This window comes from Brassica napus, chromosome C9, assembly GCF_020379485.1.
Source record: "Brassica napus cultivar Da-Ae chromosome C9, Da-Ae, whole genome shotgun sequence".
In the NCBI taxonomy this organism is placed as follows: domain Eukaryota; kingdom Viridiplantae; phylum Streptophyta; class Magnoliopsida; order Brassicales; family Brassicaceae; genus Brassica; species Brassica napus.
The window spans coordinates 54,195,063-54,253,801 of record NC_063452.1 but is presented as its reverse complement, the minus strand read 5'-3'; the positions used below and the strand labels follow the sequence as shown (position 1 = coordinate 54,253,801).

The 58,739-nt window shown below is 34.1% G+C and overlaps 4 protein-coding genes, 1 long non-coding RNA gene and 2 pseudogenes across 5 annotated transcripts; 3 read left to right on the top strand and 4 right to left on the bottom strand.

The window, feature by feature from the left end:
- Nucleotides 1-11,322: 11,322 nt before the first annotated feature.
- LOC125592736 lies at nt 11,323-12,080 on the bottom strand (annotated as a pseudogene).
- Nucleotides 12,081-13,444: 1,364 nt separating this feature from the next.
- On the top strand, nt 13,445-15,617 carry LOC125592735 (annotated as a pseudogene).
- Nucleotides 15,618-23,551: 7,934 nt separating this feature from the next.
- On the top strand, nt 23,552-24,333 carry LOC106444067. Its single transcript, XM_013885594.3, has one exon. The coding sequence runs from the start codon at nt 23,649-23,651 to the stop codon at nt 24,018-24,020; it is 372 nt and encodes a 123-aa protein (XP_013741048.1). The 5' UTR covers nt 23,552-23,648; the 3' UTR covers nt 24,021-24,333.
- Nucleotides 24,334-24,636: 303 nt separating this feature from the next.
- Nucleotides 24,637-28,610, bottom strand: LOC106444068 (peroxidase 58). Its single transcript, XM_013885596.3, has 4 exons — nt 28,323-28,610; nt 27,553-27,750; nt 27,201-27,366; nt 24,637-27,051 (listed from the first exon to the last, which is right to left on the bottom strand). Exons 1-4 carry the CDS (start codon nt 28,533-28,535, stop codon nt 26,636-26,638), a joined length of 993 nt encoding a protein of 330 aa, XP_013741050.1. The 5' UTR covers nt 28,536-28,610; the 3' UTR covers nt 24,637-26,635.
- Nucleotides 28,611-29,670: 1,060 nt separating this feature from the next.
- Nucleotides 29,671-36,579, top strand: LOC111209363. Its single transcript, XR_002661013.2, has 3 exons — nt 29,671-31,231; nt 31,724-31,823; nt 31,903-36,579. It is a non-coding gene; the product is annotated as an uncharacterized LOC111209363 (long non-coding RNA).
- Nucleotides 36,580-42,852: 6,273 nt separating this feature from the next.
- Nucleotides 42,853-45,131, bottom strand: LOC106442247. Its single transcript, XM_048768119.1, has 4 exons — nt 44,556-45,131; nt 44,286-44,501; nt 43,512-44,033; nt 42,853-43,260 (listed from the first exon to the last, which is right to left on the bottom strand). Exons 1-4 carry the CDS (start codon nt 45,129-45,131, stop codon nt 42,853-42,855), a joined length of 1,722 nt encoding a protein of 573 aa, XP_048624076.1.
- A 1,784-nt stretch (nt 45,132-46,915) lies between these two features.
- On the bottom strand, nt 46,916-49,158 carry LOC106444069 (peroxidase 58). The gene is made up of 4 exons (XM_013885597.3): nt 48,589-49,158; nt 47,921-48,118; nt 47,599-47,764; nt 46,916-47,487 (listed from the first exon to the last, which is right to left on the bottom strand). Exons 1-4 carry the CDS (start codon nt 48,799-48,801, stop codon nt 47,072-47,074), a joined length of 993 nt encoding a protein of 330 aa, XP_013741051.1. The 5' UTR covers nt 48,802-49,158; the 3' UTR covers nt 46,916-47,071.
- Nucleotides 49,159-58,739: the final 9,581 nt, after the last annotated feature.

Here is a 58,739-nt window from a genome sequence, read left to right as displayed (position 1 = left end):
AAACTTTCTTTCCTGTAAATGCTTAAAGATGCAGGCTTTGAGGATGTGATCGCTGAGGACCGTATTGATCAGGTGACTCTCACACACATACACATACATGTACAAATGTACATTTCTTTGTACAATATGCTGATTTTAACGTAAAGTATTTTTATATTCTCAGTTTGTCTTAGGCCTGAGTTAGAGAAAGTGGAGAAAGAAAAAGAAGAATATATTCATCAGCGACTTCTCAGAAGTAAAAAAACATGATCAATCAGAAAGAATCAGTTTAAGAAATTTCTCATGTTGTTAAAATCAGAGAGCTAACATACCTAGCGACGAACCACTTCTGTACGTATTGTCATCTAAAATTTCTCATGCAGTAAGAAATGGACAAAAACATATAAAAGTAATCAAAGAAAATAAAGTACATCGCGTAAACAAAAGATATCTCATTATAATTACTCACACTAGTTACAAACCAGATTTCCTCCGAAAGTTTCCACATACTATCATGGTTCCACACGTACACACACCAAAACAAATTGATCCTCACAAAGGATGAGCCATGTTTTCTAAATTTGATTTTTCAATCATCACAAAGCATTTGGCTTCTCTTGGATTTTGTCGCAAAGCATCTTTCGGTGGTATTCTCAAATTGTTTGGCTTCACATGTATGTCTCTGTTTTTTTTTTGTATATTCTTTCATCTTGCTCATGTACTGTAACATTTTACAAATGTCCTCTCCTTCTTAAAGTGGAAGAAAAAAATGAATAAAATGAATGTAAAAAAACAACGAAAGGCAAAGGCCTCACAAACACTACAAGAAAACACGCCGAATTCCGACGGAGGTTCCGACGGACATCAATGTCGTCGGACGTTTGTGACGGATTGCCGACCAATTTCCGACGAAATCCAAAAAATTGAAGTCGTCGGAATTCCGTTGGCCATTTCCGACGGAATTCCGACGAAACAAGGGTCGTCGAAATTTTCCGACGACTTTTCGACGACATTCCGATAAAAAATGTAACCGTTGTAGTCGTCGGAAGTTCCGTCGGAATTTTCCGACGAATTTCCGACGAACCATGTGACCGTTGCCGACAAATATATATAACCGTTGTATAGCCGTTTGAGATTGGACAATACCGACGGAATTCCGACGGACTGCTTTACATCCGTCAGAATTTCGTCGGAAAGTCGTCGGAGGGCCGTAAGCAATTTCCTATAAATACAACCCCTCCTCATTCAACTCTTTCACACTTCATTCTCTCTTCATTCTCTTTAGTCATAACAATTCCGTGAAAATCATGTCTTCAGAAGTTTATTATCGTTCGTGGATGGATAAACCTCATTTGGATCCGAACACCAATTTGCTTACGGATGAATACGTTCAAGGGATTGGAGAATTCATGAGGCTTGTTCAACAGAAACCGGATGCAAAAAGTGGTATGTTAAGATGTCCCTGCCCTTCTTGCAATAATAATAAGGTTATAAAAGAATTTGATGTTTGGACTCATTTGTATATGAAAGGGTTTTCACGTAATTATAAAGTTTGGTACCTTCATGGGGAAACTGGTTATGAATATGGTAGTACTAGCGAACCTCAGCCTCTTAGTGAACTTCAGCCTGATATTAGGTTAGAAGAATCTAGAACGGATATAGATTATGGTGTAGGTACTGAGCAGATGGTACATGATCATTATAGAGGGGAAGAACCAAATCCCGAATCTAGGAGATTTTTTGACATGTTGGATGCAGGAAAACAACATTTGTATCAAAATTGTAGAGATGGTCATTCAGTCTTATCATCTGCAACTAGATTAATGAGTATTAAGACAGACTATAATTTGGCTGAAGAATGTATGGATGCGATTACTGATTTTTTCAAAGGTATTCTACCTGAGGATAACCTTGCACCGGGTTCATACTACGAGGTTCAGAAACTTGTTGTCGGTCTTCAACTACCGTATGAAGTGATAGATGTATGTATTGACAACTGCATGATCTACTGGAGAGCGGATGAGACACGGAATGTATGCAAATTTTGTGGGAAACCTCGTTATCAGGAGACGAGGGGAAGAGTTCCGATCCCATTCAAAAGAATGTGGTATTTGCCTTTGACGGAAAGATTGAAGAGGTTGTATCAGTGTGAGCGCACAGCAAAAGCAATGAGATGGCATGCAGAGCATTCCACAAATGGTGAGATTAGACATCCTTCAGATGCGAAGGCTTGAAAACATTTCCAGTCAACATATCCAGAATTTGCGGAAGAGAGAAGAAATGTTTATCTTGGATTATCTACTGATGGTTTCAGCCCATTTGGAAAGCATGGAAGACAGTATTCTCTATGGCCAGTTATTGTGACGCCGTACAACTTACGGCCGAGCTTGTGCATGCGACGAGAGTTTTTGTTTCTCTCAATTCTCATCCCCGGGCCAGATTATCCTAAAAGATCACTAGATGTGTTTCTTCAACCACTGATATATGAGTTGCAACAACTATGGGCGCATGGTTTTGAGACATACGATGTTTCGTGCAGAGAAAACTTTCAGATGCGGGCAGTATTTATGTGGACAATAAGTGACTTTCCAGCATATGGTATGTTATCTGGATGGACAACACATGGGAGGCTATCATGTCCATATTGTCAAGATGACACAGATGCTTTCCAACTAAAGAACGGAAGGAAAACGTGTTGGTTTGACTGTCACAGACGATTTCTACCACCTGATCATCCATACCGCAGGAGTAAGACTTCGTTTACGAAGAACATGCAGGTGTTTGATGGTTCACCTGAGGAAGTTAGTGGGAAAGATTTGTTGAAGCAGTTTAGGTATTTTGATGCAGAAAGGACGCCAGATGTAGGTGGACATGAAAACATTCGAGTCAATGCGGTTGGAGAGCTACATAACTGGCACAAAAAGAGTATTTTCTGGGATCTGCCATATTGGGAGAGTCATCTATTGCGGCATAATTTAGATGTCATGCATATTGAGAAGAACTTCTTCGATAATCTGATGAACATAGTCCTTAACATCCAAGGTAAAACGAAGGATAATTTGAAGTCAAGGTTGGATTTAGTCGATATTTGTGATCGTTCTGAACTTCACGTTGATGAGAACGGTACGGTCCCTTTTCCCATTTATCGGCTGGATGGTGCTAGAAAAGAAGAGTTCTTTGATTGGATTACATATAAAGTGAAATTTCCTGACGAATATGCATCAAATTTGGGAAACTGCGTTGATAGAAGCGAAGGAAAGTTTACTGGCTTGAAGAGTCATGATTGTCATGTAATTATGCAGCACCTCCTTTCGTTTGCCTTTTCAGCATTATTGTCATGTAATGTTCATGAAGCAATTGCAGGTATATTATATTTTTACAATTTAATTTATTTTATATTTAACAATTATGCTTATAAAACTTAATACTTACGAAAATTATGTCTTTTATCTATGTAGGGATTAGTGTTTTCTTCCGCAACTTATGCAGCAGAGTAGTGACTGAAGAGGGTATTAATAATTTGAATACAAACGCACCAGTCAGCATGTGCAACCTTTAGAAGATATTTCCTCCATCATTCTTTGATGTAATGGAACATCTTGCTATTCATCTCGCAAGAGAATTGGAACTTGGTGGTCCTGTATAGTACAAATGGATGTATATTTTTGAGCGTTATATGCATCATCTGAAGAAGATGGTCAAAAATCAAAGCAGGGTGTAAGGATCTATAGTGGCACAGGTGATCAATGAATAAACTGCAATCTTTGCTGAAAATTATTTTCCACCAGAAGTGCATACAAAACACCGAAGACCTGCTCGGCATGATGATAGAGGGGAGAGAGCAACATATCATGTTACTGTCCCAAGCATGTTCAAGGAAATATGACGACTTAGTGGAAAATTCACGAAGCGGAGACTTACGGACACTGAGCACGCTCATTTGCAAACATATTTATTCACCAACTGTGATGATGTTCTACAATATGAGAGGTAAAAATATTTATTCATTTATTGTTAGAATAATATTCAATAAATTTATTTCATATTGATAATATTTTTGTATATAGTGTATATATGGCGGAGTTGCGTATGACTCACAGGCATGCAACAGAAGATGAGCTTCGACAACTTAGAGATAACGGATTTGCTGCGTGGCTTCGTAGTTATGTGAGTCATATATCATATTACCCTATGCAAATGATTAGTTTAAATTTAATATAAACTAATTAACTTTTCAATCATATATGTTTTTAATTTATAGGTGAATGATGGTTTGGCCAGATGTCTTGTGTTCGATGATTGGATACGCGAATTTGTGCAGGAACCAAACTATGTGGTCAAATCATATCCTAAATTTTGTACGCGAGGATATGCATTCACAAGGAAAGGTCATTCTAAGACAACATATGATGCTGGTGTTTCATCTTCTTCCGGTGACGATGTCTACTACGGCAACATAAAAGAAATATTGGAAATCTAATTTCCTGGAATGGTTGGATTGCGTTGTGTAGTATTCTATTGTGATTGGTATGACACCACCCCAGATAGAGGAGTGAAGATTGATGCGTTTGGTGTTACATCAGTTCATTCGCGGCGGAAACTTCAATATTATGATCCCTTCATTCTTGGTTCGCAAGCTGATCAGGTATGTAAATCTATTCATAATTTTTTATCAATATAATTAATTAATGTTATATATTTTACTAATACTTGTATAATTGATATGTATAGGTGTGCTACATCAGTTACCCTCGGGTGACGTACAGGGACGATCCATGGGTTACTGTAACGCAAATCAACCCAAGAGGACGAGTGGATGGAACTTCTGATGATGATGAACCATTGCAACCAGAGTCTACCAGCAACGCCCACGCAGTTGAAGATTTAGAAAATGTTCAACTCGTTGAGAATTTGACTGTGTTTGGACATGATGCTGTCGTTAGGCCTGAGCATTTCGGGTATCGGTTCGGTTCGGTTCGGGTATTTCGGGTTTCGGATAGTTCGGATAGGGGCTAGAGGATCCATTTAGTACTCGACCTATTTTCGGTTCGGTTCGGTTCGGTTCGGATAGTAAATGTAGGAACCGGAAAATATCCATAAAAAGTTCGGTTCTCATTTGGATCCGGTTCGGGTTCGGATAGTTCGGGTAGTTTGGATAATTTGGATAAAATATTGGTTATTTAAGGTAAAATATCAAATAATTAGGATGATTTAGATAAAAAAAATTGGATATTTCGGATTACTTTGGATATTTCGGATAAAAATATCCGGATAGTTTCGGATAGTTTCGGGTAGTTTGGATACTTTATAATAATTTAGTTATCCTCAACTATTTTCAAATATTTTTAATAGAATTTTAAATTAAAAATATATATTTAGTGATGTTATATGTATATATAATTAATATTTTTATATATTTGGGTACCCGTTCGGTTCTCGGTTCGGTTCCGGTTCGGTTCGGTTATTTCGGATATAAAAATATAGGAACCGTTCGGGTATTTGAGGGTATTGGTCCGGTTCCGGTTTTGGGTATTTCGGTTCGGTTCCGGTTCGGTTCTTCGGTTCCGGTTATTTTGCCCAGGCCTAGCTGTCGTACATTCGGAGCCAGAAGCCGAGGTTGGGGAGTTTGATGAAGATTCAGAAGATTCTGATTAGTTTTTTTTTTTTATTATTGGTCCACCGGAAATCCCTCGCAATATACCGACGACATAGCGACGACTTTAAGTTTCATTGAAATTTGGAAAGGTCGTCGGTAATTCGTCGGAATGTCGTCGGTATATTCCGACGAATTACCGACGACATGTGTTCCTAAAAAATTTCAATCATAAAAATCTATAAATTTAGATGCCAAAACTATGAAAATAACACATAATAAGTGTTTAGTATAGTATTAGATCGCAACCGTTCAAATATAACAACTCATTAAAATATTTACGTATGCATATCATTGTTTTCATAACATCTCATCTTAACATTATATACTTATACAATCATATTCATATAAGCTTACACTACAAAAAATGTTGTTGTGTAAAATCGTGTTATAAAATATTTTTATTGTTAAATCTTTATGCAAATACTATATATATTATCAAAGATTTGGATTTTGCATTTAGAAACTTGAAATCAACACCCTAAACACTAAGTCGTCGGAATTCCGTCGGAATATACTGACGGACACATTCTGTCAGAATATACTGACGGACACATTCCGTCGGAAATACAATTTGCCCGGGAGAACCAAACCGCTTGAAAATTTTCGCGAATCGGCATGTGGTATATTTTAATTATACCTACGGAATACCGACAAACCCGTGTCCGTCGGAATCTTCAGATATAATAACCCTCCTTCTTCCTTCTTCGTTATTTCCGCCTCTCTCTCTCTAAATTCCTCTCTCTACACCGGCGATTCCTCCCTCTACACCGGCGATTCCTCCCCCAAACCCTAAATCATGTAAGAATCATCCCAAACCTTCTTTAATCTCAATTGTTTAGGGTTTTGGAAGTTAGATCTCGGATTTTTGGTTGTTTGATTGATAGTTTAGGATATATAAGTTAGGATTGTTGTTTGGATTGTTGTTTTAGTTTTTTTTGGAACATTTTTTTATTTTTAAAAACGTTTTTTGATTTTTTAAAACGTTTTTTTTTTTTTTTTTAAATCGTTTTTCAAGTTTCCAGTAATGAAATATATATAATAAAACATTTTTATAATTTTTAAAAAATATTTAACAACATTTTTATATATTTATAAATTTTTTATAATTTTGTATACATATATATATATAAATCATGTATAATAAAAATTTTAAAATTTTTTATAATTTTTTATAAGTTTCCAGTAATAAACTATGTATAATTAAACGTTTTTTTAAAAAAATTATAAATATTTAACAACATTTTTCTTCATTTATAAATTTTTTATAATTGTGTATACATATATATATATATATATATATATATATATATATAAATCATGTATAATAAAAAATTTTAAATTTTTTTATTATTTTTTATAAGTTTCTAGTTATAAACTATGTATAATAAAAGGTTTAATAGTTTTTTTTAAAACGTTTATAAAACCTTTTGTAAATATATAAATGAAAACATTAAAAATAGAAATGATTTGAAAATATGTTTGATGTATTAATTTTTTTTTAGGGCCGAGGATGAACCCCGCCCTGCAGCCCGTCTTCGACGTAGTTCGGTGAGCAGTTCCCGTGCATCGGGATCGTCTCATGACTCGGTTCCCGCATATATTCCCGCTCCAGCTCCCGCTGCCCCTCACGCTGCTGCTCAACAGGATCCGGGGGTCATGCCGGTTCATCTATTGGTTCAACAACCAGGTCGAGAGCCTCTCCCGGTTCTCCAACCCAACCCACGACGAGGCCATAGCACTTGGTTAGTATTTTTTTTATTTGTACCGTTATGTTTTTTTCCTTTAATTAATTTGCTATAACTTGTATTTTTTTTAAAGGTTCACCAAGTCAAAAAAATGGCATTAGCCGGAGCATCAACCAGATGATGTACTCCATGCTCCGTTTTGGATATCCAAAGTGGAGTGTGATCCCTTCCGACGAACGAGAGTTGTGGTTTCGTCAGTTTGCGGTATAGTAACTCTTCATTTTTTTAAAGTTTTTACATTTTTTTAAATATATTTACTTATTAAATTGTGCTTGTTTTGTAGCAAGAGTTCAATTGGCACTCCGATCTTACGGAAACAGTCCGTAAGAAATTCAACGAAAAGACCATGGACTCTTATACAAAGCAGATAAACGCGTGGAAGACAGTTTGGCAGAAGAACAAGAGGCCACGGTTCATCAACGGGACGGTGTGGGAGCAGTTGATAGCTCATTGGGAGAAGGAAGAAACTGCAGAGACGTCTTCTAGGAACTCCAAGAACCGGAAGAGCGATCGTGGCGGGAAAGGTATGTATGTGCACAACCTAGGCGCTTGCTCTATGTCTACTAAGGAGGATGAACTTGTAAGTTTTTTACTATTATTTATCTTTATATTTTTTAAATAAATATTTTATATATTCCTTGGCTAATAATGGCGGTTTTTTTAGATCGAAAGCAAATGACGGTAAACCCGTTGATCGTCTCCAACTCATTAAGGTGGCTCACACTAACAAGACGACGGGTCAAATTCAGGACCCCGTGATCAAAGGTGTCGTTGATTTGGTGGAAGCTGAAATAGTATCTCAATCTCAGCTTCTCTCTGATGACGGCGACTCTACGGGAGCTTCAACCAACTTGTCTCTATTGCAAATAAATGAGATGGTTGAAAAGGTAATTTTTTTATTAATATATTTTTTTTATAATGTCGATTACTAACTTGTCCCTATTTACTAACTTTAAATATTTTTGTAGGCGGTTCCTAAAAGGAAAGGAGGCCGTTTAGTTGGGTTGGCCCGCCGTGCTTCTTCGTATCCGGCATCTTCTTCGCAAGCTCCGTATGCCGATCTCATGATTCTCGAGGAGCTACATGACAAAGATGAACGGAATGGGGCATTGGAGGAGCAGAACACCACTATCCTTTCGGAGAATGCCACTATCCGTTCGGAGAATGCCACTATCCTTGCTGAGTTGGCATCCCAGAAGAAGTTCAACACCGAGATAATGCAGAAGCTAGATCATTTGATGTCTTCGAGTTCATCTTAGTTTTTTCGGCTTTTTAAAACTTTCTGAATGTTTTTTTTTCTATTTCGGTTTGTATGAATTTTAAACTTTCTGAATGTTTTTTTTCTATTTCGGTTTGTATGAATTTAAATTATATAATATTATTAGTTTTAAATTTCTGATTTTTTTAATTTATTAATATAAAAAAATATATAAAAATACAAAATTAATTCGTTTTTAAAATTGGTATATTCCGACGAACTTTGGGCGTCAGAATATACCGACGGACAAATATCCGTCGGAATTTACCGACGAACCAATTTCCGTCGGAATATACCGACGAACGAATATCCGTCGTTATATTCCGACGACCAATGTCCGTCGGTATATTCCGACGAACCAACGTCCGTCGGAATACACTGGGGAATCCACTACGTTGGAATTGTCCGTGGAACGTTCTCCGTCGGTACATAGTTTTTTCGATGAACTCTGGTCTCGTGTGTCCGCATCGTAATATCGTCGGAAGTTCGTCAGAATGACGTTTCTCGGTATTCGTCAAAAAGTCGTCGGAAGTTCTGACGAAATTCCAACGAATTTTTTTTTTCCGACAAAACGATACCGACGGACAGGTTCGTCGGAAATTCGTCGGAATCGGTGTAGTCCGACGAATTTCTGACAATTTCGGCCATGAGAATCCCCCTGTTTTCTTGTAGTGAAAGTAACAACGTTGAAAATAAAACGATGATGATCACTTTACTACCTCTTTCTCCAAATGGAAGAAGACACAAGGATAATACTCGTCTGACACACATTACTCAAAGATTCCATTGCCAGGATCTCAAATCTGCAACATGCTTGAAACGTGAAAAAGCGAAAGCGCATAATTATTGGGCTGGAATATAAAGCTAATATTTTTTTGATTGTTTTGTTCCATTTAGTTATGTAATTGTATATGTGTTGCGATGTATCATTGTTTCTACGTGGAAAATGAGAATACAATATTTGATTAAATAGAAATTATATACATTCATTCAATTCAGCTAACATTAAACGATTAAAGGATTGAGTTCTTGGAAAAACATTTGTATTTCGTTTGGTTCATCTTAATTTCAAATTATTAATGGTTATGCTACGGTTAAAATATTTTGGTTAAATTACATGAATCAATCAGTTTATAGTTTTAGGGTATGACTGGTTTTCCCGCTACCACCCGCAAACGCAGCTTTTGCGGTTGGTAGCGGTTGTTGGCGTTTTGCAACAATCGCTCAAACCGCTCCAAACCGCCCTAAATCGCTCTAAACCTCATAAATTCAAAAGCTGGTTCCAGCTAGCGTTTGCGGTTGCGGACGGTTGCGGGAGGATAATTTTTTTTTTTTTCTAAAACAATTTAAATACAAAAATAAAAATATTCAATAAAAAATTTAAATTAGAATTATAAAAATACTAAAATATATCTATTATATTTTAATTAATATTATAAAATTTAAAATGAAAATATTTTCTATAATTTTTAAAAAGTTTAAACTATAACTTTCTAAATATAAATTTTATATTTATTATAATATTATTATTTTTGATATTTTATAATGATATAAAATGTAAATATTGTTAATTTATTATTTAACCGCTGTTGCGTTTGGTAGTTAACCAGTCATAAGTATCCCGCAAACGCACCAATTTCTAACCGCAGAACCAGTCGTATAAATCTCTTAAAACCGCTAGAAACTGCAACCACCCGCATCCGCAAACTCCCGCAGCCGCAACCGCAATCGCTGCGGTTGAACCAGTCAGACCCTTAGTGTAAACTCACCCGCCCGAAAATAAATATCCGCACAATCTAGTGACTTTCTTAAATAAAGACACGACAAACCCTAATCTAGATAAAACGTAAAAGCCCAAAACAACATTAATTAACTAAAGCCCATAATAATTAATCCCAACCATGTGAGCCCTAACTATATATCGTGACTGAATTGGAGATAGAGATAAGTCATCTTCAAGCGCTTGTCCGAAGCTCACAAGTCAGAATGGATGCTAAGGAGTTCCAACAAGGAGAAGACAACGAAAGTTCACATGTGGATCTCATGTATTCTACAGATATCCCTACAAATATCGCCAATATAATGGGTGTTCGAACTACAATTCGTGATAGATAAATGCATCAACAACTGAAAGATGATTTAGTTGAACATGTATGGTTTAAATTTGGACGTGATGAATACAACAACTGAGCTCGAATGCTTCATTCAGATAATTCTCGTTTTTTTTACTAATCTTTGTTTTCATGTATTAATTTAAAAATCTATGTTTAAAATGTTATCTTTTATTATGTTCTATGTAATAAAAAAATAAAATTTTAGTAAAAAATGTTTAACATTTATTTTTTTAAGAAACCTAAAATAAGAAATTTGCAATGGAGGGAGAAAAAGTCTCAAGGTTCTTAATCAAGTTTCTTACCAAAATTAACTCTATAAATACTATTAAAAATAAATTAAGAAACCCATTAGGTACGTAGGATAAAGATGCTCTTACAACAAAAGAATCGATTTACTTTTGGCTCAAATCCAAATTAAGTGTCATTTTAATGGATCGTCTCCTATCTAGTGTCATTTTAATAAATACAGAATTAAGTTTAAATTCACATGATCAAGCTCTCTGAATTGGAATACGAAAACATTATTAGAAGTTGGTACTTTTCCAGCAGCCATGATTCTCAAGCTAGTCATCATGATTTTGATGTCTTTGTCCGAAGCTTAGAATATTCAATTTTCTCACCATAAATTCTTTGCAAAATAATATCAAACCACATTGCAAAGATGGTTACACTCACCAGAAACCAGCTATACTGAATATTAACCAATTGTATATTTACGTTCGATGCTTAGCATCTAATTGTATATGTACCTTCTTCAACGTGTGGAAATCAAATCCTTTGAAACCAAACATTGTGTCCAAAGCATGCATGCAAGAGTGTTGGTAAGGCAATCGCCAAGAGTGTTTGACCAAAGATACAAAAACCACGAGTTGTAATGGTAGTGGCAATCAACGCCTGTGTTGTCGGACGAGTGGAAATGGAAGAGAAAGAGCTATTACGCGAAGGCGAGTGCTACCATTAAGTTGATGACGTCCCTATGAGCCATTGGTCTAGTTTTGTTAAAAAATGATGGCCAAAGCCGCATAGGTTATGAAGGTGACGGAGATGCAGGAGTGCTCAAAGTTATGGGGATAGTTTTGTGTTTGTCACTGGGATCAAATGGTTGGTGATTCTTTTGACCAGGAAGAGATCCACAGACATAAAAAAAGCGAGGAGCCTACAATGATCAAGAGAGCTCTAGATATCTTAGTTTTGAAAGGGAAACCATGTACATGATATGTATGATTTTGAATGAAGAGAAAATAGTTTGATGTGGTTAAAGAGGTGCCATAGACCAAGTGCAAAGAAGAAAAAAAAAACGGTATGACGTGACCCACTAATGTTCCCATGTTCTAGCTTTGGAGGTTCAGATTATGGAAGGTGGCAATAAATATAACTTTGCGTAGATGAATAAATGGAAGATGAGTGTAACAGCTGAATGAGAAAAGATGATGTATTTTTTCAGACCCACATCATCGTGTCTTAAGCACAAGTTACAGCGAATTTGGATAGGTGCTAAGCATTCTGGATTCAAAATCTACCATCTCAAATATACTTGTTTGTGTGGCAAAAATAATAATTAATTCTACCATTTTTATGGTTGGTATCCAATAGAAAAATAAGCTTTTATTTGATAACTTCCAATATAAATTTTATTTACAACCTTTAAAGTATCAATTATGCTTTAGACTATTTTTATAAAAAATACTGAAAATAGTTGTAAGAACCTTGTTCACTTTGAATTTTAAAAAATGTCTATAATTTTTTTAATAGCTATAACAAATATATAGCTAAAACAAATGCGTCTAACCTAAACTATACAACAAAGAATTTATCTTTGTCGTCCAACCAATTATAACCAAAGTATTATTTACAAGTTAAAACAAAATAGCTTTAAACATCATATTAATTTTGGACTTTAATTATTTATGTAGTGATTCATTTTAGTTAGGTTCATTGTGTTCGCATTGTGTGGATTTATATTATTAAAACTATCTTGAATCCAACTTTATGTTCTTCTTTATAATTTTCTATAAAATAGACAAATTCTATTATAGAGTGAGATTTGCTTCTATATGTTTTTTTAATAGAATTCTTCTATTTTTAAGAGAAATAAAGAAATGTTATTTCAAATTCTAAATATAAAACCAAAAGTAGAATTTCTCTATATATTTCTTTAAAAATATAAGATTTCTATTATAGAGTAGTATATTGGGTAAATCCACTTCTATGATTTATTTTTCTATTTTAGAAAAAAAAATATTGGAGATATACACTGGAAATTCTATAAAATCCGGCTTTTTTCTTTAAAACAACGTGGTCTAGTCCCTCCTCTCAATTTATTGATCTAAAAGTTTAGGGGGTGTATTCAATCTAAAATTTAAGGTGATTTGATTTTTAATGAGGTTTTAGATGATTTTAAGGAATTGCAGAGGATAAAATGATTTTTGTTAAACCACTCTAGAGTATCACTTAAAACCATGAAATTTGATTTTTTATTTTTTTTAACTAAGAAACTCCACCCAAACACTCTAAAATCACTTGAAAATTTGAAAACTTCACAACTTAAAATATTTTCAATAACAATGGATTTCAGAGTAATTTATAAAATGTCAAGTTAGATAACACTAAATTTTAAATGAGTTTTTAAAATTCATATCTCAATAACAAGGGATTTGTCATTTTGATACAAATCATCTCTTATTGAATACACTCCTCCTCTTCATCATGGTCGCTCTTGTACGGACCATACGAGCTCATAGGGTTTCATGGATGCAAAACATGGGATCTTCCAAAATCTCCAGCTTCACTCATCCCACCTTCTTTCAAACGCTATCATATCAGTGATATTGACTATGTGACTTCTTCCAGTGGACTGGTTTTGCTTAGAAACGACTCTGATAATGCTTACTGCTACGTGGGCAATCCAGTTTCACAGCAGTGGGTCGAAATCCCTCCACCTCCATCTGATCCGAAAGGTGCTAATTCTAGTGTGGCTTGTTTGGTGACTCGTTTGGACGAGGACGGTGTCGTTATAAGCTTTAAAGTGGTTAGGTTAGATACTGTCCAATCCACAAATAATCATTTGAGTGTGTTTCTGTATTCCTCGGAGACAGGGATCTGGACTTCCAAAGTAGACTACTATCCTTATTGCATCAGCAGCATGTGTGATATCAACCTGAATGGTACAATCTACTATAGTTCTATGAGTGAACCTGGAGTAGTCGTAGCTCTTGATTTCTATTCTGAATCCGATCAATTCCGGGTTGTCCAATTACCAGACTATCCGGATTACAACAAGGACTACTAACGAACCTTGACTATATCAGGAGGCTTTGTCATGTATCTCAGATCATTAGCTCGATACAAAGAAACTGTTTTGAAGATTTGGAGGCTGAACAATGATGACGACACTTGGCATCTTTTGTGGGAAGTAGGCTTCCCGATTATCAGTAACTATGCACCGTTGGCAATGAATCCGTTTGATATTGGTATTGTTTATCTATGGAGTCAACGGGATTATCATGGGGTATCATGTAACCTGCGGAAACGAAACTACACAATCCTTAGGAATGCATCTAATGATGGTCATCAAGATTGTCTCATTGACCATTTTGTATGTAAGAAGAGCGTGGATACAATATGGCATCCAAGATCATCATCAAATTTACACTTGAACTTTAGAGTTTGTATCTCGTTTTGCCCATTCGTGGTCCCACGGTGGATGGAACCGGTGCCTCGTCCTCCTCAAGCTGAGATGATAGATATGACTTCACTACTTTCTTACGCTACTGCAACACACGAGAGAATGATGGGGTACATGAACACAGTGATGAGGGATAAAGACAACGATTACTTTTGGATGGAGTGATATCAGTATGTTTTTCTATTTGATGTCTTTTGGATTTGTTATTGTTTTATATCGTTTCGAACTATGCACTGTTTTTAGAGCGGTCTCTGTTTTTTCGGTAATAAAGTAATACCAGTGGTAAAAATTCCCAAGAGTGTTGTGATCAAAGAGACAAAAACCATGAGTCGTAGCATCAAATGGTAGCGGCTCTTACAGCATGATTATTGTAAATACCCATGTTAGGGGTTCTTATTACTTTTTTAATGCTTTCAAGCACAAAAAGTGAATTAAGAGACAAGGTTAAAAAACCCAAACATTTAAGTGGTCCATTGCAAGGTTCTTAATTGGGTATAAGTAAAAAACTCCATTTCCAAATTTGGTATCTAAAAGTAGTTTCATTATTCTTCATATTAATGTAAAACTAGTATTCACTTGATAACAAAATATTTAGACTTTTGCCAATATTATGTTCTTCAAAGGAGACCATTCAATACACAAAACATACGGCAAGAGAGGAGAAGAGAAGAAGAGTACTCACTTGTTAGAATCCGGCAATCTCTCGAGACTCCGGCCATCCTCCAGGGAATAAGAAGACCACCTCCTCAAACCCCAAGAAGTTATCTGCATTTCCATCATAAACAAAAAGCAAACAATCAGAGATGGCACAACTACAAAAAATAACAAAACAGAGACTTGAAAAAGAGATAGGACTACTAAAAGTGTGTTCCATTCTTGTGGTAACACGACAAACATAAATGGGATCAGAAGGAACATGGAGATATGTAATAAAAGTTGGAGATATGTAATAAACAACGTTTTACCAAAAACAAGTTTTTTGTATGTCTTGTTGAAAATCAAGAATCAAAGATTCAAATGCCTTAAAGACGGAAACTTTTCTCCATTCTTGGTTCTCTATGTCAATGATTTTCGGACATGATGGATTTAATTACAATTTGATTTTCTCTTGTTGTTTGCCTAATCTACTAAGAACCATGTGATAAGACATTTATTAGATTTTTGATATTGCAGAATAATACGGAAGAGATGTTTACCCCTTTGATAGTGTCCATGGGATGATCTTCGTCTATGTGGCAGCAGAGAGAGACGATATCAAAATAGTCTGAGCAGAAGGGGAAAACATACTCTTCCCTGAACTCATCTTCTCCCTCTACCTCCATGTGAAGGCTCGGTTCTGTCGAAACCATCAATAAGATTTACAAAAGCCACAACACGAAACTATCAATAAGATTTGTAGAATATCTCTTTACTAACTAAGTTAAAGCCTCATCTTAGTCATCGAGATCGTGGCTGATCGTCCCATACTCGGCGATAAGCCCGTCGGAGAGATTAGCGTTCCGGTGAAGGAGCTTTTGGATCAGAACAAGGACGGCGGCGAGGAGGAGAAGACGGTGACGTACACGGTGAGGCGATCGAACCCAATCCCTATCCCTCGAGACGATCAAAGACGACGACGACGAGATCATCCCAGGAGAAGAGATCAATCACGACATTTTGGAATCGAAATCGACTGATTTCAGGAAGTGGGGAGAGAGATAGAGATAGAGATGAGAGAGAGGAGGAGATAAGCGACCTATCTTAGAGCATTAACTTCGGCTTTCCACTCAGCTAAGAACCCAACTCTAAGAATCCAGTTAATCATGGTCTTATTGTTCCTAATTAAGAGCATGCTCTTGAATTAAAAGGTATTTTTTTTTAATCAAAATTAATTTAAGCAACCTACCTAAGCAACCCGGATAATCATGCTCTTAACGCCCATATGGTCGGACGTGCGGAACTGGAAGAGAAAGAGTTGTTCCGCGACGGCGAGTGCAATTAAGTTGTTGAGGTCCTTATGTTCCATTGGTCTTCTTTTGTTAAATATTATGTCAAAAACTACATATACATTATTGAAAGTGAGGGAGATGCAGGAGTGTTAAAAGGTTGGGGATTCTTGAGTCCCAAAGAAATGAAAAGCTAGTAGGAGATTATAATGATCAAGAGAGACACTAAATATCTTGGTTTTGAAAGAGGAAACATGTACATGATATGTATGATTTTGGATGCAGAGAAAATAGTTAAAGAGGTGCCACAGACCAAGTGCAAAAAAAAAAAAAAAAAAAAATTCTCTCTACGATGTTGCCCAGCAGTGTTCCCATGCTAAAGCTTTGAAGGTTCAAAATATGGAAGGTGGCAATAAATATAATGTTGCTAAGATGAGTGTAACAGTTGAATGAGCAAAAATCTTGATTTCATTTCAAGAGTGAGGATAATTTGTGTGTAGACATGTAAGGCAAGTGAGAAGTCACGATTCGATTTGAATATTTGTCTAAAATCGAAACCTCAAGTAACTTGCAACTAAAAGCTTACTACTCTGTATTACGTCTGTCATAAATATTCTTCAGCCTTTTCTATTTGGGCGTCTCATTTCTAGTAGACTCCAATTGGGCTTTTCAGGAAACACAAATAAGAGACACCGATGAGATTGCAGAAATGAACGTCACATTTTCTTTTCAATAGTAAAAAAATAATTTGATGAATCTACTACCGACATTATTAACCGACCTCCGTGACTCCGTCCACGAAAGAATCGATGCATCATGAAACCCAGAAATAGACTTCAATTAAAAATCAAGAAATCCTGACGTGATCTCCTGATTTAGCTGATGGGACCACGAAAACCCCTCCCCAGTATTATCAGAAACAATATTCAATAAAATTCACAGCTTATGATCAAAACATTATTCAAGGTTTTTGGATAATTTTAAATATAATCTAACAATATTAAAAGGGAGATATACTCAACTCTCATCATATCCACGTCAACTAGAAAAATCAACCTATCATAAATCATCTTTTTGCCACGTCATCGTCGAAACTGGTCTTTTATTTTTGGGTTTCTTAGCATTTTAAACAGCTCGATTAAGCCCAAATGCCTCAAGGGTCTGAAGCATAATTTTCCGTTCTTATCCGACTATCTCATGTTGTAGTCACCGATCAAATTCTTCACTTCTCCGTTACAGTAACCTACAATTCATCAATCTAAGTCATCTTAAATGGTTTCGTTCCATCTCCCCTTATATCTCCTTATATATAAAGTGCTTCATCTGATCTTCAATCAACCCTAATTGAAAAACTTCACTAAAGAAGCTACAGCTACTGCCATGAAATCCACCGGTAAGTCTCCCGTTACAGCATCACCACCAGCATGTCTACCGTCGCCATGGGGACCAGCCGAATCTTGACTCCGTTTTCGGTTAGTCAATTTCTGGGAGGTTAGAAACTTTGCTAAAGGTCGGACCTTTATTGGATTAGAGCTCCTGCTCATCCATGAACATGTATGAATGCTTATCCCCAACTTTTAACGAGTATGGGATTGGTCCACTTCCTGGCCTCTATCTCCCAGTCAACAAACAGAACTGTGATGAATGTTTACTTGTGGAACAAGGCCGTGAATGAGTTTTACTGCAAATTCAGCGACACCCTTGAAACTCCTACGTCCTTTTAGTGACAACCGCGAATACTAAACATATTGGAGGTAATCAATTCCCTTCTTATTAGTTAGTGTATGGTATAAACATAGACTCCTCATTTGTTGGCCAGACCTTAGCTATCTTTTCTATATTCCATTTGTTAACCCATCTTTCAAAACTACAAGGAACGTTGCCCTCAGCTACATTGATAAACATGTACCTCCCACAAATGAGTATCTCTCCTGGTGTACAATCCGGTCTCATTCAAATTTATTGTTGTGAACTCCATCTGATTCAAACTATATGTATAAGGTTGGCTCAAACCCAGACGTTTCTGCCGTAGCTAATGCTAACAATATTAAAAAGGAGATATACTCAACTCTCAGGATGTTCACGTCAGCTAGAAAAATCAACCTATCATAAATCATCTTTTTGCCACGTCATCGTCGAAACTGGTCTTTTACTTTTGGGTTTCTTAGCATTTTAAACAACCGGATTAAGCCCAAATGCCTCAAGGGTCTGAAGCATAATTTTTCGTTCTTATCCGACTATCTCATGTTGTAGTCACCAATCAAATTCTTCACTTCTCTGTTACAGTAACCCACAATTCATCAATCTAAGTCATCTTAAATGGTTTCGTTCCATCTCTCATTATATCTCCTTATATATAAAGTGCTCCATCTGATCTTCAATCAACCTTAATTGAAAAACTTCACTAAAGAAGCTACAGCTACTGCCATGAAATCCACTGGTAAGTCTCCCGTCACAGCGTCACCACCAGCATGTCTACCGTCGCCACGGGGACCAGCCAAATCTTGACTCCGTTTTCGGTTAGTCAATTTCTGGGAGGCTAGAAACTTTGCTAAAGGTCGGACCTTTATTGGGTTAGAGCTCTTGCTCATCCATGAACAGGTATGAATGCTTATCCCCAATTTTTAACGAGTATGGGATTGGTCCACTTCCTGGCCTCTATCTCCCAGTCAACAAACAGAACTGTGATGAATGTTTACTTGTGGGACAAGGCCACGAATGAGTTCTACTGCAAATTCAGTGACACCCTTGAAACTCCTACGTCCTTTTAGTGACAACCGCAAATACTAAACATATTGGAGGTAATCAATTTCCTTCTTATTAGTTAGTGTATGGTATAAACATTGACTCCCTATTTGTTGGCCAGACCTTAGCTATCTTTTCTATATTCCATTTGTTAACCCATCTTTCAAAGCCACATGGAACGTTGCCCTCAGCTACATTGATAAACATGTACCTCCCACAAATGAGTATCTCTCCTTGTGTACAATCCGGTCTCATTCAAATTTATTGTTGTAAACTCCATCTGATTCAAACTATATGTATAAGGTTGGCTCAAACCCAGACGTTTCTGCCGTAGCTAATGCGTCAGAGGTCACCAAGGTTGCGAAAATGACTGTTGCTTAGATCTTTGCGTTTTCGAAACATGAACCCACTAAGGCACTTTCTAGAACAAATAACCATACATACTTACAAGGTTTAATGCTAACTGTTTACGAATTTCTGGCAGGTACCATTGATGATGTTGAGAGGGACTCTAACTGGTACTACATTGCAGGCAGTGACTGCCAAACTAAAGTGAACAGAGGTCCGACTTCATTGATATGCCCAAAATGTGGAAATGTGAAGGCTACTGGAGTTGCAAAGTAATCTATCCCTATCCTTACATTTCTGCATCGAGTAGCCTTTTATTCTAAGTTGTTTGTTCTTTATTATAGGTACCGCACTGAGCTGTCTGTCTATGACAATGACGATAAGGCCAGTTTTGTGCTACTTGGCGATGCTGGTCTTGAGCTCACGGGAAGGCAGGCTCAGATTTAACTGACAACTATTTTCAGGTCACTTTAACTATTCTTAATTCACGTCCGCTGTTGTGTAGTCTCTGTAGCACCTGTTGTGAATGCTAGGTAATGGAGACATGGGTGCTCATTATGAGAAGCCAACTCAACAAAGTCTTGTGGTTACCATTGGCAAAACCCGCAACTTCAGAGTGAAGGTCCCAGACTACAATTTCACAACGAAAAGCAGACCATATCTGTCACTTAGGTAGTCTCTCCTGCTGTCCTGCAAACTGTAGCACCTGCCGTGTAGATCCAAGTCAGCGCAGGCGATGATAGCGAACCAATTCTAGGGGCAAGTGTTGCTTCAAAGTCTTCCTTACATTTAACCTGCTGTGCAAGTTCTTCTGGTGAGGCATGTGCCCCAACTAATGTCAGCGAGGAGAAGAAGGAAACCAAGCATGCAAGACTTAGTAACTAAAAGCTCTCAAATTCCACTTACCTACTCCATGTTTGCTTTCTGGCACCAATGAATTATCCATTATCTTATGTCTGTATGGCTTATGTTTTTGTCTTTTTCTAGAATTCCCCGTCCCTTTAGCTCTTATCTTGATGTTTCGTTTATCTTCGTTGGACAAACAAACCTCCACCCCAAACATCATCACTTAATGGCTTATCTTGAACAAACATCATATTTTCCAGACCAGTCTTTAACTATACAGCTACATCTCCGTATCTCATTCGTAGCAACATATTCTCTACAATAACTCCTTTTAATAACCGTGGGACCCTAGATTGGAAAAGAACGAGATTTGGTGAGATGTATAACGTTTAGCTTCAATGTAATTCCACCGTGGTTGACCTCAAATTTTGTGAACTCTTTGATAATAGACTGAACTTACCTTACATGACATCATGCTTGGGAGAAGAAGAAGCAATCTCTGCTACACTTTCAGCGCAACTGGCTAAGGACTAATAATCCTAGCGCCTTTAATGTTCTTGAAAGGCAATGTTGAACGCTGACCACAAGAAACGGCCAACGGCGGAAGCTGTTCTTGGTCATTGATTCTTGAAGGGAGAGGGAGTTATAGATTTATTATGCATTTCACCCACTTCGGCCTTAAAACATTTACAATACATTGATAGGAGATTTTCTCATGAGCCTGGAAGAAAAACACTGATTATAACAGAAATGAAAATTTTGTACATAGGATAACTAAAAAAGAGTGGATGTCCTAGGGAAAGTCGTTCCACACGAGCTTGCGTCAGGACCACATTTGTTGCTACAATTTTTTTTTCTGTTCCTATAATTCATGTACTTTGTTCTCCTGCCATTATTGTTTCATCCCTTTGTCTCATGGATATACATCAAAATTATATCAACTTCCATTACAGTTTTAACAAAGAAAACAAATATGATGTCAAAAAAAAAAATACAATTACTAAAGTCATCTATAGGTAATTTAAATTGTTTTTACCAAGATTCTAAAAACGATCCTATAATTGTAGATGATGAATCAAGGAATACAAATAAGTTTCCTATCTCGGCATATTAAACAGTCTAACTATATCATATTCACATTTGAATTCTCGGATCTAGATCGATTTATTGTCTTTTCCAAAAACTTAATAGACATTATCCGAAGGCTTAATGAAATTAAAAATAGAATACAAATAAGTTCTACATCACATAAAATTAGACAAACCTATACTTCGATTGCTTTAGTAGTTTCTGGTTTTAGTTTTTGGGTTTTAGATAGTTAAATATTGGTTTTTCATTTTTAAACTGTGTTTTCGACTTTCATATTTTGGTTTTAGTTTTGGTTTATATATTTACTGTTTGGTTTAAATTTTTTATTAAATTTAGATTTTTACTGTTTTTAATATTCTGTATTTTATTGGTTTTACAAAAAGAGAAATTTTCTAAGATAGCTCTTTTTAATTTTTTTCCACCAAAAAGAATATCCAAAGAGGAAAATGATCAAAAAAGTTTTTTTATTAAATGGTAAATATACACTCATATGACTAACTAATCTAGACTTAAAGAAAGAATATACATTACTAAATGTTGATATATATTATATTAATATAAAAAAATATCACAAGTATAAACGGAATGTTACAAGCACTTTTTAAAATCTCAAAGACATTGATTATGGTTTACCCCTTATAAATTGATAAAATAATATAAAAAACTGATTTCTCAATTTTTTTAGGATCTTTGGTTAAAATCTTCATTGATTGTTACGAAGGTTTTTGATTCCCTTAAATCATTTTTTTCAGAAATCTTAATGGGATAATACAAGGGTTAATTTGTGTAATACAAAAAGAAATTAAATAAATAACTATATGCTTAGGATTTTTTGGTTAAAATCTTAATTGATTATTACAAAGGTTTTTGATTCCCTTAAATCATTTTTTTCAGAAACCTTAATGGGATAATACAAGGGATAATTTGTGTAATACAAAAAGAAATTAAATAAATAACTATATGCTATATATTATTATAATAGTATTCTATTTTTATATACACATAGAACAGTTTATGTGAATATAATATATAACAGAGAGAGAGAGAGAGAGAGAGAGAGAGAGAGAGAGAGAGAGAGAGAGAGAGAGAGAGAGAGAGAGAGAGAGAGAGAGAGAGAGAGAGAGAGAGAGAGAGAGAGAGAGAGAGAGAGAGAGAGAGAGAGAGAGAGAGAGTACATTTGTATTCTATATGTTCAAAGTAAAATAGAATTCAACAAAATTATGTTTTTTTTGATCAAACAACAAAATTATGTCTAATTTGAAATTGAAACTAAACTATACTATACAAATATGTAGTATATTATAGATTTAAAAAACTAATATATAGAGTGTGGTATAAAATTGTATATATATATATATATCTATTTAAAATTTACAGAGCATATTATGTGTAAAAAAATCTATCTTTTTAATATGTGAAATGCAAAAGTAAATAATTGTGTTAATACAAAACTAAAGTAGTTACATTAGATGGGGAAGACATGCTAACTACAAAGAAAATAAAAGAAAAAAATAACAAAAATTAACACTGCATATAGGGTGATTTAGCAATAATTATATAATGTATAGGCTATACTCTAACCATTACGTTGTTATGTATATTTGGTAAATTGAAGTTTTTTTTGGTTATACAATGAAATTTCGATAATACAATGGTTTTTGAAAAACAAAAACCAAAATTCCTTCTAAAACTAAAAAACGAGCAACACTTTAAACCAAAATACTGTTACAAAATTGTTAAAAAAATTAGATACATACTCAAACAGAACAATTGACATAATAGTATAAAATGTAAAAAATTTAAAACTAAAAATATAAACCACGCTTTAAAAATTAGATACATACTCAAACAAACAAATTGCATTATACAAAATATAAACTCTTAAAAATTAAAATATATAATCCGCGTGTAGTGCGGAGAAAATTTCTAGTACATATAAAAAATAGTGAAGACACCTCTTTAGTTTACTTTATTTGGCTTTAAATTTAAAAGGAAATAATTTGATGTTTTAATATAGAACCATATGACAATATCCACGTGGTCTGAACCGACCACTTCAAACCCCCCCAAAAGCCCTACAATATTTCAATCTAATAAATCAACGAAAATTAATATTTTTCTACTCTATAATATAATTCTTGGTATAAATACACTGCTACACACACACTCATTATAGAGACATCTAGACTTCACTTACACATTCTAAGAACTTTAGACCTTTACCAAAACCAGAGAAGATCAAGAAGAAGAAGAAATACATGGAGAGATCACCATACTACGGTTCATCGTACCTAGACTACCTTTCTCTCCCAGACCCACATGTCTGTTTTTTCTTCATGGTTGTCTTCTTTGTATTGTCTCTCACATGGTACTTGAACTACGAGTCCGTCCTCGAAGACACCATGAACCAGCTCAAGCTCGTCTTCATGCTCTCCCCTCTCTTCCTCCTCCTCCTCCTCCACATCTTCTCAGGCGGCCTTTCCTTCTACGTCCCCTGGCCTGAACAAGACTCCATCCACCGTGCTGGTTCTTCTCCTTGGGGAGTAGCAACAGTTCTCGTGATCATCTTGTTCATGGTCTCGTACCAGTCAGACATCCATGAGATGTGGTTCCCCTTTGGGGCTAGGTAGATCGATCAACCTAAAATTTTCCTTAAAACATATGACCCGCTTGAGATATGGAACATCCATGTAAAATCTAGTCTCATGTGAGATGTTAAAGTATGTGTACGAGTGAAACTTTTGCCGAAGATCTTTCAAGTCTTATCAGAGTGTCTTCATGTAGATAAAATTAAGTGTCTCAACGTGTGTATATTCTACATGTATTCAAAAAATTCCCTTTATAAAATGAGATGTAGATTAAAAATACTGTTGCAATAGAAAAGTTTTGTGGATGAATGGATGCATGAGCTAAACTCCTAAAATGAATATTACGGTGCCTCATGTATCTACACTGACTCAGAGCACCATTAACCCAACGACCCATAATGGGGTGTTTAAATTTTTTTCTTTTTCCTGATTAAAAAAAAAAAATTAAAAAATGGATTAATCGCGGACTGCCATGTGTCAGTAGGATTCGTGAATAGTGTAAACAACGGTGTTTAAATAGGCTACAGAATAACTGATGTTTAAAATTTTGTAGATCCCACTTTGGAACCTACTTACTATTATATTATTTTTTTGTTAAACATCTCCTATAAACATTTGGGTTAATGGTGCTCTGAGACAACTAGCGGTTCTTCTGGTCATCTTTTGACAAGTGGGAGTTTGTTATTGTCTACGTAAATATTTTCCGGGATTTCTTCACCTTTTTTTATTTGTTAAGAAATTAGAAAAACTTTTGCGATTGCTTTATGAACGTTGCTTTGTTTTGGTTATAGAAAAAGAGTAATTTTGAAATTTTGATAAAAAAATCGATCACTATAATAATGCCAAAGTGATATCTTTTATTTTCAAGTTTGTTTTGATAAAAAAGATACCGACATGTATATTTGTACTAACAATTCTCACCACTACTTTATAAAGTTAGGGGTACATTCTAGAGTATGAATTCATGAATACTCAGGATTGAAAGCGACATTTGTCCACTATAATTCTGCCAGATTTTCAAATCGAGCGTCGTTCTTAGCTGATAGAAACTAGCTAGATGATTGATCCACGTTATGTGTGAGATTGTAATAATAATTTAGTAGTTCTGAAATGCAACTTTAATATAAGTTGCAAGTTTTTTTTACAGAACAAACAAGTATAAATGTAAAAACTTTAGAAAGTAAAACAAGTATATTTGGAACTTACTACTTCCTAGTACCTATATATATATTGATGAAGTTATAAAAGTTGTTATGTGATTCTTAGCGATTAAAAAATCAACAAAGTTATACTCGAACTAATAATAATTTTTGGATTTATATGTTTTTTCCTTTTTTTTGAAAGACACATCAGATATCATGTGTTAAAGGTTGAATAACGTTACTTTACCGCCACGAGTCATGGATGTCTTATTCCTATACGCCGTTTAGAACATTTAAAATTATTATATTTTCGATTCTAACAATACACCTTCAACATACAAAATAACTTGAAAATGCACCCAATAGAGATTCGAATATGCGATATTAATCTTCTCTTTTTTTGAACATTAGTGCGACGTTAATCTTATTAACAAAGTTGTTCACTTTCTGTTTAAAAACGGTGATAATATTTTGAAAATATAATAATTTTAATGTCACTCTTACGGTCTTACCTCTCGTCTCCATTACCAGTAGTATATATTTAAAAGCCATGATTTTCATTAAAATAAAATACATTTTAGAACTGTCGCTATTATTCAATAAACGAAACTGTTCACAATTCCATTAAAGAGACCAACCTCGCATATTGAATCCTTTTCGGTGCTTCTCTAAGTTATTTTGAATGGTGAAAGTTTGTTGTAAGACTCGAAAAAGAGCTAGAGATTTGAATCTGGAGTTGGAATGACATCAATGATAAAATTTGTTTGTGAATGTTTTTTCTCTATGATCCTGAAAATCAGAAAAACATAATTGAGCCAACGTTGATGTAAATTGCTTTAATCCATTCAACAATGAAAAAGAGAAGTAAATCACATCAACGCTGCACTCAATGATGTTCGTACAAATCCAGGAAAAAAACCCTTTCTTGCTATGTTTAATCACCATGGAACTACATGTAGTTTATAAGACATTGTCTGAAAGCAGTACAATTCATGTGTTGTACTACTGTGTACGATTAACGAGCCGTGCTATATCGTATTTTTGAGGTTGCTGATTTGTAAGTTTTTAAATTATAGTTAGCTAAATTTTAAAAATATTTTCCATGTGACTAATGTAATGAAAAACATTATTAATGTATTCTTAATTATTTAACCCAAGTTTCTGTATGTACGACTAAACATCGGTGTTCTGGTGTGTTGTACTGCAGCAAAGCACAGCTTTATATACGTACTACATGAGACGACTATCTCGACTGCAACGACGTCGTTCGCCACTTTTTTTATTTCTTTTCCTTACAGAAGTTTAATTACTTTGTTGACGCTCTTCTCATTTATATATGTGTGTATGATTACAATCTGAGAAGCGAGAAAAAATTAATAATGGACATGCTTAACCTTAATATAGTAAAACAAAATCAAATGGAGATAAACAATTGTGGAAAAGCAGAAATACAACTTATTAAGTATAATCAACACGTAAATTTGATCACTTGACGATGCATTAAGCAAAACCGTATTAGTTGACCCGTCTACAGTCTCTACGGATCTCTCCATCGTTTCCTGTGAGAACCCTTACATTGCCCATCTTGATCATTGATTTCGCAAAAGCTTTATAGAATTTACGTTGGCTCTTTGCAAAACGATTCACCAAAGACATAGTAGGTGCTCCTTTCGAAGAGAACAAGATTTGATCTGATTCAATGACCCCACGGTTGTTTTGAAGGTTCTTGAAATAGTCGTTATCAAATGAGTCCGGGCTTGTAGGATCAAGATTGACCCTCGCGGTGAGACTTCTGCCTTGCGGACATTTTCGTCGCAGTGTTCTTAAGAATTTTGGTTCAATGCTAGGATCGGACTGTCCATTGTTACCAGTAAAATTGTGTAGACGATTTGCTATTACTCCACACTGAACCCTCCCGAAGGTGTGAGCACCTGCACATTTATTATGATTCATAATTCGTAATGATAATATTGAAACAAAATACTATTGAGATCCCTGGTCAAAAGTTTAATCATACATCTGCAAGATGACCAATATTTTTGGTCTCAACGAAGATTCAAGACGGGAATGTAAAGATTACCAGATAAAGCGACAAGATCGGTAGTGTCAAGATTATGTACGGAGAATTTCGAAGTAAGTATCTCCATCGAGTCAGGTCCTAGTGGAAGTGCAGCCACGGCGTCCCCACGGTTAGCCGTGCGACCATCTCTTCTTCCTAACAATACGTCCCATGACGGCCCTCCCGCCTTAAAGGATACAAATATAATTTTCTTAAAAAAATATATATGTAATATACAATATAGTGTTTTCATTATTGTACTATAGTGTCTTCATAGTATTTTAACACTAGTTCAACCACTAAGTTATATATCTTGCTCATGTTTCATAGAATTTAGCTACAACATAAAATTTTCAAAGAGTTATTTTATTACCAGTGAGACAGAGATTTCAGCTGCAATAGCGAGGATATCGGCACAAGAGACGACTCCAGGGCATACATTCTCCAGTGCGGTTTTGATATCATCGATCACTTCGAAACCGTCAAGAGAACCAGCGTTTTGGAAAGCTTCCTTTTCACCCTCTACTCCATCCACAGGAGCAGCGTCCAATAGTACCGAACCATCGCAGCCCTGTGTTTCACGAGGTCAATGTTTTATGCATATTTTATTTTTCAAATGATATAATTACATTATCAAAATAATCATAATTATGTTTTTTGACAAACTAATGTCTAGTCTACACTTTTCTTGCTTAATGATTAAAGTAAAAGAAACCAAAAAGACATATTTTAATTTTGGGTTTAGGAAGACCGATACTCATAATTAATGAAACTAAGGTCAGTATACGGATAATATCGTCAAACTTATGATCAAACATCAAATTTTAGATTTGATCTTTGGAAACCAGCTCAAAATAACTCTTAGTCGTAATAATATGTCATTCGAATTTTATGAAGATTGGTGATGCAAATTCTAAATTTCAACTCTACTTCTGTTTGAAGTCCACCGAACCCTTTACAACGATCATAAAGCTGCACATATGGTTTAGATTCAACATGATTAACAATATCATGCACATTATATCGATTGCTAGGTTTTTTATTATATTAAACAAAAACAAATCACATAGCAGTGACAGTCGTGAAAGACGCATGACTTTAGCAGTGAATATATGCTAATTAATGAATAGAAATAGATCTTACGTTCACAAAACAGTCGTGAAAGTGAAGACGCATGACTTTAGCAGTGAGTCTAACGTCGGTACGGCTAGCTCGTTGGATCAGACGCCGAGCGATGATTGTGACATTAGGGCAGCTCTCGGAGTAAAAATCGGAGCTAAGTTGAGCATTACCCAAAACACCAAACATCAAAAGCGAGAGCAAAAGTAAGGGGATATTAATATTGCTTAGACCCATTCTTCTGTCGCTCTATGTTAATTAGTCAAACAGAGCGATAGAAAGAATAAGCTTAGAGGATATTGTGGATTGATGTTAAAAAGAGTGACGCCTTTTATAAAGAGCTTATACCTAACGATGGAAGAAATTTTATACATATTCTAGGAAAGTTACAAAACATTTCAGTGCGGTATAGACTTTCTAATTTTATTTTGTGACACATAATAAAATATGATGATTAGCATCTCTGACTACAATTTGGTGCAGTTGTAAAGTATACAAATACAACGAATTTGAGTATATCAAAAAAAAAATTGAGAACAAAGTAGATCAAGTTGAATCTTTAAAAATGTGACACCATTATTTGTGAGTTTTTTTTTAAGTTTGAAAAGCCTAGGTTAAAATCTCTTATTTGAAATATTTTGATTAAAAAAATTGAAGCTTTTGAAAAACACAAATAAAATATAATTTTTTAAAACATAGAATAAAATATAAAGATATATACAGTAAAACCTCTATAAATTAATAATATTGAGACTTTGAAATTTTGTTAATTTAAAGAGATATTAATTTACAAAAGTTTTCTTATTTAATTTTTTTTTTCTATTTTTATTATGTTTATATATAAAATATGAAATATTTGATTTTATCGTATGTACATTATTCAAATTTTAGAAATTTCATGACTTTCATATTGTTTTATTATCTTATTTGGTGTATAGTTTTATGTTTTATATGATTGTTAAATGGTTTTCGATATAATTTTACTAACTATTATCAAAATATATTAAAATGTTAAGAAAAATAAAGATATTTTCACTGTGAATATAAAATGAATAATATAATGTTTATTTTTTACTTATATAAAATTATATATAGATAGATTATTAATTTATGATTTTAATGAGACTATATATTTACATGGAAGTTATAAAAATATTATTATTTTATTATTTTATCGATTTATGTCATATTTTACACCGGTCCAAGTTGGAACCGGTAAAATTTATTAATTTATAGAGATTATTAATTTATGGAGCATTAATTTATAGGAGTTTTTACTCTACATAGATTATTGTTGAGTGCCGGCTGATGGCCTTGGGAGCAGGTCAATAAAAGAGCCATATCAATTTACGTCATGAAAGGAAAGGAAATAACTAAGGATGGCTAAAAATGGACAAAAAAACTGAGTAACGGTACATAACAATTGACTTGACGATAATTAGGTATATATAATCAACGAACGTACATGTGTACTGTGTGTTTTGACCTTGTTAGTTACAGTTTTCTTCTTTATTTTATGTTTTAAAATCGATGAAGTAAAATTAATTAGTATTCAGTATCAAAGGAAAAACATCAAGTTAACGATTATTAATGCATATAAGAATCATGTGAATGTTAAATGTTTACTGACTCATGTAGGAATGGTTGAATCTTTCACTCGGCGGCTCATGCCACATAAAAATGATTTATTCTTCCGCGTATGAATTGAGTATGCTGTTGAATCCGTCTAATTGAATCATCATTGGTGTACGTAAATGTAATTAAATAATAGAAACATTGAATCGGTCTAATGAAACCTAATAAGCTGTGATGTTTTTAAGCCATCACTGGTTTAATAAAATAATGGAAACATGTGATTAGAGATATGGCAGCGGAGATGAGTGGTTATTATATGCATGCAGTGTTCTAAAAATCGGTTGGCTCTTATACGCCCGCCTAATCGGTAAATCTTGTATGAACGAAACGATTTTTTCAAACTGATTTTTTTTTAAAAAAGATTGGTCTAGACATATAAAAAATCAGTTTAGACGACCGCCTAAACAATAATATTCTATAAAACGCATAATCACCGCTTACAACATTGTATTGTATGCAAGTAATTAATACCTATTATACTTTGCAAATAGAAATTACAAAAGGAAAAGAAAAACATAATACATTACCAAGTAGAAAAGTGTAGTCCAGAATACCTTTTTTAAGACACAATTTACTTTCATTAATCTTTAAATTTTTTAACTACAATAACTAAATTGAATTTTTCATACTATTAAAACTACAACAATATAAAACGCATTCAAGCTTCTGTGTTTTCTGCATTTTTCTTGCAAAAAGTTTCAATTATGTGATTTTTAAATATAAATTGTTAGATATATAGTGTTATAAGAGCATCATTAGCAGAAAGTCTCTCAAAGGGAATTTCTAAAGAATATTATGTATTGTTATCAACACATAAGCAACCAAAGAGAACCAATCCATTAAACAATAACTTTCCGAGCATAGACGCTTCGATAACTTCATGACTATCGGCACCGATCAATTTAATCTCCAGCATAATCAGGAGTGAAGCACTGGATACTCTTACCGACAAAATTTCGCTGGATGTCGACCCGGTGATGCCTCCTGCTTGGATATCTCCCTCGAGGTTACATGGATTGAAAAGGATTTGTACCTATCGGGTTTTCTTTGCCGTGGGATCATGTACAGGTCGTGCTGACGATGGTGGCACAGACGGCGGTTAAAAGCAATCGTCGTCGTCAAAGGACGCTGCAAACTTAACGATTCATGGGATGAAGTTTACTAAATTCACCGGTATAGCATCTCAACTGAAGATGTTAACTCGAGACCTGAACCGGATCCGAGAAGGGATGGATTTGTGGTATCTGGGTTGAGTTTCAGTTTCTACGATGGAAAGAGTCAACTTTAACAAGAGAACGGTAATGATGAACTTAGCCATTGTTGAAAAACATCTAATGGTCTGCTTTCTTTTGTCCCCTTCAGTATGGAGAACATTTATAGAAAATTTGAACTTTCCTGTGTGTGAATTTTGTTTTATTTTTTTATGTTCTAATCAACCTACAGATTCCTTTTTGAGAGTTTTCTTAGTTTTTAAAACATTCTTGATTTGACTTCAGGATAGGTTGGTAGGGAAGAAGTTGATTTCAAACCCGATGCAAGTAACGCATAGAAACAAAGATTCTCTTTTTTTTTTTTTGGGTTACGTATTTTAAGTTTGAGGATTCTTTCTTTCTTGGAGTCATTCTATTACGAAGGTATAGCTAGTGTCTAATAAAGAATTTGATAACCTTAAAGAAAAGTTGATGTGGGAAGGAAGCAGTTTTGTCATGCTAAGTAATGAAATTGTAGCTTCTTCTTTCTCCATTTGGTTTTATTATACCGAAAAATTCATGATTTGTGATCTCTTTCAGGTTCCAATGAACAAAAATTCCTTGAAGCTTCAGTGTCTTATGTCTGTGGAAACCCAATCATGAGTGGAAAAAATATGATAAGCTGAAAATGAAACTAAATGTTTGTATTTTTTTGAGCTTCATTCATCTTGTTATATATAACTTGGATCTGATTTATGACTGTTCTCTTGGTTCTGTAGATGGACGAAAGTAAAATTGTGTTGGAGGGTCCAAGATGCAGTCTTCATAGTAATAAAAAGGTAAAAGTTATAAGAAGAATGTCAAGGTATATTCCTTAGGATACTTCATTATGTTTTTTTTCAACTACCTTCATTATGTTCTTAAGACTTTATACTTATGTTCTCATAACAGAAGTTTTATTGGTTGGATTCCGGATTATGCTGGTTTACAGTGATCTGCCGTAGATTCTTTTAAATTTATCTTGTGGAATATACCAGCCACTGTTGTTGCGTTCATACTGTGAGTGTCGGTTTTGTTCCCCTCTCAAATTTCAAATCACTTGATCTCAAATGCCTTAAATTGTTTATTTTTTCAATTGGTGTTCTCCAAATTTTTCTTCCTTGATGACCTTACAGGTTTTGAAATCACGTCTTGCTCGAGGTAAAACCTCCTTTGACTCTTCTTTTATGGTTTAGTAGATTTTTCTTCCTTGATGACCTTAAGGGTTTTGAAATCACGTCTTGCTCGAGGTAAAACCTCCTTTGACTCTTCTTTTATGGTTTAGTGGATGTAATACTCGTAATGGTTCAAGTTTTCTTGCAATACTTGTAAAGCTAAAACCAAATGTGCAGCTTATTACAAAACCATAAATTTTAATTTGGTTAGCTGTGGTGCCTGCAATTGTATATCCAGTGCTATCACTCACCAAGCTGATCATCAAGGACTTCTTATTTTTGAAGGTATAATATTGGTCCTCTCAGATCAGTTTTTGATCCGGAAAAACAAGAGATTGTACTCATGATAAGGAGTGTCGAGATGATGATGACAACATCGAAGAGTTCTCTTTTCCAGAGGGTAAAATTATATTTGAGTTTTGCTTCTCTTTACCATGTTATGTGTGAGATGAATTTTGTGAAAACTTTACTTCTCTAAAGAAAGTAATTAGTCATTTTTCATTATTCGGTTTAGAGTTCAATCTCTTATAATAGCAACAAAATGAGATAATTTTTCTACCCAAATAATATATAATGTGAATCGAAAAGTTGGTCCGAGATGGATGAAACATAGTTTTTAGGAAAAATGATAGGCAACTACCTAAAGTATCGGTCACCACATGGCTGACCATGCAAAGTAAAGAAATGCCCACTTAACTACACGAAGTAAATGTTATGCATACTATCATCCCTGAACTTTATGTTGTTATGTAGCCAACATCATTAGCTTAATTTAATTAGTCAGAAATCGCCACGTGGACGTCAAAGATGGTAACACCGTATGATTAGCTGTTTGGTTAGTTCTAAAACTGACCCACCTGACCCAAATTAAAATAAAAACCAACCTAGTCGTTTGTTCTCTTCATCTCCATTACTACAACCCCGTTTTCCCACCTTCTGATGCTTCAATTCCATATGAAAGAAATTGACAGTGACAATTAGTTCACTTATCTGTTTCTTCTTTTCAAGGGTTTCATCTCGTGCTTCAAGCAAAGCCCTCTTTGGCCAACCATTAACTTCTTCTTCATCAAGCCACTCGCAGTAAGAACAATGCTTATTCCTTTCTTCCTTATGAAACAACAAAACATGTTACAACTGATATCACTCAAATTAGCCTATAAGTGATTTGTACTCTCTCAAATAAGAGGCCGAGTTGCAGTACTTAGGGATCGAATTCACAGGGAGCTAAGGCACACACTAGATCTACGTACTAGTTATGTGGTTAAGCTAGGCAAACAGGTTTTAAATGTGAATAGCAAGGTTGTGAACAAGTAATTGTTCAGTTGATTGATTGAGGTTTTAAGACATATGGAAAGCGTTAGACTTAGGGTTTCTATTCAGACAATCAGGATTATAGAGATATAAATACTAAGAATATATTGGATATTCTAGAACTCAAACAATAAGAATAGTCTATCAACTTCCGTATTTTTAAGCTATCTATTGCCGGATCTAGGACCTCAGATGTCGCTTGTTGGTCCTAAGAAAGTGTCCATCGATTCCAACAATGGGGTGTCGATCGATACACCTTTCAGCCCAACGATCGATACAACTAATAAGTTGTCGATCGATGAACCTTCCAGGGAGCGTTACACACGGACTTGACGTGTTCACTAGGTTTAACTAAATTAGCTTCCGCTTGTTTCTAGCAATCCTAGCACAATCTAAAGTAATTCAGAAAGAGAACCAAACTTCCGCTTGCGCCCTAATATTTATAGGCAAGGTTCTAGTTAGATACTCTAGAACACATGCATTAAGAATAGTTTAATTGATGGATATCCTAATACTTAGCAATTCTATATTTTGGGCTAATCCGTCATGAATATCTAAAAAATCTAACAAGGACAACTACTCAGACATGACTAGACAATCTCTGGGTCGATCGATTATCATCCTCTATCATCGATCGCTAGGCTGGTCGATGGCCAGCTACGATTCTTTATCATTTTATTTTCAAAATGCACCAAAATCACCATGTTCCTCCAAATCACTCCAAAACCTAAAAACATACTGAAAAGACTTCAAAACAACTGTAATGTATCTAAAAACACTTATATACCATGGCTAAAAATGAGTAAAATCCATGGTATATCAACAACCCATCTCATTACTGGTAAAACATCCCAAAAATAATTTGTTTGATATAACCTTCTATAATTCGCACCCAAAGAACCTTCGGCCTAAATTCTTTTATGTCCAAGCCGTGAAATTTTTTTATGGCAACCGACAAGCACAAAATTTGCGACCACCATAACCTTTGTTCCTACTGTTTCTTGATGACCCTAATTTTAGATCTATCTATCAAACAACCGGTCAATTACTCACATCTCATCTCACAATCGAGCAAAAACAAAACATCTCTGTAACGGGTTCAGTGAATCTTAGCTGTTTAGCTCTATGGAATGGTGTCTCTTCACTTTGATTTGTTTTGATTTTGGGTCTCTGGTTTTCTTCGATGTTGAGGATGAAGAAGAATGAAGCAACCGGTTCAGATCATATTTGATTGGGTTGTGTCGGATTTTTTTTTAAAAAAATTGGGTTGATGTCGGGTTTTAAATGTGGCCCAATAACACTCTTCTCTTAAAAATGGGCTGAGTTTTATTTTAATTTGGGTCATGTGGGTCGGTTTTAAACTAATCAAATGGCTAATCACACGGTGTTACCATCTCCGACGTCCATGTGACGATTTCCTACTAATTAAATTAAGCTAATGATGTTGGCTACATAACAACACAAAGTTCAGGGATGTTAGCATGCATACCATATACTTCGTGTAGTTGAGTGTGTATTTCTTTACTTTGCACGGTCAGCCATGTGGTGGCCAATATTTCAGGTAGCTTGCTATTACTTTTCCTAATACTATATTCTATTTTATAGTACTTCATGAGTCTCCCCTGATAATATACATGATTGCAAGAGAAATTTTTACACGATTGTGAATCATACTTTTTTCTTTGCAAAAAGGTTTACCGTGAATCATACATTTGATACCAAAGATGATACGAAAGTTTTATCGGCATATCTGCATAAGAACAATATGTTTTTCGTAATGACGTAAATACGAGCAATATGCTGATAAAACTTCAAGCAAAAGACACAAAAAGAAATTCAACTATTAAAAAATACAATACAAGAGCTTCAACTAAAGAAAATACAAAACAAAACAAAACAAAACAAAAAAATATCAAAAGAGAGCCAAATAATATTATAGAAAGTTTGTGAAGAGAGAATGAATAGAATATGGTAATGGGAATAATTTATACAACAAAGTAAAATATAAATAGTGTAATAATTTAATGGATTTATTGTTGTTTATAAAATTAAAAACCAAATAAATAAAATAAACACCTTCTATGTATCTGAGTTTTGATATTTATTTTAATGTGTTTTGCATTTCAATTAATATATTTTATCTTAAAATTAAAAGTAGAAAAACATAAATGATAAAACTATTGTACAAACTAAGGGTGGGCAAAAAAACCGAACCGAACCGAGTCAAACCGAACCAACCGAATCGAAACCGATTCAACCCGAACCAAAGTCTATTTCAAATCATTCGGTTGAAGATTTCTCTAATCTGAATGGTTCGGTTTGGTTCGGTTTTAAACCGAACCGAACCGAGAAACTGATGTATTTTGTAATTATTTAAATTAAATATATTAGTAATACCAATATACTAAAATTCTAATACTAAATCACATATTTTCTATTTTTCATTCATTAACATATATTCTTCTAACCTAATATGTAATCATCAAAATATTTGATTTTTTAAAAAATAGAAAATTTGTATTCTTATATTCTTATATATGTAAACATGGATGTTAAATCTAAACCTAAAACGTAAAGCAAATTTTATTAAAAACAAAAGTTCTTCTCCATGGCGTCTCTTTCCTCTACGTCTCATGCATATTTTTCCTGCATCTAGATCTTTTTTGTGGTGTCAATTCTAAATAATGGAATCATGGGTTTAGAGTAGTAAAGATATAAATAAATACTCGTATAGTTTGTGTATTGACATATACTAGTTATTGATTTGTTGCATGCTTTTTGATGATATCACATAGAAGATGATTCATTGCAGATTTTTTTTAATTTTAATGATATAAAAGACATTTCTAATGATGTTTGTTTTTTTTACTTTAGTTAACTTTCATTTGTTTTAATTCTTATATACTTTTTGTGACTTTTTTAAAGGTTTTTGTTTAAGTTTTATACTGAATTTAGTTTACATAGTTTATGTTTACATAATTTATGTTTTAAAACATATATTTTCTTAAAAAATTAAACTAAGAAGGACCTAATTAAACCAATCCAAAAAACAAACCGAACCGAATATAAACCAAACCGAACCAAACAAACTATGGTTTACTTCAGTTGGGAAAATACTAGAGCCGAACTAACTAAACCGAACCGAACTCGAACCGAACCGAAAAAATAACCGAAGTGCCCACCCCTAGTACAAACAAATTTTTGAACTAATGAAAAATAAACAAAAAATATTTATTTATTAAAAATATTATAAATTCTGTAAATATAAATGAAATGTTATCTATTTAAAATACAAGAAAACTAATTTGTAAAATATTTATACTAAATTAGCTATTATTTGAAATATTATGTTATAGTTTCAAAATATAAATTAAATTAAATTAAAAAATAAATTATTTGATTAAAAAGAAAATGTAAAATTCCGCTGCGTAGCGCGGATAATTACTTCGTACCCTTCTTAAAGAGATGTCCATCATATATTTCCTACTGTTTCATTTTTTATTTTATTTTTGCTCAGAAACGTCTCTAAAAAGGGGGTTTTTGCAGAATTGACCCATAACTTAAAGTCAAACACAAAACTAACCTCTTTTTTTTTTGAAAATTGGTTTTGCCCTATTCACCCCACAAGTTCATATAATTTACGAAAATGCCATCAATTTTTTTTTTCTTTTTTTTTTCGAAAATGACATTTTTACTCTCTCACCCTCATCATCTTCAAGTAATTACAAGATTGCCATTGTCATCAATACCACAACCACCATGAACAACCAATTTGAAGCTCTTAATGCTCCCAAAATCGATTTACCCTTCTTCTTTTTCCATTCTTGTGAACTAAACACAACATATCTCTCACTTTCTCTCCACAATGAGCTAAAAAAACCTAAGATTTTGATTCTAATTTTTTTATGGTTCATAGAGTCATAGAAGCTAACGATTTTGGGTGGGTTACTTTCGTTTGTAATTCTGTGTGCTTGGAGAAGCCTTATGTATGCTAAGGAACTTATCTCACCAATTTAAGGTATGACATCGAGTTTTTTTCCAGATCTGTTCGTCAGACGACTTACTTGGGAAGTCGTCTGGCTGTAGACAACTTACCTGGAAGTCGTCCAGACAACTTACCTGGAAGTCGTCTGGTCAACGCAGAGGTTATTTTTGCAATTGACTTTGAAATCTGTAACCTGAGACGACTGAAAGTTAAGTCGTCTGTTTTTGTTTGGTTTCAAAAAAAATTTCCAAAGAACCTAGACGACTTACATTTCAGTCGTCATAGGTTAGTTTTGCATTTGACTGGATAATTTCAGAAGTTTGACTTCCCCAGACGACTTACATTTCAGTCGTCTGGCGAAAATTAAAATAACAATATTTTTTAAAAAGTAGACGACTTACAGTTAAGTCGTCATAGGTTAGTTTTGCAATTGAAAAAAAAACTTCAAAATTTAATTATACAAAGACGACTTATAATTCAGTCGTCCACGAGACGACTTACTTGTAAGTCGTCCAGGATTTTTTTTCCGAGATTCTGGTCAAACCTCGTAAATCCTGGACGACTTACATTTCAGTCGTCTCGTGGACGACTGAATTATAAGTCGTCTGTATATAATTAAATCTTGAAGTTTTTTTTTCAATTGCAAAACTAACCTATGACGACTTAACTGTAAGTCGTCTACTTTTAAAAAAATATTGTTATTTTAATTTTCGCCAGACGACTGAAATGTAAGTCGTCTGGGGAAGTCAAACTTTTGAAATTATCCAGTCAAATGCAAAACTAACCTATGACGACTGAAATGTAAGTCGTCTAGCTTTTTTGGAGTTTTTTTTTTAGCCAAACAATAGTAGATGACTTATTTTTCAGTCGTCCGAAATAACAGATTTCAAAGTCAATTGCAAAAATAACCTCTGCGTTGACCAGACGACATATATTTTAGTCGTCTGGACTACTTAGATTGAAGTCGTCCGCTTCGATCTTTAATAAACTTTCGTTTTCTTTGTTCTAAGTTTGCTAATGTGTTTTATTTTGACTTTTTCAGATGATGCGTCAGTTACATGCAGTGTATGGAGAATGGTTGTTGAAAGATGGATGTTGGAATTTTGTGGTTGATCATTTCAAAGGAGCGAGAATGTTATTTTTGAATGAAGGTTCGACACATGCTGATCTTGTTGCAATGGCTCAAGAAGATTATAACCTGGACATGAACACAGAGTCTGTGGAGCTAACCTACTCATTACAACAGATGGCTCCAGACCTTCCTCCTATTCATGTTACAAGTGATAGACAAGTTCGGAACTTGCTCGAGATAACTAAAACGCATGAAGTACGTCTTTGTGTATCAAGCTTTAGCAAGATGAGAACGGTTTCAGAGGAAAGGGATGAAGCTGAGGAGGGGGATGAAGCTGAGGAGGGGGATGAAGCTGAGGAGGGGGATGAAGCTGAGGAGGGGGATGAAGCTGATGTGAGCGATGAAGATGAAGAGGGGGATGAAGCTGAGGAGGGGGATGAAGCTGAGGATCATGATGGGGAGGAGGATGCTGACATCCCTGTTGTCGTTGATGCTGAGGATTATAGTGAGTATGGAAAGGTTAAAGATGAGGATGAGGAAGAAGATGATGAAATCTGTTTTGATGATTACAAAGGGGCATATGGTTGTGAAGGAGAAGGATCATCTGCAGACAGAATCTATGTCAACCAGAGTTTTGCTAGTAAGGATGCACTGCTTTCAGAGTTACTGTTGACAGCGGTGAGGCGTAGGTTCTCCTTCAGAATATTCAAGTCAACGAAAACTCTGTTTGTGGCAACATGTCGTGTTAGTGGTTGTCAATGGAAGGTCCGAGCAAGTGTGAAACATGGGACTAAAACGTTTTGGGTAACCAAGTATTTGGCAACTCATACATGTTCCATCCCAGACAGAATCGCTCAGCGGAAACGTTGTACTCCGAAGTACATTGGTCGACTTTTCATAGATCGAGTGGGAATCATTGATGGGTTGAATCCGCAGCATATCAAAGATGCAATGAAGAACATGTTTGGCATGACACTTGATTACACCACTTCATACAGAGCATTGTTATATGCGCAAGAAATGGTGAGAGGATCAGCGGAAGACGGGTATGAGCGACTGCCTTCATATTTGGAGCAAATCAAGGCAGCAAATCCGGGTTCTATCACAGCTATAGAACTTGATTCTCTGAATAGATTTAAGTATCTATTTCTTGCTTTTGGAGCTTCGATCAGAGGATTTAAGTATCAGAGAAGGGTCATTGTGGTAGATGGGACTCACCTAAGTGGGAAGTATGGGGGTACTATGTTGGTTGCAGCCGCACAAGACGGTAATTTTCAGATATATCCATTGGCTTTTGGGATCGTAGATGGTGAGAATGATGAATCTTGGGAATGGTTTTTCACAAAATTGGCGAGCTGTGTATCTGATGAGTATCCTCTGGTGATAGTCTCCGACAGGCACGCCTCCATTATAAATGCGTGTGAAAAGGTGTTTCCTTGGGCAACCCGAGGAATATGTTATTATCACCTTCAAGAGAATATTGTCAAAAAGTATAAAGGGAAGCATCTCTTGTACTTGGTGAAAGGTGCTGCTTATGCTCATACACTTTACGATTTTGATCGGTACATGGATGAGATACGGAGTGCAAATCCGGATCTTGCTGATTATCTGGAGGAAGCCGATGTGACCCTATGGTCTAGGGTTCATTGTCAGGGAGACAGGTACAACTTAAAAACGAGCAATATCGCTGAATCAATTAACTCCGCACTGAAGCGAGCAAGAGGATTTCCTATTCAGTTCCTGCTGGAGTTCATAAGGGAGAAGCTAGGAAGGTGGTACTGGAAAAGGAGAGGAGATGCTTTGAGTCTTACAACTCAACATAGTCGGGGTGTTGAACACTTGCTTGCTGTCCGAGAGGAGAACGCGTATACTCTGAGAGTCCAACAAATTGATGGATGGAAGTTCTTTGTGAAAGGTGGCAATAGGGACTGTAATGTTGATCTGGAACTTCAAAAGTGTGATTGTGGTGTCTATCAAGTCGAGAAAATACCTTGCTCTCATGCTATAGCAGCTGGAACAGCAGCTGGTGTGCATATCTCCACACTTGTGTGGCCGGTCTACTCAAAGGATACTTTGTTTGCTGGATACTCAGAGAATATATATCCTTGTGTTGGACAACTTGTTGAGGCACGCACATGCTTTCCTCCGGAAGTAAAGCGTGGTCCGGGGTGACAGAAGAAATCAAGATGGCAATCTTGGTTGGAGCTATCCAGGATGAGAGGACGCAAACCCCGGAAGCAACACAGGGTTTATAGGTGCTCAGTCTGCAAAGAAACTGGCCATAAGCGTCCACAATGTAAGAACTGACGTGGAAGACCTTTAAGTAAGTCGTCCAGAAGACCTTTTGGTTAGTCGTCCAACGTCTTAACTAAAATTTTCTTCTGGTTAGTCGTCCAGAAGACCTTTAAGTAAGTCATCCAGTAGACCTTCTGGTTAGTCGTCCAACGTCTTAACTAGAATTTTCTTCTGGTTAGTCGTCCAGAAGACCTTTAAGTAAGTCGTCCACAATGATTTTCTATGTTTTATGAACTTCTCTGTTATCGTCCACAATGATTTTCTATGTTTTATGAACTTCTCTGTAGACTCTACGTTATGAATTTATATTTTTTATGAACTTTTCTTTGTAGACCTTCTAGGTTAAATCGTCCAAACTAATTCCAACAGTGCAATTTAAAAAAAACAAGTTATACATTACATATTCCGAAAGGTTACTGCACTACCAAACTAATTTCCTACGGAATTCTAGTTTGGTATGAGGATAGGTTACAAAAAACATCATCCTATCCTGACCCTGTTAACATCCCTTAATCTACCAAACAACAGTACACAAAAGCATCAAGTTCAAATACAATCGCAACAGCACACAATAACACATCCAATATCTAATCATACGTTGCCAGGTTCTCATCATTGTCTTGGTTTTCCCATTCATGGCACATAGGAAGCTCTCGAAATATATCCAGCGCCATCTTCTCCCTGATGGTCTTCCCGTGTTTTTTGTCAAACGCGCTGGGAAATTCTATCCCAAGAGCATGACATTCGATGTACTTCAGAGTGAAGGGGCCACAATCACCAGCTCGGCACTGAGGTACTCCAACGGTTTGTCTCGCATATGTGTATGGCTCCAATGTGTATTGAACCTTTTGTTCGTCAGAGAGCGCGCACTCAACAAGCAGATAAGGGACCATTGTGACAAAAGGCTCCATTACCTCATCGAGTTCTTCAGGGCTAATATGAGAGACAATGCTGTCCCAGACGACGATGTGCCTCTTAGGGATCGATATCCATATAGCAATCCAATGCTGGTTCTTGAAGTTCACAGGTGCATAGATATCATCCACATCCACCCCCCAAACCTTCTTAGATTGGCAAAAAGAAGGTATCACGCCTGCATGATAATTCCACGCCCCACCAGGGAGTCTTCTTCCTAAACCGTTGGCATCAGGAGTGTCGCTCTTAAAATCAGGGTAGGAGGCCCTCCACTGCCGAGAAAATATATGATCAAGAAAGCACATTCTGTCGCTCCTGAAATGTTCTGGATGGTTTTGGTACCGTTGCCTCAGTAAATTAATAAAAGCATCCATTTGCTGCATATAAAACAATACAAGTCAAAAAAACTTACAGACGACTTAGAGACGACTAACAGAAGACTTAGAGAAGAATTAGAGACGACTTAGAGAAGACTTAGAGACGACTTACAGATGACTTACGTAAGATAACTACCAGACGACTTACAGACGACTTAGAGACGACTTAGAGACAACTTACAGACGACTTACGTAAGATAACTACCAGACGACTTATAGACAACTTACAGACGACTCATAGACAACTTATAGACGACTTACGTAAGATAACTACCAGACGACTTATAGACGACTCACAGACGACTCACGGACGACTTATACAAATCAGAAAAGTACCAGATAACTACCAGACGACTTATATAAGAGTAAGAAAATAGCTGAAGACTTACATGGTCGGTCAACCATTCTAAGGGGGTTCGGAGGACCTGATAAAATCGACTTGGACATCTACGTGGTTTTTTTTTCAGAGGCAGTTTATAAGAACTGCAAACACAAAATGTAAATAATCAAATGGAAGCTTTTTTTAATCAAATATAAATAAGCATATTTTTAACAGCAACTTACGGATCTTTTTGCACCCAAGCAGTGAGCTCCTTCGACTTCATCTTGTCATAGGGTGCAAAAGGATCATAGCCTCCGCCAACCTGTTTGTTTGGAATGATCTGTTTGGCAGTGCTGTTTCCCTTAAAAGGAGTTTGCTGTGTGGGAGCAAGCTTCCTTTCTCGCACACTTTTTTTACGGAGATTCACCAAAGCAGTCTCCTTCTTTGTCTGCCTTCTAGCTTCTTCAACGAGTAAATCTGAAGCGGTGGGAACTTGTTTGTCCAATATAAGAAGGCTAGGATCATCACTCGGTAAGTCGGCTGCAGGACTCACAAGACAGAGCTCTCTCGAGGAACTCGGTTCTGTAGTAAGACTCGGTTCTTTGGCTTCCTTCCGTCCTGCTTTCGCCCCATTCACACTTTCACTCTGCAATTTCGAGTTCACAGTGTTTAAAAACTATTAACAAAAGCCCTTACAGCAAAGATCAAATTCACACTAGAAACAAAGCACACATGTTCAGAATCAAGGCATACAGTGGTTCATCAAAGCACACTAGAAACAAAGCACACATGTTCATCCAAGCACACAAGAAACAAAGCACATCAGTCCTGACTCTTCCTAACACTTTGCCTAGTGACTCTCTTCTCTGCAATTTTGGGAGAGGTTTTGGTACTAACCCCGGGTTCGTCAGCAGGTTTTGGTGGATTTGAAGTGGTTGTAAGTTGACGATCATCAGATGAACCCCCTCTGTTGGTGATTCCCACCTTCTTCTCCACAGCTACCATCCTATCCGCCAGTAACTTGAGCTCCTTAAGGCACGTCCCAAAGCCAAGATTAATGGCATCAGATATGTCCTTCAAGGACTTTTCAATCTGCTGATGCGTCATCCCTTCACTACCCGCCGCAGGTGTCTCAGCAGAAACAGAAGACCCTTTACGAGCTTTCTTCCGAGGTCTGCTACTTTCTTCCTTCACAACATTCTCTGACTTCACGGGACTCACTTCATTATTCACTGGACTCACTTCCATCTTCACAATCTTGCGAGTACCGGTGACTGGCCAGCATTCCATGGTCCACTCCCATCCAGGATCATTAAACATGACTTTAATTATGTTATCCGCGGCAGGGTCATCTACGTCTCCGTCCCATTTTGGAAACATTTCATCAAAATCCTTCTGAACGAAGTTCTTCACGATAGTCTGCAATAAATAAAAGATATAAACTTAGTTAAGTCGTCTGAGAAGAATTTTGTTCTCAGACTACTTAAAGTAAGTCGTCTGAGAAGTATTTTGTTCTCAGACGACTTAAAGTTAAGTCGTCTGGAAGTCTTCCAACAAAAAGACCACTCAGACGACTTAAAAGTAAGTCGTCTGAGTGGTCTTTTGTTGGAAGACGATCCACACGACTTAACTTTAAGTCGTCTGAGAAGTCTTAGGAGTGAAGTTAAGTACCTGTTTATTGATAGCAGCCTTAAAACATTTGCGTTGTCTTTTGCCACCCCTGTAAGCCAGCAACAGTGGAGACGGTCTGTTTGGTATGGGAGACCCATAATTAGCACCCAATTCTGGCATAGCATAGTACGCCCACACTTGGAGCACTTGTATGAACCCATCAACAGTGTAACCAGTTTGCGTCAAGTCTTTTGCCTTCAGAGAATCCATCAGCACCTTAAACGCCACTCTCCCCCATGGATAATTCTCAAATTTTTCTAAATCCATCACTAGCCTTGCAAGACTAGCTGATGTAGCGGATGAGAACTTTTTCCCTTCGATGTATCCTGCGTAGATGGCAAGGTATCCCAGCCGCATGCGATCGTCCGGAGACCACTCGTCGCAGTTGTAAAATGCTTCTGTTATCTGTTCAATACTTGGCCCAGTATCGATATCAACACGCATCTTCTCCCAGAAAGCAGCCATCTCCGACGTAACCTCACACCTTGGATTTTCCAGGTCCTTGATGTAATCGCAGTTCAGCCCAGTGAGGTGTTCAAACTCTATCAGTGAAAACCTCACAGGTTGTGAAACGACAAGACTCCAGAGCTCAAACTTCTTCTTGATGTCCAGCTGGAAACAGAGCAAAAAATGTACCAGCCTTGAAGTCCAACCAAAGTCAAGCTCCTTGAATTTGATGAACACTCCTAACTTCGACGCCTTCAGATCCTCATATTCGTCAGCTGTGAGACAATCACATAGAGCTTTAAACAACTTCGTGTCATCAGAATGATACGAAATGCTCCTGATTGCATCGGGCTCTTCTCCTAATGTAAACATCCTCGGCGGGAGTTCTGGTAAATCCATTTTAAGGCCTGCAAATAATCACAAACAACCATCTCAAACACATAGGTTGCGCACTATGCTAAATGCTATAGAAGACTTGCAGACGGCTTCCATGAAGTGAGAAGACTACTCAGACGACTTCCAGGAAGTGAGAAGACTACTTGGACGACTTCCAGGAAGTCTTCTACGATGTCTTACTCTCTGGACGACTTACTTGTTAGTCGTCTGGAAGGCTTCTGGGACGACTTACTTGTTAGTCGTCTGGAAGTCGTCTGGAAGTCGTCTGAAAGTCGTCTGGACTTCCTAAAAATCGTCTGGACTTCCTGTAAAGTCGTCTGGAAGTCGTCTGAACTTCCTGTAAAGTCGTCTGGACTTCCTGTAAAGTCGTCTGGAAGTCTTCTGACAAAGTCGCCTGACAAAGACTTCCAGACGGCTTCCATGAAGTGAGAAGACTACTCAGACGACTTACATGTAAGTCGTCCAGAGAGTAAGACATCGTAGAAGACTTCCTGGAAGTCGTCCAAGTAGTCTTCTCACTTCCTGGAAGTCGTCTGAGTAATCAATACTAAAATATTTAGGGTTTTCCGGCGGCTAAACACCTTAATACATGAGAAATAACATACCGGCGGCGGAGTTTGGCAAACGAGATTTCAGATCTGAAAAAAAGGAAGCGGACGGTCAGTTTAAACTACGAAAATACTCTACGGCATGAAGGAGAAACGAGATTCGTCGTAATCGGAGAGATTACAGGCGAAGATAACGGCGGAACACGACCACGGTAGGGTTTTCGTCTTATCGCCTTCGAAATCGCCTTCGAAATCGCCGTTGGAGAGAATCGGCGCTAGGGTTTCGTAAAGTTGTGAAATAGTGAAAAAAATAGCTTTTATATGTCCGGTAAATGATCCGGTTAGGTTAAAACGTACATTGGTAAATTAACGGTTCGGTACGATGTGGACGACTGAATATTACGTCGTCCGTGTAAATTATTCAACAGACAACTGAAATATAAGTCGTCCACACCCTAAACATAACCCCTAAACTTAATTATCTAATTAAAGACTTCATAAAATCAAATCAAACTTGAAAAGTGTTTACTATACACAGAAATAAACACATATAGGTGAAAACTAATATTTGAAAAAAAACATTTTAGTTTTCCAAGATCTAGCCCTAACAATACATACAATACTACAACATATGTTTGCCAAACTCCTAAACCAAAGAATATCATGATTCAATACTTCCACTCATCTATCTTCAAAACAAATCAATTTTATCATATCTTAATTTATATCACTTAAAACTGTTTATAATCACCTGATTTTTATTTTTCACGCATCAAAATATTTTTTTACAAGATTTATAAATTATTTTAAAATAAACTGGTACCAGACGACTTAAACAGTCGTCCAGACGACTTCCAACATCTCAGACGACTCAGACGACTTACTGGGGCTATATTCGTAAAAATGGCTTCTGTTTTTTTGTTTGTTCACAAGGGGCTGAGCTGTAATTTCGCTAGGTTTTTAGGTTAGTTTTGCATTTGATTCAAGTTTGGGTATAAGTTTGGGGTTAAAATCAAGTTGTGGGTTAGTTTTGGCAAACACCCCTCTAAAAAAATGTGTCGGCTGCGGATGCTCTAAAATTGTACTGTGGCTATCAGAACTCAGAAGTTATAAATTATTTTGTTTTAGAAGGTAATGTACAGGCTACACGTGGCAACACGTGACTAGTCTGAATCACTTTTATAGGACCAGGATGCCTCTGTATAATTCAAAAAAAAAAAATGTACATGCTACAATAGAAAGAACGTGGAGCTTTTCTAATAAGTATGTGTGTATTTATGATTTACAATTGCAAAATCAACGGAATATAAAATATTTATGGAAAAGCACAAATAAATATCACTGATTTCATGAATAATAACAAAGTTTGAACATGCAATTTTATGCAAAACCGTATTAGTTGACCCGTCTGCAGTCTCTACGGATCTCTCCTTCAGTTCCTGTGAGAACCCTTACATTTCCCATCTTGATCATCGATCTCGCAAAATTTCTAAAGAATTCACTTTGGTTCTCTGCGAAACGATTCACCAAAGATACAGTAGGTGATCCTGTGGAAGAGAACAAGATTTGATCTGATTCAATGACCCCACGGTTGTTTTGAAGGTTCTTGAAATAGTCGTTATCAAATGAGTCAGGGCTCGTATCATCAAGATTGACCCTCGCGGTGAGACTTCCGCCTTGCGGGCATTGTCGTCGCAACGTTTGCAAGAATTCCGGTTCAATAGTAGGGTCGGACTGTCCGTTGTTACCACTGAAATTGTGTAGACGATTGGTTATCACTCCACACTGAACCCTCCCGAAAGTATGAGCACCTGTATGTTTATTATTCGTTTAGATACACTGTAACAACGTACTATAATTATAGTCATATTTCTTCAAGATGGCTAATGACAAAAGATTTAAGACAAGAATGCACAAATTACCAGATAAAGCGACGAGATCAGTAGTGTCAAGATTATGTACTGAGAACTTAGAGGTAAGGATCTCAAGAGAGTCAGGTCCTAGTGGAAGTGCGGTCACCGCGTCCCCGCGGTTCGCTGTCCGACCATCTCTCCTTCCAAACAATACGTCCCATGACGGTCCTCCAGCCTTAAATGATAAAATTATTAAAATAGTTCTATTAAAAATATTTACTTTGGGTTTAGAAACTTGAAATATGAAATTTGGGTAAATTTCTGCATGCTTATGTTGACATGTACGGACAAAATATGAAAGCACGTAAAAATTCAGAAATTGTATTATTACCAATGAGACAGAGATTTCAGCTGCGATGGCGAGGATATCGGCACAAGAGACAACTCCAGGGCAAACATTCTCGAGTGCGGTTTTGATATCATCGATCACTTCGAATCCATCCAGAGAGCCAGCGTTTTGGAAAGCCTCCTTCTCACCCTCTACACCATCAGCAGGAGCAGCGTCCAACAGTACCGAACCATCGCACCCCTGTGTTCACACACGTGGACTTCAATGTTTTTTGCATGATTTAATTTTAACAAGAAAACTATGTCTAAAATTTCTTAGTCAAAGTCTATTGTCTATAATTTTTGGAATATTTTAACTTGGGTTTATAAAGACCGTCACTAAATAGGAAACCAAGGTTTCCTGTATACTTAAATATATATAATTAAAAACATTAAAAACCTCAAGTTGATCTAAAAAGCAACGAGCACTATAATTAATTTTGTCCATAGCCATTTACAACAAATAGGTATTTCTTTTTGGTTAATCAATGAGTATGAACAGAAAATACCCATTTAAGTCAATAACATAACAAAAATATAATGCGACCTTATCAAATAAACCTTCATATGTGGTGCTGGTTTTGATTTAACATGAATCATGAGATCGCATGCGCATTGAAACGCGGTTTCATTATGAACCCAAATATGGTAATGAATAGAAATAGATCTTACGTTCACGAAACAGTCATGAAAGTGAAGGCGCATGACTTTAGCAGTGAGTCTGACGTCGCTACGGCTTGCTTGCTTGATCAGACTCCGAGCAATGACTGTGACATTAGGGCAGGTCGTGGAGTAAAAATCAGAGGTAAGCTGAGCATAATTACCCAAAACCCCGAACATCAAAATTGAGAGCAAAAGTGAGGGAATAGCATTGCTTATACCCATTATTTGTTTGCTCTCTGCTTGTTAAACCGAGAGATGAGAATCTAAAAGAAGTTTATGGGTTGATGCGAAAATAAAGGCATTCGTAGCCTTTTATAGAGAGCTTCTACTTTACCCTAGAAGAAAATTTAACATGTTGTAGGAAAATTACAAAACTTTCAGTGTCGTAGAGACTTTTATATTTTTTGTAGGACACAGTAAATCTTTATATAATGATTAGCGTTATAATTAGTTATCTTTGTAAAGTATACAGTAATACATATATAATTAACGATTTTGAGTGCCCCAAAGGAACATAATAAATGTGTGTATTTTAATCACAAACTAGATTCTCACCCGCGTGACACGCGGAATAATTTCCATTTATTTTTATAAAATTATTTTGTATATATAAATATGTTAGTTGCTAATGTTGTTTACATTTTGGTTTTGCTTGAGAAATATATTATTTCTATGGTGTTTAACAATAATTGGTTAAAAAAATGGTTTATACGTGTTTTGTTGTTTATAACATTTTTTTTTTGTTTTAATGTATGTTACCATATTATAAATGAGTTTATATTATTTGTTACATCTATATAAATGAAGATAATGCATTATTTTCTTTTAATTATAGTGTATTATCTTCTTTTTATATATATTGTATTATCTTCTACATGAGCCCAATATTTTTAAGTTTTTGTTTTCATATAATGGTTTATAATAAAATATAATAATTTAGATTTAGTTTAATTGTTTAGATTTTGAGTATATTCATAATATCAATTATATTTTTAAGATTTTAGGTATATTCTTTTGTTGGTAGGTCAAGTAGTTTAAAATTTCAAAGATCTACAATTAATAGTTACCATATCTAAATACATTTTCTTTCGAATTCAAATAATTTTAAGCTAAGTATGAAACTATAATAACTTTTGACATGTCATTAATAAATCAACTATACAAACACTATGTAAGATCTTAAATAAACACGATTTTATATTTTCACCAAAAAAATGTTATTTTATATAATGTAATGATACATAAATGATTTTTCCCCAGACTCGTGGATTTTTATATATAATAACACATTACAGAATTTTTAGAATTGTTAGTATATGCGTTATGTACAAAGTAAGAAGTAAAAATCATGATATAATATATATAAGCATATTATATATAATCATTCATAAATTGAATGATTATATACAACTAAATAATATTATAAATTATCTTTCATATATGCCAAAAATACTTGAAAAAAAATTAACGTACAAAATGGATTAATATCTGGTTTGAAATTATATTAATTAATGCTTAAGTGGGTTAATTTTTACATAACCGGATTATAAGGATAACTAGATTTGACCTGTGCTTTGAAAGCGCAGGATTATCAAGCGCGGGAATATCTTTTTGAAACATTTTATTCTATAGCATATAAATTTGTATGAAAAGATATATATGACATCTCTTGTGTTTATGTGTAATAGTTGTTTCATATTCTTTTTTTGAGACAGCAATTGTTTTAATATGTTTACGATAATCGTTATTGAGATATATGTAAAAATAGGATTCTTTAATCGGTAAAACTGAGGGGTCCCTAAAACTGAATCAAACAAAAGTAGAGAAAATGGTTTGGATTTGATAGTATCAAATATACATAATAAAATTTTATTTTAAGAAATTGTGGTATATGGACATTGATATATAAACCGATCATATCGAATAAACCGATTATATCGAATAAACCGATTCATTAAAATAAAGTAGTATAATTATATGTAAACTGTATAATAAAATTAATAATATATACATAATTTATTTTATTGGTAAGATTTTCATATTTAAAATGTTAATTTTAGTAATTTAATATTTTGTTTGAAGTTAAAAGTTATTTTTTCTACTTTATTAAATTCAATAAAACATAATTTTTACTTTTTTGTTGAAAATATGTGTGCTAATATTTAGTTATTTAATAATATTATGGTGTTATCAGTTTTTATTATTTGTATTATTATCAACTTAATATGTTTACTAATTATTTTAAATAGTAAAATGAAATAAAACTGTACTATTTTAAAAATGAAATATCATTATATTTTAATAAATTTGATATCTAACCATATAAAGAAAAATTCACAAAGTGTAATAAAAGATAAATTTATTAATGGTTTTCTGGTTACCTATTTAACCAAAAACCGATATTATATAAACCGAACCAAACCAAAATAGATATGATTTATAATTGTAGCTATTTTTAATAAACCGAAAAAATAAAAAACCAAACTGAAACCAAATTGATATTTGGATTGAACACTCTAGGTAAAAAGTAATACTTGGTTAATTTAGAATATATATTTTTAGGACTAAGAAGCTTTGAAAGTGATGGAGTACTTTTTTTAGTTTAATTCAATTAGAAATTAAAGTTATAATTAATGTTTTCTAGTTAATAGTTTGAGGAATATAGGGATTTATAATTTCGCTGGTTATCCTTATTTGGGCAAACTATATATGCGCAGAAGATTTGGTTTTGAGGTTGTTTGGGAAGGTAAAATATTGTTTTTTTGTTCCATGTATTTAGCTAATTAAATACATGTATCCAGAATTTTATTGTTAGACGTATGAATTTGAATTTAAGGTTTAGGGTGTGTTCTGCAAGGTATTGGGGTTTGTTTAAAATTGAGACTAATAGACAGGTCGAACCTTCAATGTAAAACATACCAATCAACATATAAAATAAACAATATAATACATAAATTTATTATCGTGTGTGATAACATAATGATGTAATTTTTTGTCTACATGTTCTATATGCTGAAAGGACCAGACTTTATACATATAAAATGTATAATACTTATACGTAATGACTTATTTAATGTTTGTAAACTGTTAAAGCTCGTATAGTAAGTTAGTCTAGATTAGACCTAATAGTATGGCTTATAGAATATATATGAATTTTCAGTTTTTAATTATTTATTTTATGAAATGATGTATTTGTAAAATTCATTCATATTATATTCATTAAATAAATATTTTTTTTTGCATCTTAAACTATCTACTTTTTTACGAATGTGTGATATCATATAAAAAAATATAAAAAAATGGGTATACATAGTTAATTAGATAATTGTAAAAACATAAATTTTTCTTTCGTTTGCGATATCATATAAATAATGATCTGCCTAGTTAACAAAAATCATGATTTTTTTATGTGTAATTTTTATTTTATTTTGACCATTTCCTTTTAAATTTTACATATTTTAATTAGAATATTTTTAATATCTTTACCTTTTTATTTGAAATGCAACTCAATATTTTTTTAAAAAATTATAACAAAATATTTAAAAAATATTTTTAGAATTTGTTTGAAAAATATGAAAATTACATTTTAAATTAAAATTATCCTAAAATATGATAAGTTTTGATGTAAACGAAAACTCAAATTATGTCAAAAATAATTATATTCAATGATAATAACAATTTAAATTGATTATTTTTTGAAAAATACATTTACAAAAATATTGTTTGAAAGAAAATTCATTTCTCTTTCAAATATAAAATGAAAATATTATAATTAAATAATAAAAAATATAAATAAAAACAATAAATTTAGCAATGACAACTGAGTTATATTAAGCTAAATTTTTATTTCTAACAATTTAGTAAATGACAGATGAGTTATGAGCAAATAATACCATATAATTTTTAAAAACATAGTCATTCTTAAATATTTTTTGAATAAATAAATATTTTTTAATTTAATCAACTGAAAATAATATTCGTACAATTGTGTGAGTCAAATTCTAGTTTTATTGACGCATGTTATATATTAGTGATGTATGTTTTAGGTAACATTTTAATGATGCACGTTTTTTAACATCTCAATTATTAAAATTATGCACGTAAGGATAACTCATGAGTTTTTTTTGTTGATTAAATGACATTATGTCCAAATTTATTTAAGGATATTTCATTAAGGTAACTGAAAAAAACAAACAATAAAATAGGAAGTTTAATTTCATTTAAGCATATTTCATTAATGTAACTAAAAAGACAAGTAATAAATTAGGCAGTTTTATTCGTTTTAGGTTATTTCATAAATGCAACTGAAAAAGACAAGAAAAAAAATAGGAAGTTTAATTAATGAAGTAAAAACATTTTCAAATGGGTACTTCTCTTCTAATAATATAGACTAGATCCTGATCCGCGCGCCAACGCGAATCTGAATTTTCAGTTTTTAATTATTTATTTTATTAAATGATGTATTTGTAAAATTCATTTATATTATATTCATTAAGTAAATATTTTTTTTTCATCTTAAACTATCTAATTTTTTACGAATGTGTGATATCATATAAAAAAATATAGAAAAATGAGTATACATAGTTAATTAGATAATTGTAAAAACATAAATTTTTCTTTCGTTTGCGATATCATATAAATAATGATCCGCCTAGTTAACAAAAATCATGATTTTTTTTATGTGTAATTTTTATTTTATTTTGACCATTTCCTTTTAAATTTTACATATTTTAATTAGAATATTTTTAATATCTTTACCTTTTTATTTGAAATGCAACTCAATATTTTTTTAAAAATTATAACAAAATATTTAAAAAATATTTTAAGAATTTGTTTGAAAAATATGAAAATTACATTTTAAATTAAAATTATCCTAAAATATGATAAGTTTTGTTGTAAACGAAAACTCAAATTGTGTCAAAAATAATTATATTCAATGATAATAACAATTTAAATTGATTATTTTTAAAAAAATACATTTACAAAAATATTGTTTGAAAAAAAATTCATTTCTCTTTCAAATATAAAATAAAAATATTATAATTAAATAATAAAAAAATATAAATAAAAACCATAAATTTAGCAAATGACAACTGAGTTATATTATGCTAAAATTTTATTTCTAACAATTTAGCAAATGACAAATGAGTTATGAGCAAATAATACCATATAATTTTTAAAAACATAGCCATTCTTAAATATTTTTTGAATAAATAAATATTTTTTAATTTAATCAACTGAAAATAATATCCGTACAAATGTGTGAGTCAAATTCTAGTTTTATTGATGCATGTTATATATTAGTGTTGTATGTTTTAGGTAACATTTTAATGATGCACGTTTTTAAAAATCTCTATTATTAAAATTATGCACGTAGGGATAACTCATGAGTTTTTTGGTTGATTAAATGACATTATGTCCAAATTTATTTAAGGATATTTTATTAAGGTAACTGAAAAAGACAAACAATAAAATAGGAAGTTTAAATTCATTTAAGCATATTTCATTAATGTAACTGAAAAGACAAGTAATAAATTATGCAGTTTTATTCGTTTTAGGATATTTCATAAATGCAACTGAAAAACATAAACAAAAAAATAGGGAGCTTAATTAATGAAGTAAGAACATTTTCAAATGGGTACATCTCTTTTCATAATATAGATGTTCTTCGTAGTACGGCTAATATAGTAAGTTGGTTAAATAAGTCATTTAAATTAATGTGGTTTGATAATGCTATTAATAATGATTTGTCCAGTGGCATAAACTTGTAATATTAGAGTGAAGCGAGGGTTAAGTTAAATTTGTACTTCAGTTTTAATATATTAGATTATATAATACATTAGTAAAATGGTGTTTAGGTTAAAAAGTTAAATATTATACATTTAGACATTTCTTAAATAGGTCCAAAACTTAAATGATAACTTTTTTAAATAGATAAAAATTAAGACTATATTTTAATATAGTATATTTTTTTGGTATATATATACAAACTGCATATGTTTTTTGAAAATAGTCTAACTGCAGGTGCATTTTTCTTATCCAAGAAAAGTAATTAAATTGTTCAAGAAAATAATAGACTAAAAGCAATATATAGTTTCGAGTACAAATTTAGTAAGACATACAATCATCAAACGTAACTACTAACTAACATAATCATTTTTTAACTCTTTATTCATCTCTCACTGGATAAAAAAATGTCATATCAATTAACGTCATGATAGAAAAAAGACAATATAGCTAACGGCATGTTGAGAATTGACTTGCAATTCGGTTTGTAAATATTGTAATAAACGACAAATTAAATACATGTATTTTGACCTAGTTTGTTTTACCTAGTTTGTTACATATTTTTCTTTTTGTTTTGAATCAATGTTAACACCGAACACCGATGGGGGATGGAAGTCTAATTAACGAGGACAAAAAACCCATAAATTTATTTTCTAAATAAATAATCGGTAAGATAAAATATATACATGTATGTCTATATATTTGTTTTTGGACCTCAATGAGTAATGCATCAATTGTTTGGTGACAGGTATATCTGCACTTTGAGGCATGAAATAACTGATATACTGTCGATATCAATATGAAAACCAAGGTTAGTGACAGAATATAGTCAAATATATAATCAAAAATAACAAAAATTCAAATTTGATATCAATATGAAAACCAAGGTTAGTGACAGAATATGGTCAAATATATAATCAAAAATAACAAAAATTCAAATTTGATCTTAGCATTTAACTCCACTAAAATCTCGTCCATCATCCTTTACAGTGAATAGGTATTTGTTTTTTGGTCAATCAACGACTATAGACTATTTTTAACGACTATAAACTATAACTCACGACTATGAACTATTGATACCCATTAGTCACAAAAAACGGCCTAATCAAATGTCACAAGTCACATGTCTGAGTTAATGTACTTCATTCATGAACCTTCACATGTACTGAAAATGTTATATATCGAAATACCACCCAATCCCTCGTACACCAGAAGAAAATTATTGTAATAAATGCATTCACACTATAATAGACAAGTGTCATATTCACAATGATTTGATAATAAATATGTTAACGCGTTCACACTATATTCATAAATGTGTTCACACTATGTACTTTGCGTTTTTTAATATAAAACTCACATACATGGTTCCAATAAAACTCTGGATTTTTCGGTTCGAATAAAAATAGATAACGAATCAAAAGCTAAACTATATATATATGTATTATTTTTATTGTTTACGGATAAAGTTGAGTAAAATATTCATAAATTTTGATTTGATTCGTTATCCGTTTTGGTTTGAACCAAAAAATCTGGATATCTGTAACTCTACGAAAAAAATCAAATACTAAAATACAATATCGAAAAAAGAAGCAAATCACAAATACCATTTTTTTAGGAACAAATATATAATTCGATCTTTTATATGCATATATACACAAATACTAGAATTTTAAAAGTTAAATAATATTTTATTTTTGTAATAAAATGTTATTATTAAAATTTTCAATTATTTGAAAAATTTTATTTTATTTACGGATCAAATCAGATATTCTTTAAAATTCTAAAACATTTCGGCCGAGTCACCGAATATCTAGGTGGCTAAAGATCGAATTGACACAAATGTTTCCAAATACCCAGATATTCAATCTGTGCCCACCCTATTTACTGATACAATTTTATTTTCTTTATATGAAAAAAATAACTAATGTCAAGGCCTTTTTTATTTTAAATTAATTTTACTTTTATCTTTCATGTATTATTTTGAACAAAAATGTCATTTAATATTAACTAACAATATCTTTATATATTTGTCAACTATTTTTATATACTTTTTACATACACATACATGTGTGCCTTGATGTGAGCACTTTGTAACTAAGTGTTCACCACAACTGAAGTATCTATTTTTTTGAAAGTTGAAATATTTTTTTTTAATGTTTTTTTCACTACTGACCAAATTGTAGTGGAATGATTTTTCTTAATAATTATCTGTTTAGAAACTATAATATGAAACTATTGGTTCGACATAACGACTATCTAAAATTCATTACATGAAAATAAATAAATAATATTATTTTTTGGTTCTTACCGAAAAAAAAAACAAAAAATCATAACATTTTAACCGAATAAACTAAAATGAATATTAATTTAAAATAATAGTTATATTTTAGAAGATTAAAAACCAAAAAAAAAACTTAAAACCGAACTAATATCCGGATTAAATAAATTTAATATATTTTTATTAAAAATAACGAAACTAATAATCACATCCCGCGCAAGGCGCGGATTATTACCTAGTTAATCATATTATTTTGTTTGATAGCGCTAAAAATAACATAACACGTGTGAAAAATTAAATGCTAATTAACTTTACTTAATCAAAATTTCCCATGTCACTTATCTAATTCAATTAACATTTATAAATCTGATAGTGACAAAATAAAAGATTTGAAATAAATAGAAACATAAAAGATTTAAATATGATTTTCTGAATTATAGTAAAACGATTAAACAAAAAATTAATTATAAACAAAGCAACGTCAACAATAATATTACAAAAACTCCGTGAACACTAATTACTAATGATTTGTTGAAATTTGATCATGCATACTATTCTTTCCGCGTTAATTTCAAAGTCGTGTGTTTGTTTGAAGCGATCAAAGTGGAGCCAGTTTTCTCAAAATGATTGGACATAGTCGTTTTCATCTGCACGGATATTCGTTGATGAATTCCACGAAGACTAGAAGTTTAGAATTTTGCCTGCCTTTTTGTTTTCAGATCACAAATACCGGCTGATGTGCGAAGCATTTGATAATGGCACCATCTTATTCATGAGAAGCACTTGCAAGTTGCACCTATGTGATGTGATTTAGTCATTGAACTAGCAAACGATCGATTTATTCATCACCACAAAAACAAAAAAAATTTGGTAAAAATGTTAAATTCATCACCACAAAATATCTACTCATCAACGTTAAATTGTGACAGACATCATAGATCCTTCACCATCGTAGCCGACCATTATGCACGGACTGGTAGCACTAATTATGTTCATTGCTTAGCTATCTAAATAGTGGTTTCTCATTAATTATAGACTGTTTTCTGTAATGATATGTAGCTAATAATGTTTCTATTAAAAGAGATGAATTATTTGTGTCATCAAACAAGTAATAAAAGAAAAATAAGAGCCTCAGATAGACTGTCTACGTATGACTCAAAAATCAGCCAATAAGATTTTTTCTTTTAGCCATGTCACAAACCATTTTCGTGTGAACTTCTAATAATTTTTTGATCTGTTAACTTGAATTTGTTTGGCCCGTTTAGCCCAATGAGAGGGAAAACCCTAGAAACGTGAGACGATGAAACTCTAGATCCTTTTGTGTGTTGTTCTTCGTCGTTTCCAATTCTCTAATGGATTGTCGATCAAACGATACACGATTCATCTCTGTGTAATCAAGCCTCCATTTATAGCTTCCGTTCACCTTTTCCCTCTGAATTTCTTTATAACCATTTTTTCTCCAGATCCATTTATCACAAAATTGTCTATCTCTTCACCATTTCTTGGTTCCAATCAAAATCGAGAGAATCCTCTTAAGAAGCCGAATTCGCAATGAAACCTGATGGCAAATCCCCACCGATCAAACATACCGGAAAAACCGGTGTCTCCTCCACCAAAGTTGTCTCCGGCGATCCAATGTCGAAGAAACCAAACGGCAAGGCGGCTCTCCACTCCGACTCCTCCGCCAAAACCCGTGTCTCCTCCGCCAGATCTGTCTCCGGCGATCCTATGTCAAAGAAACCAAACGGCAAGGCCGTTGTCTCCTTCCCCAGAGATGATGAAGTGGTGTTCTTCAGAAATGTCGAATTTGGACCACAAGAAGGCGAGTTAACGGATACAGAGACAAAACTAGCAGAGAGAAGGGTCGTCCTCTAACTCCACCGACACCTCCAAGCACGCTCCAGAACCACCGGATCTGATAACGGAGACAACCTCAACTGAACTCCACCCTTGCTGGTGAAGAGGGTACAGACATGAACAATGAGATGGAGAAGAGGAGTAGCGGAAAAGAGAGGTGCTTTTTTCTTATTTTTTTAACCTAGAGAGAAGCGAGGCATTTATTTTGAGACATAGATTTGCCTTTTTTTGTTTG

Bases quoted from the DNA above. Each gene is read 5' to 3' on its own strand.
- LOC106444069 (XM_013885597.3), bottom strand. From the start codon at position 48,801: ATGGGTATAAGCAATGCTATTCCCTCACTTTTGCTCTCAATTTTGATG. The intron at 47,765-47,920 runs GTAATAATACAA...TTATCATTTAAG, and splicing joins CTGAAATCTCTGTCTCATTG to GCTGGAGGACCGTCATGGGA. The intron at 47,488-47,598 runs GTAATTTGTGCA...ATAAACATACAG, and splicing joins TGATCTCGTCGCTTTATCTG to GTGCTCATACTTTCGGGAGG.
- LOC106444068 (XM_013885596.3), bottom strand. From the start codon at position 28,535: ATGGGTCTAAGCAATATTAATATCCCCTTACTTTTGCTCTCGCTTTTG. The intron at 27,751-28,322 runs GTAAGATCTATT...CGTGAAACACAG, and splicing joins TTCACGACTGTTTTGTGAAC to GGCTGCGATGGTTCGGTACT. The intron at 27,367-27,552 runs GTAATAAAATAA...GTATCCTTTAAG, and splicing joins CTGAAATCTCTGTCTCACTG to GCGGGAGGGCCGTCATGGGA.
- LOC106444067 (XM_013885594.3), top strand. From the start codon at position 23,649: ATGGAGAGATCACCATACTACGGTTCATCGTACCTAGACTACCTTTCT.
- LOC106442247 (XM_048768119.1), bottom strand. From the start codon at position 45,131: ATGGATTTACCAGAACTCCCGCCGAGGATGTTTACATTAGGAGAAGAG. The intron at 44,502-44,555 runs GTGATGGATTTA...GTGGCGTTTAAG, and splicing joins CAGCTAGTCTTGCAAGGCTA to GTGCTGATGGATTCTCTGAA. The intron at 43,261-43,511 runs GTTAGTACCAAA...TCGAAATTGCAG, and splicing joins AACCTGCTGACGAACCCGGG to AGTGAAAGTGTGAATGGGGC.